General features: G+C 37.1%; 1 pseudogene; it reads left to right on the forward strand.

Annotated features, from left to right (window-relative positions):
• Positions 1–2065: 2065 nt before the first annotated feature.
• Positions 2066–55143, forward strand: LOC138722335 (serine/threonine-protein kinase Nek10-like; annotated as a pseudogene).
• Positions 55144–72089: the final 16946 nt, after the last annotated feature.

A 72089-nucleotide genomic window follows, 5' to 3' on the forward strand; every position in this document is an offset into this window, starting at 1 on the left:
AGACGTTTTCCAAAAGCTTGCTGCTGTTAAAGATCAAAGAGAACGGGTTAAAGCAAGTAGAGCACTTAGAGTAAGTGCTTTATAAAATGGCTAATTATAGCCAATTAGCTACTTTACTGAATGACTTATGCTTTTCAGATTTGATCTAGGTGAGAGCAAATTCCTTACCTCATGGGATTTGTAAAGTAAAATAATCTCAGTTCAGTTAAGTAAGATAATCTCAGTTTATAGTTATATTAGTAGTATCATAAAACTCTTTCTTGCATGTAAGTTAATTGCCCTAATGCATGGTTACTGGTTGTTTGAGAGAAATAGGTCTCAATGTTTATACTAAATGTTTATACTAAATTGTAAATGTTTAATGTTTATAACGTTTATACTAAATTTGTTCATACAAAAATTAGTACTCATGTTTACTCTGTCCTGAGCTACATTTTTCTATAACATAAATTATCTTATATAATTTTTAATATAAATAAGTATTTACCACTTCCCTCAGCAGCCTGTTCCAATTCTCGACAAGGCTTTTAGTTAGGTAATATTTCCTCATATCTAGTTTAAACCTCCCCTGATGCAACTTGTGGCCATTTTCTCTTGTTTTCACAAAACCGGACTCACACATCTTGCTCAGGCTATCCTGTCTGGTGTTTCCCTAGTTTATTTTTATTGTGACTTGATTTTTGGTTCCTAGCAGTTCCAAATATCCACATGGTGGCAGGAGTTCTGTTGCTGCAATTTTCTTCCGCTCTGGAGACAGCAGCATTTCTTCATTATCTGCTTGCAAGCTCTCTTTGCAAGTGTTAGTTTAAATGTAATGAAGATTTCATTCTTATGTACCTTGAAGTCATTTGAGCTTATAATTTAGATGTGCAGTAAGATGCTGAGAACTTGTCAACTGATATTATCTTTTGATTTATCTGAAGTAACATTGGTTTTCATTTGTTGCTTCTACGCAAAGGAGAGCTATTTATATTGACCTTTCTCTGTTTCCAAACAAATGGAACACATACCAAGCTGATTTTAGCAGACAAATAAATGAATGCTGAAAAAGATAATTTATTACAGGTAACTCCCTTTATTATCATTGCACATTGAAAGCCCCTGAAAGTCCCTGAAATTTTTTTACGATTTTAATTTTAAATTGCAGTAAAAAAATTTTAATGAAAACAAGAAAAAGCTCCACCAAAACAAAATCAGGAATAATAAATCACCCAGGAGCTAAAAATTGAATAGTAACACAATTTCTGGTGTTCCGTTCTCTTTGTTACTGGCACATCATGCAGTGTAAAGGAAAGTGAGTATTTTTCTTGCAATAATCTCTCCTCCAATTTTTCAGGCTGCCCAGCAGCAGATTTTCTTTTTAATTCCTTGATCTTCATTGAAACTTACAGTAGATTTGACACTAATCTAATATCTGTTTCTCTCTGCAGCATCTTACTGTAGCTGTTGAGTAAAATACAGGAAAACATCACATGAAGTAAAGCAAACTTAGATGTAGGATAAATACAGAACTGATAAGCCAAGAATGGATCTTGGTTTTACCTGTCAGCACCACCGTATTAGTAATTCATTATCTGGTAGCTCTTCTCCAGCCTCTGTGAAATGGTGTTGCTGTCTCTCTAAGCTATAGAAAGCAGTGGTCTGGAGTTCAGAGGTGAACACAACTGCTGCTGCTCCAGTTGCTCTTCTGTGGGCAAGTGTGAGGAAGTCCTTGGCACTGGTGAAGGCAGCCAGTATCTTATCTTGCCTTTCACCCTGTCTTTATTCTGGCATGGCTCTACACTAACGTGGTATCATGGGTTAGCTCTGGTCTGGCTGTGTTTCAGCAGCTAAAACTGTGCAAGTAAGCTCCCAAATCCCCTCCCACACCCAGGGAAAAGGGAAAAGGAAGTGAGAGGAATAACACTCGTGGGCTGGAAACTAAAACTACAGCTTTAATGAAATAATAATAATAATAATAATGAAAATCACTGCAAAGCAACAAAATATATGAGATTGTACCCCCACCGTTCGATGACTATATGTCACCATAAATACTGCAGAGCAGATGCGAGGGAATGGGACCATGGCTAGGAGGGAGCTGAGCCCAGGAACTGGATTCAGGGCTGCATGGATCAGGGATCAGGAGCAAACAGACAGGTGAGGTCCTCACTGGACATCGACCATTGCAGAAGAGAGTGAGACCCTCACGATCCCTCAATTTTATACCAAGTATGAGGTATGTGGGACTGAATACTTTGCTGGTCAGTTAAGGGTCACCTACCCTATTTGCCCCTCCTCGCAATTGCATCTCCTTTTCTGTCAGCTTGAAGGTGGACTTGGTTACTACAGGGATAATATAAGCATTAGCCTTTTTGAATACCAACAACTTGCATTATGACTTCTAGAAAGGAACACTGTCTCAAATACATGCAGTTAACTTTCAGAAAATGAAGTTACTTAGAGCAACTGAGTTAAAAGCCAGAAAACTGAATCTAATTTAGCTCAAACCACAACATATGGCTACATAGCTACTCAACTGTCTAATCAGGTAGATGTGCCTGGATAGTGAGGGAAGGCATTTCCAAAAAAAAAAAAAAAATCACTGTAGTGTCATCTTTCTCATTGCAGTTCTTTTAGATTAGAATTGGAGTGCAGATTCAGTGCAGTAGGTACCTTCCTTCTGCAAAGCAGTTATAGGGTGCACTTCAGTTAAATCAGCTGGAGGGTGAGATAAATAAAAATTTTCGTAAAGGGCATATGAAACCAACAAGGAGTCTAATGTACTGGAGCGTATACTGAGTACAGTTGCCTCACATGACTGAAAGGATCTTAATTCATGCTCTCCATGACCTTTAGACTTCAGCAGGGAGTGATAGGAAATAAACCACAAGAGATACTAAAAACTGTAATTGGGTTAAAGATGAAGCCATGTGAATTAGTACGACTTAACTATCGGATAAAAAAAATGCATCGGTTTAAGGAAAACAATAAGAAGTATATATTTTTAAAGAAACCTTGTTCAGATTCGCACACTGCTGTCTGTGTTGCCTTTATCATTTTTACTGCTACTACACAACAGTTGCAGCTATTGGAACATCTTTTTTGAATTTTATAGGCATATTTCTTAGGACTGTTAGAATGCTGTTTGTTTTCTTTACTGCTCCATTGTCTGGTTTTTTTTTGATAATTAATTTTTCAGCTTCTTTCTGCCATATTGTCATAGTGATCTTACTCTATTACTTCAAATGTCAGTGATATCAGCCATTTATTCTCTATACATACCGTATATAAAAATCGTCATACCTTAACTGAAGCATATCACAACTTTTCATATTTAATCTCACAATATTAGTATGACAAAGACAAATATTATTGCAATTTAACATATCTGCTTAGCTCGTTATTAGTCTATTGTCACATCCTTTCACTGACGAGATTTCTACATACATTGTCTAAAATGAGTAACTTTCAAGGTAGCTGCTATGGCCCAGCTGATCTGGGTTATTTTGTAGCCCAAGTTGTGACTGTGATTCTCAGTGGTATGTTAGACATTATAAGGTATCATCCTTTTTCCTGTGAGGGATTTACTTTGAACTAAAAAGAAACGTTGTCTCTAAAAGAGACAACTTCTTAACATCATGAACTTCTGTTCTTTCTCCCTAAAATTTCAACTATCCTGCTTTCTTCAAGAGTAGCACTTGGCCTTTATTTTCTTCATTAAATGCATTTTCTATATATTGTGTTTTAAACATTAGGGTTAATTCTGCAGTTATCACTAACACACATTTACCACTGTTTAAATAGGTATTATCACCCTGGACTATAGTAGTGTTTTAGTCACTGATGCAATAAGGTAATTCTAAATTATGTTAAGAGCATTTGCTATTTGCACTGTTTCTGGTATAAATTCTTTATTTCCCTTTGGCTTACTTTATACAGGCATCTTTGTTTGGTCAGCCATATGTATGCCATATCATTGGGTCTCGATAGACAAAATTAAAGATGAATTATATAAAACCATACATATTAACTACTTGCCAGTGGCTGTTTTAAAAAGAGAAACCTTATTCAGTAGAGATCATACAGAAACTAAGGTACATAAAGATAGAAACTGAGGTATATAAAGAGCTGTGTAAACATGATTAACTTGATATTTAAAAAAAAAGTCAACAATTCTGTTTCTCTCTTTTTCTTTTTCTTTTTCTTTTTCTTTTTCTTTTTCTTTTTCTTTTTCTTTTTCTTTTTCTTTTTCTTTTTCTTTTTCTTTTTCTTTTTCTTTTTCTTTTTCTTTTTCCTGCTGCAGTCACCCCCTCTTTCTCCCTCTCTTTTTTCCCCCATGAAGTGGCCCTGCCGACTTGTAAAATGCTGGAGGTACTTAGTATATTTTTACTCTATTCATTATCAGGTTAATAGTGTAATCTAAGTAGTTTACCAATGTGTAAATTCAAGGGAATCCTTGATGTTTGTCAGTGGGTCTTCCATTTGTGTATAAATTTGTCATTCGTTTGTGTATTTTTCTTGCTGTCGTGTTATGCTTTCAGAGCCCTGAGATTTCTGATCAGTAAGGAAAGAAATCAACATATATTTAGAAAGTATGTTAACAAACTGTTTTCTGGACTCCTTTAGGATAGCTTTCAAAGGTCATAGAATCATAGAATCATAGAATCACCAGGTTGGAAGAGACCCACCGCATCATCGAGTCCAACCATTCCTATCAAACACTAAACCATGCCCCTCAGCACCTCGTCCACCCGTGCCTTAAACACCTCCAGGGAAGGTGAATCAACCACCTCCCTGGGCAGCCTCTGCCAGTGCCCAATGACCCTTTCCATGAAAAATTTTTTCCTAATGTCCAGCCTAAACCTCCCCTGGCGGAGCTTGAGGCCATTCCCTCTTGTACTGTCCCCTGTCACTTGGGAGAAGAGCCCAGCACCCTCCTCTGCACAACCTCCTTTCAGGTAGCTGTAGAGAGCAATGAGGTCACCCCTCAGCCTCCTCTTCTCCAGGCTAAACACCCCCAGCTCTCTCAGCTGTTCCTCATAAGGCCTGTTCTCCAGCCCCCTCACCAGCTTCGTTGCTCTTCTCTGGACTCGCTCCAGAGCCTCAACATCCTTCTTGTGGCGAGGGGCCCAGAACTGAACACAGGATTCGAGGAGCGGTCTCACCAGTGCCGAGTACAGAGGGAGAATAACCTCTCTGGACCTGCTTGTCACGCCGTTTCTGATACAAGCCAAGATGCTTGTATTGGAATGATGTCATCATTCCAATCAGAAAGACATGTTTATTAAATGACATTTATTTTCCACAAAAAGAAATAGTAAGTGACCACTTCTGTCCTGTCCGCTGCTACTGACACTCCTTCCTGCATTGCATCAGTGCCAGCTGACAAGATTTAGACTTTCAGCATGGGGACTTCTATTGTATGCATGCCAGAGAACCTAGCTCTGTAGGGGTTCTTCCTCCACCATGAATAAAATACGTTGAGGACAGATTCCATGCTGTTGGAGACAATTTTCAGGATAAACATATCACTTAGTAGGTGCAAGCTACAGCCCTGGATAGCAACAAGTAACTGGGAGCAAGTAACTAACTCTTCTACTGGAAATGACTGGTTTACTCATGAGTGTTGCTGAAAGGTTGGGATCAATAAGGAGACAATATCCTTCATCAATTACCCACTTTTACTAGCAAGACGACAGTTTCACCAGGCTGGCTACAATGTCTGTGTAAAACCTAAGAGTTTGATTTGTAGGGTGAGGATAGTAATCATACTCCTGAGGAGGTTTGCTTATCAGTATTGTTTCTGTATGATTTTATTCTGCATCATAAATGGCTATTCTAACTATACTAACTATAGGATTCTAACTATAACTTTTGAGTTATTTTCACTTTTTGAAAGTGAATATTTTTACTGAAAGGGCACCACTTTGTAATGAATGTTTGTGATTGGTGTCAAGTTTTGAAAGTGATAAATCTGGGCTAATTTGCTGTCTTTCATATTTTTCCAAATGCTGTAATTTTCTGTATTTCTGCTTCTGACAACTTTAAAAAGAAAAAAACTTACATTAATCAAATATTACCTACTGGTTGTTAACTATTGCTTTTCTCAGTCTTTTTCAGTTTTTAGAATAGACTTCTTGTACCAAACATTCTAAGATGGATGTCATGACTCCTTAAATGCAGACAAATGTTAATCCTATCACTTAATGCACCACAAGAAGGAAATCTGATAAACTGATAACAAGCGTAACATAAAGTACTATGGGAACTTAGTGGAAAATGTCCCTGGTCACTGCAGGAGGTTGGACTATGTGATCATTAAAGGTCCATTCCAACCCAAACAGTTCTATGATTCCATGGTTAAAAATAGGAAAATTACTGAAAAGTCAGGAGGTGCATTAACTTTAAAGAGGCTTGTAGTTGTCTAGAGAACTGACATTTATGTTAATACCCAACCCATGGAGGATGAAGTCCGTCATTTGAAAGGTTCTTAAACTTCTGCATGTGTAATGTTAGTGTTAATGTCTGAATAATTAGTGAAAAACAAGTGTATTAATTAAGAGGTTCTAAAGTAAGTTTTAATGTTGAACTCTAAAATGTCTCTGCTGTAGATTAAGATCTACTGTGTACACTCTTTCTATAATATATCAAAATTAAAACCTTTGTAGACTTTTCCATGCTGTTTCTATTGATATTGGACTTGAACCTTCATTTGTATTGGATACTATGTTTGTGATACCAGTGCTTATGAAGAGTTGGTATCAAAGCTAAATTTATTAAAGGCAAGTAAAGACCTTCATAGCTTCAAGAAGCTGTATTCTTTGCACATTACTAGCACAAGAAAGACATGAAATATTTTATATTTATTCATTTGTAATTTCATTTATTTATAACTAGGAGGATGAGTTAAAGCAAATTGCTGAAATATTGAAAGCATGAATCAGGATAAGGCATCTACAAAACATACAGGCAATTACACAGTTTTAGAGCACCTTGGCAGTGGAGCTTTTGGAATTGTAAATAAGGTAAACTTCCCACTCGATTTTAATATACAGGTTTGAGATGAGGCTTCCTGAAGAGGGTCTAATACCTATTTTAGGCACTAGAGTCCTTTGAATTTCAGTAGAAGAATGCAGGTGTGGAAAGGCCTTCATGGATCTAGGCTTGCTGTTAGTATTTACTTTGATTTTGTTTTCATAGAATCATAGAATCACCAGGTAGGAAAAGACCTCTTGGATCAACGAGTCCAACCATTCCTATAATTTTGTCCCCCTTTTTTATAAGATCAAGCAGTGTATCTCTTAGGTTTCCTGCTTCTCATTTCTTTTAATTCCTTTCCACAAACAGTATTTCCATCTATTGCAAAGGCTAACAGATCTGTGTAAAACCACAGAAATTCAAGCATATTTTATCTGAAAACTAACATCAGGCACAGATAATATTACTTCAAACACTGTGACAAGTTCAGCAGTGTACTGCTGACCTGCACTGTGGGGCTCAGTTCTTTTGACTAATCACATCATGCACAGAAAAAGCTATGACTGATAAACAATCTGGTAGCCATAATAATAACATCCTATCTATCCCCATCCTATGTTAGTTTTACAAGGGCTTTATCTGTTTTATTGGTTAGAAAACATAATGGACAAAATCTCCTGGTGATGAAAGGAGTCAATTTACACAATCCAACATTTGGAAAGGACAAAAAAAGATACAGCAGTGTAAAGAACATTTTCTCTGAATTAGTCATCATCAAGTGCTTCTTACAAAAGATTCTTATTTTCTGTGTTAGCAGTATTTGAAGTTTTTTTCACAGATCCTTTAAATTAAGATTGTAATAGAAAACAGTTGAGACTTTATTCCACTTAATGAATCCTAGTGTTTAAAATACAGTGAGAAGAGAGTCTTTTTTATAACTGAAAAAAAAAACCCAGACTGATCGTTGGTGTTCTTAGGCTTAGAAAGCCAATATTTTGATGTAGGCATAATTGCATGTCTTCAAACTTCATTTACTCTCTTTCAGTTATTAAGGGGAAAGTGGATAGGAATCATGCTGTATTTCCTCCTGATTGCTCCAGTAATGTGCACACTCTTCTCTGTGTTTGGGGTAGCAGTGAAGGTCTACTGCTCAGCAGTCTGGAAGAAAGTTTGTGGAATCCTTGTGGAATTGTTCCTTCCAACGTGTAGCTAAATATTATAAATACTGTGCTAACAGTTGAACTGTTCTAAACACATAAATTTCTTTCCTCACTGAAACTTTGTTATCCAAATGTTGTACAGTATTATAGAACTTTCTTGGGAAGTAAGTATAAATGCATTGAATTACCACATTGTAAGTAATGAAGAAATAGAAATACATGATTAAAGTACTTACAGCTTGGAAAGAGTGTCAAATTTCATAGAATCATAGAATAACCAGGTTGGAAGAGACCCACCGGATCACTGAGTCCAACCGTTCCTATCAAACGCTAAACCATGGCCCTTAGCACCTCGTCCACCCGTGCCTTAAACACCTCCAGGGAAGGTGAATCAACCACCTCCCTGGGCAGCCTGTTCCAGTGCCCAATGACCCTTTCTGTGAAGAATTTCTTCCTAATGTCCAGCCTAAACCTCCCCTGGCAGAGCTTGAGGCCATTCCCTCTTGTCCTGTCCCCTGTCACTTGGGAGAAGAGGCCAGCTCCCTCCTCTCCACAACCTCCTTTCAGGTAGTTGTAGAGAGCAATGAGGTCTCCCCTCAGCCATTGTTCTCTGAACAATAAATGGTGATATTATCTTCAAGAACTACTACAGTTCAGACAGGCTTATATTCCTTTAAAATTTAAAAAATGGTGCAAAAGAATGTTTATATTTGTTTATCTATCAGTAAAAATAGATGCAATGTAAACATGTAAAAAGCATCTTTCTTATCCTGCCGAGTTAAGGATTCCAAATTTACGACTGTAAAGCTATGTAGGAGGAAAAGATATAGGGACTAGTAGAATGAGTAATACAGATTGCTCAGCTCTTTCTTATAAAGAGCTCGCTACATATGCCTTCCCACTGAGTGAGTATCAGGCAGTGAATTCCTTACAGCTGCTGTGATATAAATTGAAGAAAAAATGGAATAACAAGGAGTAGAAATATGATTAAAATAAATATCTGTCTGTACAAAAAAATTTTGAAAAGTAAAACATAAGAACTTAAAATATATTTTAACCTCAAATACTCTATTTTTAAAATATCTTCTGTATAAATGTAAGGTTCTATTAACTAATTTTATTTTATGTAGATGAAAGATTGTATATAGTCATGGAGCTCGTAGAAGGAGTGCCATTGGGAGAACACTTTCACTCTTTGAAAGAAAAGCAACAAAAATGTGGTTTCTTCTTTTTCAGAAGAAAGAGCATGGCACATATTTACCCAAGTAAAGGCCTCCGTATATTTGTTGCCAGGACTTTCCTGCATGTAATTAGCAGCATCATTTAGTTCGTTAGGCTAATAAATGACAAAGTAATGTTTATTTTATCAGGCATTAAGAGCAGATATGAATTTAATCTTATGTGCCTTTATTTACATTGTAGTTAAGAATCTTTGTAAGGCTTTTTTTGGTTTGTTTTTAAACTATGTCTAGCTCTTCTTTATTTTCATAAAGAGCAAAGGCTCGGTCATTGAGATCTCACTCTGAACAGTGTCATGCTGGGGAGATGAAGACAAAAGTTACGATTAGTAAGTAGAGCTACTTCACTTGAAGGGGGTTTCACAAAATTTCCTCTATGAATGGAACATCTGTACTGAAACTCCCAGTCCAGGGAGGTTATCCTCCCTCTGTACTCGGCACTGGTGAGACCGCTCCTCGAATACTGTGTTCAGTTCTGGGCCCCTCACCATAAGAAGGATGTTGAGGCCCTGGAGAGAGTCCAGAGAAGAGCAACGAAGCTGGTGAGGGGGCTGGAGAACAGGCCTTATGAGGAGCGGCTGAGAGAGCTGGGGGTGTTTAGCCTGGAGAAGAGGAGGCTGAGGGGAGACCTCATTGCTCTCTACAACTACCTGAAAGGAGGTTGTAGAGAGGAGGGTGCTGGCCTCTTCTCCCAAGTGACAGGGGACAGGACAAGAGGGAATGGCCTCAAGCTCCGCCAGGGGAGGTTTAGGCTAGACGTTAGGAAAAAATTCTTTACAGAAAGCGTCATTGGGCACTGGAACAGGCTGCCCTGGGAGGTGGTTGAGTCACCTTCCCTGGAGGTGTTTAAGGCACGGGTGGATGAGGTGCTGAGGGATATGGTTTAGTGTTTGATGGGAACGGTTGGACTCGATGATCCGGTGGGTCTCTTCCAACCTGGTTATTCTGTGATTCTGTGATTCTGTGAATTCTTGAGCATTGGTCACTGTACCTGGAAACTAGTAAATTACTGCATTATTATATTGTGTTGTAATATAATTGCTAATGCAGATTTTGTGATCATTACCACCAGGTGTCATCAGCCATGACTATATGTCTTGCAGCTGTGTATGCCAAATATGACAGAGAAGACGATTTAGCCCTAAAAAGTTTAAAACATAGTTATGTTTCAAGGCCCATTTTTATTTAAATCAGAAAAAATATCAAGATAACCAGATTAGATAATGAGTGTTAATGAATATACAGAGTACAAAAGCCTTCTGTTCTCTTGCCGTTCTTCCTTGCAATTGTTTAGTACTCCTCAGTTGTTCCCAGTGATCAGCTGCCATGAGGTGCCTGCAGTAGAATCAAAGAATCATAGAATACTTTGGGTTGGAAGGGACCTTAAAGATCCAGTTCCACCCCCTTTGCAATGGGGCAGGGACACCTCTGACTAGATCAGACTGCCCAAGGCCCCGTCTTGATGCATCCTTGACGTATGTTTCTATAAGCTCCACAGTGTGGATAAAGGAGTCTAGGCAGGTTTCAGCACAGGCTGTGAAAGCAGCATATCTGTGAGCAGTACTCCAAAGTATGATGAAGTTTTACTCTTTGAGTGAATTAATATAACCTGGTACACCAGCAAACCTTATAGGCAATTCAGATACTGTGGTTTTTAACGTGCTCAAAGAACTACAGTGTGCTTTCTTGCTGCTCATGACACAGAACTAAAAACCCCAATTTGAATACTCCCTAATTGTGAGAATCTTGGTGTAAAAATCAGACTCTTCTTTAAAAATAGCATGGAAGTGTAGACACACACTTAGCCACAAAACACTTCGCAATAATAGGCAAATATTTTTAACAGCTGCTGGTTTATGGTAAAAAATTTATACCTGATGATATACATGCGATTTAATAATGAATGAATTTATGTATGTGCTAAAAAGCTTTGATTCATAGTAATGACATATTTTGAGAAGAGGGTGATTTAGTGGAGCTTTTTATAGAATCATAGAATAACCAGGCTGGAAGAGACCCACCGGATCATTGAGTCCAACCATTCTTATCAAACACTAAACCATGCCCCTTAGCACCTCGTCCACCCGTGCCTTAAAAACCTCCAGTGAAGGTGACTCAACCACCTCCCTGGGCAGCCTGTTCCAGTGCCCAATGACCCTTTCTGTGAAAAATTTTTTCCTAATGTCCAGACTGAACCTCCCCTGGTGGAGCTTGAGGCCATTTCTTCTTGTCCTGTCCCCTGTCACTTGGGAGAAGAGGCCAGCACCCTCCTCTCTACAACCTCCTTTCAGGTAGTTGTAGAGAGTTATTTGTCCCTGTGTGATTAAAATAAATATTCAGAATATTAAAGTATCATATAGTTGTATTTTATGTCGATGTACTGCCACAGAGGGGCACTCTTGTCTTGATTTAACACCTTTGCCTTTAAATCTGGTCCCATCTACATATAAAGAAGTGTAAATGTAGTTTAAAATGTAGGCTCAAAATTGTCCTCGAAAAGCATTTGTATTTCTGCAAAGACTGACAGGAGTTGAGGAAAACTGGAAGAACCGAAACCTATTTTGACAATTTCTACAGTAATTGCTTTGAAACTATTACAATACTTAAACACTATTTCTTTTTTTTAATTAGTAACACTGTACATTGAATTTTCAGATGGAGATGAAGACCTGTTACCTATTGTTTCTAAATTTTACTGAGCTTTGTTGTTTTACATTCTAATGAAATTAATAATAAATTATTTTCTTTCAGGTAGTAAATACATACTGTATTGGTGCATTCTGTGGTGTTATGCCTAACTCTTACAGTCCATATATGCCAAAGAGCGGAGCATTTGCAGCCTTGCTAATTATATCCCACAGTATTTGTGGATAAGTGTACTATCCTTTCGAAAATTTTGGATGGTTCTAGATGAAAGTTAATAAAAAATCAGATGAAGGTGGAAGCACATGCTCAAATATCAAGAAATCTTAAATCTGCCTCTGGGATGAATTTAATCTGTTAGCTTCTATTTAATCTTTTAGCTTCTATAAAAGGAGAGGGGCAGCTTTGAGATCTACTCAGAACTGTATTTCTGTCTTTTCAAGCTGCACAGTCAACCTAAACACAGAGTTGAGTTTCCTAGTCTTTCAAATCTCATAACTGTCCCAAACTTGATCTAAAAAGAGTAATATGATAATATGCCTGTGGGCTACCCATGAAGCAGTGCTGTGTGACTGTGATTAAGATATGGCCTCCCATGGTCCAAATTATTTTATAGAATCATAGAATAACCAGGTTGGAAGAGACCCACCGCATCATCGAGTCCAACCATTCCTATCAAATGCTAAACCATGCCCCTTAGCACCTCGTCCACCCGTGCCTTAAACACCTCCAGGGAAGGTGACTCAACCACCTCCCAGGGCAGCCTCTTCCAGTGCCCAATGACCCTTTCTGTGAGGAATTTTTTGCCTAATGTCCAGCCTAATTCTCCCCTGGCGGAGCGTGAGGCCATTCCCTCTTGTGCTTTTGCTTCATAAAAGGAGCTTATATACCCAATAATGTTTTTTTTTCTTTTTCTTTTTTCTTTTCCCTTGATCAGTACTCCTGGGAATAGTAACTCTTGTTAATCTTTTGCTTAACAAAGGGAGCTTAATCCTCTGTAACTAATGTTCTTCAAATATTTTGTCTTTAGAGAGGTGCCTTAGTTTCAGATTCTAACAGTACATTTTTATTTAAAAAATAATAAAAAAAAAAGTCAGTTATACACTGGAGCAAAATGCTTCTCTAGGCTCAGACTTTCATTCCGTACTGTGCATGGCTATGCATCATCCCTAGGAGTGGACTACTTTAAGAAATTTCTGGGACCCTCAAGTAGTTACCTCTCACCATGTGTGTGAGAACTGAGCCACTCATGTTCCAATTCCCACAGAGACCTCTCATATGCTTCCAGAGTTTATGTTGGCTGAAAAGAAGTACATAGTGTGGGATACATTCCCACCTTGCTGTCAGCACAGAAAAACCCCAAACCTGCTAAAGAATTATGCTTGCTTGTCCTGAATTCATGGATAAATTATTACATGCTGGTGTCTCTTATAGAATGACTCCAGCAGAACTTAATAGGCAGGAAACTATGGTGAAAGGTAGCTGAAAACTAGAATTCATACAGGCAGAGAACTCTGCAATAGGCCTGGCACAATGTAAGATTAATCTATGAGGGACATTTTCTAGAGGTGATCTCTGAATATCATTTTTATAACTTTACTGAAAAATGAGAATAGCTGAGTAATAGTAGGAAGAAATTTTTTAATCTGTATATTCACATTGTATTTTCTTTTTATTAAATATTAAGTGGGAGTAGACACTACCCTTAACCAGGTCTTTATTTGTTTTGTTTTTAAATTTATGCAAGAATCAAATGGAAGTCCTAAGCCCAGGAAGTGCTTCATTCTAATGCGAAGATTGTACAACTATGTCTTCCATGACATCTTTTACATATGTCAATTAGATCTGAATTATCCCTGTTTTTCAGGCAATTTTAAGTCATGTCCTGTTGCAAATGGAAAGAGACATTCACAATCTGATCCTAGCCAGGCTAGTGGTGATAGAAAATCTCTGTTTCTGACTATGGAGAACTTCAAGCACTCTGTTGCTATGTTGTCTCTGGATCCACCCACTGTACTAATTTGTTCTGTTTCATCTCTAACATAAATTTGCTAGGAAGGGGGTCATAACTACCATCTCTTGTACGTTGGTACAGCATTTAATAATAACTGATTGTGCTACAAAAATATAGATACTAAATCATGCTAACCTGCAACTTCATAAAACATCCTATTCGAAATAGATAGAAAAGTGTTACTGAAATTGTACGTGTCTGGTCAAGTTGAATTTCTGATTTATAATTTCTGACATATACACATACAAAATAATTTAATTTTAGGCACAGCCTGAAAGTTGTTTTATATAGGGTTTTTGCATAGGGTTTTAGAGATTTGTTGCACCGATATTATCTGTGGCTCTCGGTTTCACCTGTCCAGCATTTTTATATAAGACATTGAGAAGCTGCAGTTTTCTGAATTTAAAATGTCTATCTCCTTTTATTGCAACCAAGTTTTACTGCACCTGTATTTTGTTTCTAAAACAGCATATTTCTGTCTTGAGTTCTATGGCTGCATCTGTTTGTAGAACAGAACAGAACAGAAGATTGTAGATCATCACTCTCCTCAGTGTCACCTGTTTACAGCAGAATTTAGATCTTGGTGGTCAAAGAGGGCTGTGTGGAATCACTTTGATATCTTTTAGGTTTGATATCTAGGAAAACTGTGAAGAGTTCCATACACTCTTTTGGGCAACATGCTCTGTTTAATGTTTAGTGCACATGATATAATAGCAGCAGAAAGGATCTGTGTGAAAGCAAATCCTAGTACAATACAGCAGAAGAATGCTAGTTTTGAGACATCTCATCCATCTGATATACATAGCAGGCAGCCATGAAATGTCAGAATGGTGAAGGAAATGACATTTGAAAAGTTCAAATACTTGCTGGATGCTGCAAGAAAACTGCCTTTTAATTGTGTAACTCAGAGTACTTGCTTATTGAATGCACTTTTTAAAAGATCTTTTGGCTCTTGATTCTGTGCCACACCCACAGAAACAGTGACCATAAGGTAAAGTGGATATAACCAGTGCCCGTTGTGCGTTAATTGCTACTTTTAGAAGTCACTTCGATCGGTGCTAGGTTTTTTTTTGCAGATTATGTGCCCCCTTTAACCAGTCTTCATTATCAGAATTGCTGCTCTTCATACAAAGATTCAAGGAAATGCCTGTTGTACTTAATTTTCAAGGCTTCTGTAATAAGCTGAGTGGAATTTTCCACTTGTTTACATTCACTGAGTTAGTCAAACTTTCTGGACACTACTGGTGGACTAATAGTACAATTGCACGTCTGCAAATCTTGGTTCTAGGTGTGGTTCAGTGCTAATGTCCTCGTATAGAAGTTAAAACCTTCACAAAACAGATAGTAGACTGAGTTACAAAACATTGCTATTAGCACACAGAAAGGAGAATCAAAGATTAGCTAGAAAGGTTTATTTGGAATGATGAGAAACTAATTCTGTTCCCATTCTATTGATGGAAAAGATCAGAATGAGTATGTACAACTGATGCTTAAATCGAAGATTATCTTGATTTTGGGATATGCTTTCATGGAAAATAAAAGCTCTGTTTTTATATTCTGGATCACTGTAACTCAGTAAGTTGCTGAGAAAATTTCTTGATTGCAGTTGCAAATTTGCTGAAGAGAAGTGAAGTGACTTTGTCTCATCCTGAACCTTTCAGGGTAGAAGAAACTTTTCAATAGAAACATAGTGATTGTCAGACCTCAGTGAGTCTGAAATTCACTGGTGAATTTGATATTCTCATCTTTCTTTTTTGCTTTGCTTTTGGTCTTTGTGTGCATATTTGTTTTTTAGAAAAATTAATGGCCTTTTCAAATAGGGTTCCAATATAAATTAGGGCAACAAAAGTGCGAATGTGAGATCACTGCTGTTAAGATATAGTATCTGGAAAATTTTCCTCTTATGTTTACTGCAGAATATCAATCTACTGGGTGAAAGCTTTGGGAAATAAAACAGCAAATGAAAAACCAGATTCTGACAATAAAAAGAGAATAAAAACCCCATAGCAGCTACCTTAAATGCTCATTTAAACAGACTGCTAAGATTTAGAAAGTTTTTGTAATTCAGTTACTATGAAAGTTGAAGAGATTGTTCTGTAGGAGGTTAAGATACTAGTCAAGTCATCCTACTCATTTTTTCATAGTTTTCTCTTCACTTTATGGCCTCTTCCCCAGCATGTTAATGTTTTCTGAAACAGTCTTACTTCATTATCACTTACTGTGCTAACCTAAACACAATGTAAACAAATGAAAAAGTGAAGAAGGGTGTTTCAGAATCTAAAGGGCTATGACTGCATTATTATGTGTTCATTTTTATTCCTATTTGAGGACTGTTTTGCATAGTTGTTTGACTATTTTTTAATGTTTTTTTAAAAAGAAAATTAAAATAACATTTTAGTTTTCTAGATTCCTGATATACAGAGGAAAAATCCCTCAAGGCTTAATGTTTATAGTCATAGAACCAAATCTAGTCAAATACGATACTGTGGAGATATATGGCTACTGCTAATGAATTGCTGGTGAAATTGCATGTCTAGTCATAGTTTATAAAAATCCATCTAATGGTGAAAGATTGTTAATTTTTTATTGTCTTTGAACAGATTTAAAAATAACCTTTGTCTTCAGTGAAGGATACCAAGCTTCCAACCATTACAGAAATTAGCTGTAAAGAAACGCATCTGTTGAGGTTACACAGTAGTCAAAGTACCAAAAACTGTTGCCAGGGAAGGTTTTTTTAGAAAACTTGTTTGCTGTATTGATGTACCTACCATTCCCCTCAGTTTACAAACTCTCATGTATTAGGATGCTGCAATAAGCTGTAGTGGTGATATGCATGTAATACTTACGAACCTGAAAAAATTAAAGTAGTTTTTTAAAAATAGAAAAAGTATAATTTTCCCAAAATGACATGTGCAGATGAATACAAGCAGTATTCTGCAATATCAGACAACTCTCTTTTTGGGCAAGTAGACAAATCTTTCCACTGGTGCCATTAAAGCTGTAAGACTGCTTCCTCATGGAAGCACCATCCACTAACATTTTGGTTTTTCTTCACCTTTACTACAAAATAACCATCGTTTTGTTTTACTTCTGGTAAAAAATCTGTAGTTTTTGCTTCTCAGGAAGGTGGGACAATTTAACAGTCAAAATTAGGGAGTTTATTATATTTTTTGGATGAGGGAGTTACCTCTACAATGCCAATTCTATTCCTCCACTGCAAGACTACAGAGGGCAACATAAATCCTCTGAAATGGTAGACAATTTGGTGATTTTAGGACTACAATATCAGGTCTGGAACTAGATTAAAGCAGCATGAAACTAGTTTAGAAAAAGCGTAAGTTAAACTCAATGAGTCTCAAGTGCCAGATGAACTGGTTTCCAGGGCCAGTGCCAAAGAACAGCAAAGCTGGTCTATTTTTATGGCTCACTTTTCTTGTACAATCTTGCTCCGGGTCACTAAGATGGGTTTATAATTTCCTCTTTGGGTGGACTGATGGAGCACACTGATACAGGCAGTGGCTAGATGGTTTGTCTGCCCTCTGCCTTTCTTCTGTTTTGTGCAATCTCTTTGCCTTAGCTCTTATCGGCCACAGTTTTGATTCAGCTAATTTACCAAAACTGGTGAGACTTGTGATCAGATACATCTGCATTCACACTGTTGTGTGTGAATTGGCTAGGTGTAGCTTCTGAGAATAGGCCCATTCCTGTGCTTAGCTCTTACCACTGGACAAATAAACTGTAGTAAATTGAGGTGGTTCAGGAAGACTACTTTCTTTAGTAAGTAGGATTTTAAATTTCAGGAGTGACCATTAACATAAAAATCACTGGAACAGAGCAAAGATTTTTGTAGGTCTCTCTCTGTGCTGAAATCTGACATTTGTGTGAAGTTCATAAAAAGCTGAGCAGGTATTGAGTAATCTTGCTCTTACTATTCCCTTCCAGGAGATGTATGGCTGTGGTGTGAAGCTGTTTCAGGAAATTGCCAGGTATGAACTGTTGCAATGGGTGCTCATTAATCAAGCCCCAGTTCACAGCTGGATCAATGAATACCAGTTAATAGGGATCACCTTTATATTTGGTCGTATCTTTGATTAATGCTAGGAGAGGCAGGCCTCAGAGCAGTTCTCATTGCTGATTTCATTCATTTGTTAGTTATTGTAGGAGCTTTTGGCATCAAATACCAAATGAAGAATCATGGAGTATTAAAAGTTGTAGACCAATTTATAAGCTGCAGACAGATGCCTAAATAAATTAAAAGAAGCAATTTCACTAGTCTGATGCACTTCAAAATTGCCCAGTTCCTTTTCATTTAATTCTGTGTTATGGGCTTGAAGATGCTAAGAAATAGCATTTACGTTTAATGGATAGGTGGTTGTCCTGTGCTATGCATTCCTTAACTTTAGCAGCATCAGTTGCATTTAGGAGCTTCTTGCTGGTGTCAAGACGGTTAGCAGAATCTGGAAAAAGTTATTGCCTGTGAAATGAGTTTTTTTCTCTCTGATTCTGAGGACCGGAGACTAAAAGGAAGAGAATATATTTACTCCATCTGGCTGTTTTTCCCCTTGCTTTCTTTTTTCTCCAGTTAATCACTAATGTTTTAGATTAAAATAGACGACTTCTTCCAGAACAGAGGTGTCCAGCTCTCCTCTGTCCTTTCTTCAGTCTTTCAAGAACTGGGAACTGAATTTATTGATTGATGTCTTAATACTCTTTCTTCATAGAATATTATGAGAAGGATTCTAAAGGAAGGTGTTTAGAACGATCCACATCAGTTAATTCAAGGAAGTATCGGCATTGGAAAAACCTCTGATTATTCCTCTTGAAATTAATATTCCCTGGAGTGAACTGCCTGAAGACTGTCTTAACTCAAGGGCAAAAGGAATATCTCTCACTGATTCTGTTAATTCAGCTTTCTTTCTACTTATATTTTCCAGGCTGCAGAGCCAGTTCTTCTTTGAACATTTTGTTTGAAGAAAAATGGTCCGTGGCCTGGGTACCTAGATTTGGCTTTCTTATCAACATCGTTGCATTGAGGTAGCTGTAAAGTATTGAATGGAAAAAAACCCCAAACTTGAACCACTTGCATGGCACTTAGATTAAAAATGCCATCTCTAAGGACTGTGTGCAACAATTTTGTGAAAGACCACCTGATAATTACATAAAAGACGCTTACATTAACGTAATGGCATTGTCACCTATATCTACAGTTTTTATCACAAGGTAAGGCTAGGATTCATTTTTATTTCTTACCAAATGCAATCTTTGAACATGAACTTTTCAGATTTTAGACCCTCCCATACTCCTTTGCAATTAAACTTCTGAGAAAGTCCACCCTTCCCAGCTATCATAATTTGAAGGAAAATGAAATAATTAGTAACTTCATGATATTATTTTTTTGGGCATTACATTAGACACCATTTTCACGCAGTTGATTGAACTATACTAACAGAAACTTGAAACTGGTCATGTAGTTTGGATTGAAAGCAGCTGAGGTGTGTTTATAATATTTTTAAACCTAGGAGGCTTGATTTAAACATAAGCTATAGATTGCCGTAGAGATAGGAAGATAGTATGGTCCAGTACTGCAGACTGTAAAAGATACCTCCCGCCTCAGATCTCCTTCTCACCCTTCCCCAACTTTTCACCTGTTGTGAACCAGCACTGATTGTCATGCAGAGAGGGTGGTTATTGGTATGTGTGTCTTTTTTTTTTTTTTTTATTGTAGCTGACTCCAGGCTTGCAAAGCAAAAGCAAGAAAATAACAAACTTGCATCAGTACTGGGTTCTGGATCTCTCTCTTAATTTGCAAAATTATTAGTGAAGGTTTGCTTACACTAACTAATGCCTTATGAAGGAAATATGTCTACAATATGTTCAGCTGAGCCTTGCAGATCCAAGTATTCCTCATTCTTGCATGGGCTTGTTTTCATCTTCTTTGCAACACTTTCTACGTACAGCTGCTGTTCCCTCTCCTCAGAGTCACTCTGCTGCTTCTACTCGGTGTCCAGATTTCTAAGGTCAGAAGTTGTTTTTCCTCTTCTATGGACTTTCTGGTGCTCTTGTTCCCACTACTATAAATTGCTAATTCTAGCTCCTGTAAATAAAGTGAAGTTTATTTGCCACAGGGAATAGAAAAAGAAATTTACTATGCATGACACTTAAACAACCAAGAATGCTGCAGCGTCTGCAGTGGTTGGGGCACTGACAGTATCTTTTATGGAAGTTTACAGGCCCTTTTTATGTCAATCTTCTTTAATCTTCTTTTCTGCAGTGGTAATCACATGTGAAGGCTGTATACCTGCCAGAATGTTCAGTCTGCACATTTATAGTAAGTAATTAGAGGTTCCAAGCTATTGAGGGACCTACTGGTGCCTTTTCTGAATTAAGAGGGAAATTCAAGAACTCAGATGTTCAGCAGCTGAATATAATTCATGTTGCCACTTTTGAAATTGTTACTTGTGATTTCCTAGTGCCAGAATGATAAAGATTGACACTTAATCCCTAGAAACCACTGAATCCTAAAATGACTTCAAGAATGAGTCTTTGTAATATATTACATATTCAAGTCCCATACCTTGAAGACTAATGCATTTACTGATTCTTAGTGAGAAAAATAAGGTAATTTCAAGGCTGCCTTAATTGGTTCCCCAAATAGGCCTTAAACATGGCACAATCTGTGAGTGATACACAAACTGTGACTGATAGGTTGGAGAGTTAAGTGTGATAACAGATTGGGGTAACTAGTTATGTGCCATCTTTTTCAGCTCTGCTGAAATAATTGATTTGGTTTTTTTAGTTACAACTGGGCAGAGAAGAAGTTGAAGTGAATTTATTGTGCTCTTTTAAACAGCAGTTACCAGTAAAGTGTCTGGCAGTTAGATCAGTCTTTAAAAGTGTCAGATTCCAAACCATGCCCCAGCAGTACTCAGGATCAATAAGTTATAATTTTCATATCCTATACACATTCACTCCTCTCCTCTCCTCTCCTCTCCTCTCCTCTCCTCTCCTCTCCTCTCCTCTCCTCTCCTCTCCTCTCCTCTCCTCTCCTCTCCTCTCCTCTCCTCTCCTCTCCTCTCCTCTCCTCTCCTCTCGCTGATGTCTTTGGGTCTTTTCACATTTTATAGGAATTTTTTAATTTGAGAGTGGTGTACTATAGGCTTAAATATACCCTTTTTTTTCCTAAATGTTTTCTAAACCACACTTGTTATTATTCCAATACCTTGTCTTCATACATGGAAGTTCACATCAGACCTAGGACTTTGGCAGTTCTTTTCCTGTCTCTTTGTCCAGTAACTTATATGTAGGTGTGTGAATAAAAGGTCACTTAAATGTTGTAGTCTCTCAGTAAGTAGTCTTTTGGGATATCGCTTGTCAGTTCTACTCCACAGGCAAAACCATGGAAGCAATGATGCTTGCCTATCTGCAGTCAGAAAAGAGAATAAGGATACAGTACTAATGCCTTTGTATCTAAAATGTATGCTTGAGTAATATTTAAAAGGGCAGGCTAAAGCACTAAAGTATTTCCAATGTCATAAAAATTTAAGAATCTTAAAAAGACTTCGCAAACAGCTGAATGCACTAGATGCCACCTTCAAGGTATTTGACAAGTACTGTATTTGACAAGTACTGTATCTGATGATGGGCTTTTTGATATGGAAACCTGTTCATCAGGAATGAGGTGAAATGACTGAGTGCTTTTAAGAGAAGTCATGAAGTGTTAGTCAGAGCCTAAAGACTTAATCAGTGCTTGGACTAGATATTTTTGTGGTTTTTGGATTTGTTGTTTCTTTTTTTTTTCCCTGTATGATTTACGTATATGTGAAGTGCTATAAAATAATCAAAAAATTTAGAGTGGCAGAAGCTGTTTATTTCTGAATTGACAGCAGAGTAGTCTCCCACCCTTCTTGGAGCAGACAATATAGTACAGAAACAAAATAATAAATGTCAGAAGTACTGTCTGATGCTTCTTGTTTAAATTTGGCCATGCAGCATTATGCAGATTGCTTCAGATAAAAAAATACCAATAAATATACCAAACAGGTTTGATTTTGGAGTTGTCTGAATTAATTTGTTAATGCAATTTTTTTAAAGGCTGTGTCATCATAAAATAATACCAGCATTGTTTTATGTTTAGGAGTGGGTTTATACAATTATTCTTCGTAATTGTGATGGTTTTAAATTTTATTTCATACTAGGTTTTATTCTATTATCATGCAAATTAAATGCCTTTTAATTGTTTATGTCCTTGAATTAAAGAAATCCAGCAATGTGTATGTTTAGAATACCAAATACATTAAATGGAAGCGTTTACGCTTAATACATAAAAAATTGAGGAAAAGACTGCTTTAGGGGATTGATAATGAAGTCTGAAATCTTTTTCCAGCTCATAAGTCACCTGAAACAATCTGCTCCAAGTTAATGGTGACCGAGTCTTTATTGTCCTGCTATCTCAAAGGGCTTTCTAGAAAAGAAACAGCAAATTCTACATAGTTATAGAGAACGATGTTTCCTTTCATATAAAACTGCCATGTCTTTGTTTCACAAAAAAGATTGTAACTTCTGAAAAGGACTTAACACAACAGATAAAGAGATAGAAGTAAACGTTAGCCAAGTCGTGGTTACTGGTAGTGCTTTTATTCATGTTATGTTAACTGCATTTTGCAATGGCCAGTAGGTCCAGGGAGGTTATTCTGTCCCTGTACTTGGTGAGATCGCACCTCAAATACTGTGTTCTGTTCTGGGTGCCTTGATACAAGAAAGACATTGAGGTCCTGGACTGTGTGTAGAGAAGAGCAATGAAGCTGGTGAAATGGCTGGAGCACAAATGTTATGAGGAGCGTCTGAGGGAGCTGGGGTTGTTTAGCCTTGAGAAGAAGAGGCTGAGGGGACACCTTATCACTGTCTACAGCTACCTGAAAGGAGGTTGTAGTGAGGTGGGTGTTGGTCTCTTCTCCCAAGTGATTCATGGTAGAATGAGAGGAAACGGCCTCAAGCTCTGCTGGGGCAGGTTCAGATTGGACATAAGGAAAAACCTCTTCACTGAAAGGGTTATCGAGCATTGGCACAAGCTGCCCAGGGAGGTGATTGAGTGACCACTCCTGGAGGAATTCAAAAGATGGGTAGATGAAGTGTTTAGGGATATGATTTAGGATTTAGTAGTTAACAGGAATGGTTGGACTCGATGATCTCAAAGGTCTTTCCCAACCTAGGGATTTTATGATTCTATGATTTTTGCACATTCCTCAGTGCTCATTAATTTTTCACATTGAAACAGAATACACAACTTTACTACTATTTGCAGTGAAAAGAGTCCTTCTATATAAAACTTTTTTTTTTTTAAGATTTTAGTGAAAACATAACAGAGGTATTATCATGCAGTCTGCTAGATCCTACAGTTATTACTGTCCTGTTGCTGATAACTTCTGATGGGTTTTGCCTCTCTGTAGACTATGTTATGTGAATGCAGAGTAACTTTACAGGCAATGCTTGGACTAGAATATGAAACCATTGAGATCGCACTGATGAGCAAGCAATTATACACATGAAAGTTAGCTGACTTCCCCCAGTTAAAAATTACATTCCCCACTTGGTGGCAAGAGGATTTATTACAATGTAAAAGTGCAAATTGAAGGTAGTAAATTTCTTTCCTGCCCCCATACATTTTAAAAAATGGTGGAAATGATGAATTTTTCTACAGGCATCAGCAGAAGTTTAGGATGCCTGAAAAGGTGTCTTTTGGGAAGAAGAATTTAATACATATATATAATATTTTACAAAATATTTAGCACAATTTGTTATGAGAAAAATGTATACAAGTTAGAAAACAATGTGCTAAATGATTATAGAACTACTTGGCAATACATTTTGAAATAGAAAAATGTGAAGGCAAAATTTTTAAGTAGTGATTGAAAATACTGTTCCAGCTTCATAACTCAAGGGATAGTCAGAATATCCCCAAAAGGCTTGTGCCAAATTATTCTTGTAGGTGAGAAATGCAAATAGCTTTCAGCTATGTTCACAGAAGCGCTTTATTAAAACTGTTTTGTGCCTCATGTTTCTTCTTCTGTTGCTTTTAGAGGTAATTATGAAGCTATAATGCTGTAGCTTACAGCAAACTGTCCAGAGAAAAACTGTGAGAAGGAGCAACTTCCTTTCTGATTTTCTCTCTTTCTCCTTTGGGATGATGCTGATGGTGAGAAACTTCTTTAATCTTTTTCTTTTTTTACTTATTTTCACCCCCTGACCTCTTTGTGATTCAGAGAACTGATTATAGAGTATATCTATGTTTTTTTCACACTGGCCTCACAAATTATCCTGCAGTAGTTTAGTAAAATAAAAATGGGTCACTTGGTTCCCAGAAACCTAGAAATGGTGCTCAGACACAAGCATAACCCTGGTTTTCTCATTCTTTGGACTGAAATTGGTGGTCCTGGCCCTTTTCTGAGAAAACAGACATTCATAGAAACAGGAATAATTCTAACTTGGCATAAGGCAGTTTTTTTCACCAGTATGACAGCCAAATGTAGAACATGCTGCCTAGATTTGTTCTAGAATCTTTAACTGTAGAAGTTTGCAAGACACTGCTGGATAGATCCCTGGTTTGCCAAGGTGAGAGACCGGCAATCTCATTTTTATAGTTAGTTAAGGCAGTTGTTTGTGCAAAGATTGCCTAAATCCCTTCCTTTACTTTGCTTTGATGAGTTTTGCCAGCAACTAAAAAAGCTATCTATTGCAAGCATTATTTTATAGGTATCTAACAAAGATATCTGAACATCTGAACCTAATAGAGACTCTTCTAGTATTTGGGGGGAAAAAAGGTTTTATCAATATATGGCAAACTAGTTTACCATCTCTCCTACTATCCTGTTTCCAACAGTGACAATAAATCTTCACTGATTATGTCCCATTTAAAGTAAGCCCGATAGAATTGACAACATTTCTTCTAAGATTTAGAAGCTCTAGAAAACTAATGCTGTTTTGAAAACATCATTCCCCTGGGTCCCCCTCTCCTCCCCTTCCAAATACAGGACTTCTTCCTTTGTTTTGGAACTTCTGTCACTAATGACTAACATGAACATCAGCTAAACCACTGAGGATATTTATCTTTCATGTAGGTATGTGATAGTGCTAATGTAGCAGATTGGGACAACCTGTTTGTAGGCTTCTGTTAAAAGTATTCTTAAATAAAAACCATGACAAAATAGCATCAGTGAGCAAAATTATAATAGAAAACTTAATCGCAAATATGTTTCCACTGACATGTAGAGATGATGATTTGGTGAAACAGTCCTGTTTTACTAGCAGCACAAATATTGATTCTCCTTCCTTCTCCTCCTTCCCTTTGTTCCCTTCCTTCCCTTCATTCCTTTTCTTCCCTTCCCTTCCTTCCCTTCCCTACCTCCTTTCTCTTCTTTCCTTCCCTTCCTTCCTTCCTTCCCTTCCTTCCTTTGCTCCCTCCCTCCTTCCTATTAAAAATGTGGGGTAGTATGGAAAACTATCTTCTGTTTTTGAAATAGCTGCTTAGTTTTGGAAAAAAATAATTCAGAAGAAAAAATAGATAACCCTTTGGTTAATCAAATTCCAGACTCATTTTAAGGCTCTTGAGATAGAAGACTTTGTTATTAAACGTAAAAGCAATGCTGATGAGCAAGAGTGAAATTTCTAAGAAACAGCAATAAAACTGTCTGTTCAAGTATGATGAGAACTTGGAGAATTATACTGCGGGTATATTTCTGTCGCTTTCATTTAGCAGAATTTAGTCTTGCTTTAACTATAGACATTTGTTCAGTGAACGACTCTCCTATAGTTAACATAACGCTGCTGAAGTAAGCTTTTTCAGCTTGAATACATAATTTGGAAGTGAGTGGTGATTTGTAAATCTAGAGGAGAACTGTAGTGATTATGTTGACTATATTAGTTGCAAGAACTAAATGACTAATTATATAAGTATCTGCTGCGTCTTTTAATATCCAAGACTGTGGATATCATAAGGTACAGCATCAGTACTGCTACTTTGCAACGGTATGGTCAACCCTCTGAACAATGGAAATTACATTCTTTACCAGCTCTTAGAGTTTCTCCCTTTATTTATTTTATTTTAACACTGCATGTATTTTATGATATGCACATCTGCTAAAATTATTAATGCACTGTTCCATTTCTGCAATTGGAGAACTCTTAATTTAAGAATTAAGGGAATAATCTTGTTTTTACAAATAAACCAAGAAATGATGATATCAATGCTACACCCTAGTGTTTGTGGCTAACATTGTAGAGTTTTTTTGTGGAATAAAACTCAGAGTCTTGTTCTACTCATTCTTTCTGGTCTTGACCAGGCAGCGACAGTTTATATTCAGTTGTCAGCTGAATTAGACAAACCATATGTACTCCCACCACCCTCCTGTTTGTGCGCGGCAGTGTACAGGAACAGAACTGGGTACTTTCTCTGCTTGGCACCCCTCAACAGTCCGGATCCAAAAGATGCTACTTAACCACAAAACCCCTTTGCTAGTCAACAAGTACTGTACCCCACCCATGCTTGTATCTAGTAGGTGGTGAGGCAAGCCTGTAGAACATGCTGAGGGTTCTCACTACATCTCTTATTTCTATTTAAAATTCTAAATTACAGAATTAATTAGCCATGAAAGCATAGCAACATAAAAGTACAGGATTTTATGTTCTCTGTAAAACTTTCATGGTCACCTTAGATAAATAATACTTTGATCATGTAAAGTACTTCTTAAGCATGACACAGTATTTATTTAAGGTATTGGTCATCCTAATGCTCTAAATATCAGACACTTCTGACTAAAGACATTTGTTCTAGAAGAAAAGATTAAGTAATACGCTGCTTAATGTCTTATTTTTGAATATTGCCTTTTTTTAGAAAAGGGATTAGATATGTGTTTGGAACAAGAAGTCTATCAGCACTAATAAGCAGACCAAATGACTTCATTAACTTCGAGCTATTACACATTTTTGTGAAGCCATGCTACAGCTACAATCTTGTCAGTGCTCTATTCTTTTTGTGATTTCCAAATCATAGTAGTAATAAACACATTTTTCCCAGTCACCAGCCAGTGGACAGCTGTTTGCTTTGGACATCAAGCTAAATTCTTCCCTACTGTCCATAAATACAAGATTCTGCAGGCCAAGTCATGTTTGCTTCTGTTTCTCCCTCGATCGTATTCAGCTTATTCTTTCTGTGACTGCCATGTAATTTTTTTCATAGTTATATAGATTTGTCTTGAACAATCTCAGTTTGGGGATTTAATATTATTTTATTTAAAAATAATAATTTATAACTTTGTGTTTCATTACACATGAAAATTATCACCAGAATAAAATATTGTAACATTCCAGTCAATTTCATTCTTCTGAATAGGAACGTACTTAGAACTTCACTAAGACAGAGTCTTCGTGTTACTGAGCTTACCACCTATATGATAAGTTGCAATGCTGGGGTTTGCTCTAATAGACACATTTAATACATAAAAATAGACTTTCCACCAAGTCCTCTAATGAATTAGCGTCACAGTGAGGAGTAAAGACAGCCTGGTTACAGAAATGGTATTACGTTCTAACACCATGTTTACCCTCCTGTGTTGCCCCCTATGGTTATGTAACAGTAACAGCAAAATTCAAGTAAAACGCCTAATTTGGTTTCACCCAGGAATCTATATATTGCTTAATCAATTTTATAAGAAGTGTGTGACTTATCAGTCTCTTTCTCTTCCACACACTGTGACCTCTGTTCTGAATTTCGGTTCTGTTAAGCTCACTTAATTTCTCTTCAGCATAATAGTTTCTCTAAGGGATCTCATACCATTTATTTAAAAAAAATCTGGTTTCTGCACTTTGTACATATCAGCAGCCTACCTTCTAGCATTATACTTTGTTCAGACTGCATCATTAATTGAATTTACACAGTACTTCTCAGCTGGAAAATAAGGCATTTTACCAAAAATATCAATAGTATAATGAAGAAGTTGATATAGTGGTTCCAAATCGTAAGCTGAAAAAAAAAAAAGTAGGTTTTCAAGCTGACTTTACAAATCAAAGGAGTCAAGTATTTTTTGCACCTCTGAACAATTGCAGAGCAAAGAAACAAAGTGAAAAAATCCTCACGTTATGAGATGTGGCCTTTACTTACTGCTAGGACTTGAGCTGCAGCATCAGGATATCCCTATTAAAGTAAATTATCATCCAAGTTTATGAAGTGTGCTGAAGAAATTACGAGAAGGGAGTGGAGGCTGCTTTGTACTGAGGCAAAACTGAAGGTGCCCTCCTGGACCTGTTGTTTGTGAACTGAAAAGGCCTTGTGGGGGATGTGACAGTTGGAGGACGCCTGGGGCAAAGCAATCATGAGATAGAATCATAGAATCATAGAATAACCAGGTTGGAAGAGACCCACCGGATCATCAAATCCAACCATTCCTATCAAACACTAAACCATGTCCCTCAGCACCTCGTCCACCCGTGCCTTAAACACCTCCAGGGAAGGTGACTCAACCACCTCCCTGGGCAGCCTCTGCCAGTGCCCAATGACCCTTTCCATGAAAAATTTTTTCCTAATGTCCAGCCTAAACCTCCCCTGGTGGAGCTTGAGGCCATTCCCTCTTGTCCTGTCCCCTGTCACTTGGGAGAAGAGGCCAGCACCCTCCTCTCTACAACCTCCTTTCAGGTAGTTGTAGAGAGCCATGAGGTCTCCCCTCAGCCTCCTCTTCTCCAGGCTAAACTAAGATGGTAGAATTCTAAGATGGTAGAATTCTCAGTACTAGGTGAGGCAAAGAGGGCGGTTAGCAGAACGGCCACCTTGAGCTTCCAGAGAGCAGACTTTGGACTGTTCCAAAGGCTAGTTGATAAAGTCCTGTGGGAGACAGTCCTTAAGGGCAAGGGAGCCCAAGACGGCTACATAGTCCTCAAGAAGGAAATCCTGTCAGTGCAGGAGCCAGCTGTCCCCATGTGCCAGAAAATGAGCAAGTGGCGAAGAAAACCAGCTTGGTTGAGCAGGGAGATCTGGGGGGACATAAAAAAGAAGAGGAATGTCTATGAACTTTGGAAGAAGGGACATCCATTTTGAGTGGACTACAGGAAGGAAGTGAGATCACGCAGAGGAAAAATCAGGAGGGCTAAAGCCCAACTAGAGATCAGACTGGCCAATTCAGTGAAAGATAATAAAAAATCTTTCTATAAATACATTAATAGTAAAAGGAGAACCAGGGGCAATATCCAGTCTTTATTAGATGCAAAAGGAACAACTGTGACAAAGGATGAGGACAAGGCTGAGGTACCTAATGCCTTCTTTGCCTCAGTCTTTAATAGTAAGGAAAGTTGTTCCCTGTGTGTACATACCCAGGAGCTTGAGGAGCAGAACAAAGCTCTCATGATCCAAGAAGAAGTGGTTAGGGGCTAGCTTGGCCAATTAGACACCTACAAGTCTATGGGGCCGAATGGGATCCACCCAAGATTATTGAGGGAGCTGGTGGATGTGCTTGCCAAACCCCTTTCCATCATCTTCCAGCAGTCCTGGCTGACTGGGGAGGTTCCACTGGACCGAAGGCTGGCTGATGTTATACAAGAAGGGTTGCAGGGAAAATCCAAGGAACTACAGGCCTGTCAATCTGACCTCAGTGCTGGGGAAAGCCATGGAACAGGTGATCTGGAGTGCTATCATGAAGCACATGCAAGAGAATCAGGTGATCAGGCCCAGTCAACATGGGTTCATGAAAGGCAGGTCCTGCCAAACTAACCTGATCATCTGAAAGACTGTGGATGTGGTCTTCTTGAACTTCAGTAAAGCCTTTGACAGTTTCGCACAGCATTCTGCTTAGGAAACTGTCAGCCTCTGGCCTGGACAGGAAAACACTCTCCTGGGTGGAAAACTGGTTGGATGTCCAGGCCTAGAGAGTGGTGGTAAATAGAGTTAATCTGGAAGCCAGTCACAAGTGGGGTTCCCCAGGGCTCAGTGCTGGGTCCAGCCCTGTTCAATGTCTTTATCAATGACCTGGATGAAGGCATTGAGTGCACCCTTAGTAAGTTTGCGGACGACACTAAGCTGGGTGGAAGTGTCGATCTGCTGGAGGGTCGGGAGGCTCTGCAAAGGGATCTGAACAGGCTGGACCGCTGGGCTGAGACCAATGGCATGAGGTTTAACAAGGCCAAATGCCGGGTCCTGCACTTGGGGCACAACAACCCTGTGCAGTGCTACAGACTAGGAGAAGTCTGTCTAGAAAGCTGCCTGGAGGAGAGGGACCTGGGGGTGTTGGTTGACAGTGACTGAACATGAGCCAGCAGTGTGCCCAGGTGGCCAAGAAGGCCAATGGCATCTTGGCTTGTATCAGAAACGGCGTGACCAGCAGGTCCAGGGAGGTTATTCTCCCTCTGTACTCGGCACTGGTAAGACTGCTCCTTGAATACTGTGTTCAGTTCTGAGCGCCTTGATACAAGAAAGACATTGAGGTCCTGGACTGTGTGTAGAGAAGAGCAACGAAGCTGGTGAAGGGGCTGGAGCACAAATGTTACGAGGAGTGCCTGAGGGAGCTGTGGTTGTTTAACCCTGGGAAGAGGAGGCTTATTGCTCTCTATAACTACCTGAAAGGTGGTTTTAGAGAAGAGGGTGCTGGCCTGTTCTCCCAAGTGAAAGTGATAGGACAAGGGGGAATGGCCTTAAGCTGTGCCAGGTGAGGTTCAGACTAGATATCAGAAAATTTTTTTTCACAGTCATTGGGCACTTGAACAGGCTGCCCAGGGAGGTGGTTGAGTCACTACCCCTGGAGGTATTTAAAACATGGGTAGACGAGGTGCTCAGGGACATGGTTTAGTGGCGGATAGGAATGGTTGGACTCGATGATCCAAGAGGTTGTTTCCAACTTGGTGATTCTATGATATGATTCTATGAATTTACTGCCTACTTCCATTTGCTCTAAATGGATCTTTACAATGTTTTGGGTTTTTTTAATTGTCGTTCAGCTGGCTGTTGACTGTCCATGTGGCATCCTCACAGGGAATGCATTGCAGTAGTTTTAAGAGAATGAAAATTATACGATGAGTAAAGTTTGTTTACTCGCATTAATGGCAAAATCATAACTATTAGCCATCTAAATAGAGGATGCATTCAAACTCTTCTTATATTTGAATTTCAAGAGGATGTAATGTATTTATCTGTTCTCTAGCAAATTTTATTAAAATGCCATCATTGTGGTGAGTTCTGAATGCTGTATCCTATAAGTCCATGATATGACTGGAAGGGACAAGCAAACAAATTATAAACTGCTAGTGTTATGAGAAGAACTGCAGTAGAAGTGGAATAGCTATTAATCATACTTCCACTTAAGGAATTTGGCTGGTAAAGGAAATAAGTGCAACCTTTTGAACATAATTTTATGTGCCGTGAAAATATATTGTAGTGACTAACTATATATTGAATGTGCTAATAAAACCCAACAAATGTACTTCTAGGTGAATTAATTAACACTTGTGGGTTGCACTGTTTTTTACTTAGCCCTAAAGTTGTAAAAAGTGAGCCATATGGAGAGAAGGCTGATGTCTGGGCTGCAAGATGCATTCTTTATCAGATGGCAGCTCTGAACCCACCATTTCACAAAACCAATATGCTCTCCTTGGCAACTAAGGTATTCAGATTTGCCAGATCAACCTACCAACTATTTCTGCTTGTATTCACTAGATCCATGAGAATTTATGTTTCAGATTACAGAAGCATAAACTGCTCTCTGATCTGATGTGTGAATGAGCACAGGTGTTTATTGTTGTATGAATTGCTATCTTGCCATTCTAATTGCAAAAATTGCTTGCAGATAATAGCATATTGTTACCTCTCAGATTTAACATATTTATATGTTAGCATATGATAACATATATATTAGCATGATAATATGATAGCATATTATTACCTCTCAGATTAACATATTTATAACATTTGGTGCAAGGAGCTTTAGATATATAAAATTTCTTAACGTACTGTAGTATTGGGTTTTCTATAGCATTGTGTATTGCACCTTAGGATGTGATCAGAAATAAAAATAAATCATTGTGGTTTTTTATCAATGTTTCATTTATTCAGATATTGTAGCCCTTTGATCTACAGTGATTATGTATTTTGCACAGAGTAGGGGCTATGTATGATTCTGTTCCAGAAGAACTGTACTCTGCAAGATTGTCATTTACCATTAAGAGGTAATTACTCATCTAGTTTTATTTTGACATTCTATGAAAAGATGTTTTGTTTTTTATGTTTCCAGCAATGGTAATGTGACAGTTTGCTGACCTTAGCAACTGCCAGTATTTGTCTTTGAATATGAAATATCTTCTGTTTTAAAGAAAAATTAGTGCATCTCCTGATCCTGCTAATAACATGCAATGTAGTTGCATACATGCAACTGGAAAATTCATGCCCGTGCAGCCAGCACATTTATCCAGCCAGTATAACCTTTATACTCAGTACTGAAGTTTGACAATACAAGTGCTGTAGTTAATTCCCTACATATCCATTTTTTACCACCATGAAAATACAGCATTTTGATTCTTTTTCAAGTGCAGTTTATAGTCAAGGAAGTAACTCTGTTGCAAAATGTTATTTGTAGATCACAGTGTGATCATGTTCGTAGTTTTGCATGTTTATTTGACCGAAATATGTTTCCCACTTCCTTCTAATCCTGTTAGCAGGACAGCAGAGATAACAAAGCAGAGACAACGCAGTAGTAGAGGAGAAGATGAGCCTATATTTGTTCCACTCACTGACTGCATATTTTTCTTAGCTATAGTTACGTATTCCTGGTGATAATGTAATATGTAAGGCAAAGTATAGAGAGTCAATTGGTGCACTTGTATGATTTATCGCCACTTAGCACAAAACTGCTATTTCTTTCTCACTCAGATGTTGAAGTCTGTATCTAAAAAGCACTTTACTGTGCAAAGACTGTAATGGTTTTATACCATGTTTTATTGTACAAAAAGCTTTCTGTTATTTAAAGACATTGAGGACACAGGACAACATTGGAGAGAATGGGAGCTAATAAAACTGTCATTTATGTTTAAGAGATCCCAAAATGAATTTTATTATTTTAAGTACATGCAGATATTGTAGTTAGAATATACACAAAAATTAATGAGCTAAACCAACAGATTGGGGCAATTTAAAAGAAAAAAATAAGACCAGAAAGTTCAAGTACCATGAAACATTTTCAAAACCACTAGTTTACCTGGCAGTTATGTTTATTTAGGAAGCACTGATTTAGAAATAAAAAAATAATTCTGTGATACGTTCTTTAAAGAAGGGTATTCGGTTAAGTGTATTGTATGCTGTCTGGTAAATAGTACTGTGTAGGGAAATCACAGTGAATTATCAGGTTTGCTGGAGTTAATAATTATAAGATGGTTTATAGCACATGCAGAACTGTCTGTATCAATTTTCATGTCTCACACTACATAAAAAGTACTCCAGGAATTTAAAAATAGACCTAATAGTGTATGATTACTGTTACTAAACAGCTACCCACAGTGCCTGAAACAAAAGCCATAGAACTGTGAAGTAATTTATGTTGTAAGGGACCCTCAGATGTCATCTACTCTATCTGCTCAAAGCAAATACAGTTAGATCTGATTGTTCACCACACATGGTGTTGTATGAGCTCAGAATATCTTAAAGAATGGAGATTCCACAACTTCACTGGGCCCTCTTAATTTTCCTTAGCATTTCTTTTGTTGTCAATCTACTTACAGGAGACCTTTAGACCTTTCTCATACCTTCTACATCCTTTACTAGTTTCAGCTTCAGCTAAGCTTTGGGTGTTCCAACTCGCCACTATGGTCAATGTCTAAATAGTTTTCTTGTGTAGCCCACCCCTACTTCTTATGTGCAGGAGTGGGCTGTTCTTGTGCTTTGAGGTATCCCTCAAGATTTACTAGCTCTCCCAAGCTTTCCTTTTACCTTCCAGGGTAGCCTTCCATGAGATTCCACTAGGAAGATCCCTGAACAGGCTAAATTCTGCTTTCCTGAAGACCTATGTTGTCAGATATATAATCTTATCTTTCCCACTTCTCTTGGGATTTTGAATGCTAGAGTTGGGCAGTTGCTGTAGTCGAGACTTGGTCTTCACATCCCTGTCTGGTCTTCCTTGTTTGTGAGCAACAGGTCTGGCAGAGTCCCTTTTCTAGTAATCTTCTGAATCGTATGCACCAAGAAGTTGTCAGCAACATATTCCAGAGACCTCATGATTGTTGTACTCAGCCATGTTACTACACCTGCAGACATCAGGGTGGTTAATAGGCCCCAGTAAGTATGAATGCCGCAATCATGAAGTTTCCTCTGTCTATGCAACAAAGTCTTAATTGACTTCCTCTTTGTTTCTGATTGGTTTATAAGAGGCATCTACCACAATGCGTGTTGTATTCATCTGTTTCTCTGATCCTTACCCATAAGACTTTGACTACATGCAGCTAGGTGTTGACCTGCAGGTTGCATCTGCCCTCACACCCCCACTTTCTGGAAGAACTGAGGAGAACACCATCTCGGCCCCCTTCCTTTCACACTTGACCCCAGTGCTCTGTAGTCAGTTTTGGTATGTTCAGAGCCAGCCCGGGTCCTGTCATTCATGCCCTTATGAATGAACAGCAAAGTGTAATACCCCAATGACCAGATGAGTCTTGGTAGTAGCTCCACAATGTTCTGAATCCAAGCACCTTGCAAGCAACAAGCTTCACAATCATCAAACCAGATCAACTAGATGGATACCTTTGTTCCCTCAATCTCAAATTACTGTCAGCTGCTGCTTCTTATTTGTGCTGTGAATACTTAATTCAGACTCCCCTGTGTTAAGTCTTGTTCTTTCTTATCTGCTACTAAGTTACTGCACCTGTTCTGTAGTTGTCTATCTCTAGTCAGAGGAAAAGCCCTCCTTCTGTTGGCAGAAGTCACAAGTCTCCCCCCTTCCTCCTCTTGGGAGCTTCCATTCACTCCTCCTTTGAGGGTAATCTCTGTGTTTTCCTCCTTCTTTGCCTTGTTTGAGGGTCTCCCCCATGGCAGTTCTGTCTAGGCTGGTGCCTCTGAAGTGCTAAGGATAATTGTTCCAGCTGGTGCCAGAGACTGTGCTCTGTGGTGTGTCTACACCAAGGCTGCACAGCATCAAACTGTCTCACACAGGCTTAAGCAGAGTGCTGGCCAGCATGACTTGATAATTACCAGTAGAGGAATGCAGTGTGAGTAAGTAATTTTTTGGAAAGAACTAATTACCTGTCATTAGAGAAAGTTCTTTCTGGTAGGTGCTTGACTCCTGATGCAGAGGCATGTCCAGAGATAGCGGTGGTCAGCTGCTGTCTGATGTGATGATGAAATACCTGGATATTTTATCAATCTCTCATCTCATGCTGGAGAAGAAACTGGATCAGGAGGGGAGGTGAGCCCAGAGGTACTTCATAGAGGCTAATCAAAGTGCAGTAACCTGTCATCATGAGCTTTCATTTCTCTCACAAGTAAGTAAATTTATTAGGTTTTATTTTTTCTTATTATTGTTTGCATATCTGAGAAAATAGGGTACAAAACCCCAGAAAATAAATCAAAATGAAAGTACCAATCTCTTAGAACATTTTTTTCCTTGTAGGCTTTTTAATTTATTTTTAATGAGGTATTAATTAATTTTTTGTGGACATACTTATTCCAGAAAAATAATAGTGTCTTAGAAGTCAATATCATTCCATGTTGGAAAATAAGATTGTTATGGAGCTACATGCAGTTTGGATAGAATATGATAATGTTTAATTATTACTGCACACTTGTGACTGGTTTGTGAATAAGAGAATATACACTTGGCTTGGGTGAACAAATTGATGATTTTGTGTATGATTCACAAACAATGACACCTAGAAAATGGAACCTACACAAATATAATTTTTAATCACAGATGGCTAAATAAAGAACAATGATGGTGATAAGGTATTTGCTTATGCTTTCTTATGGTCTGATATAGTTCTGCAGAAATTTTTCTTAAAATACTTCCATTCGCTTCAGTCTGTATTTTTAGCGCTCTTCATGAAGGTCATTGGTATCTTGTGTAATGAACAAAACTTCTGTATGATCTCAGAGAATTTACTTTAAAAATACAAGGACAATGTTTTTGTGGTAAAACCTCAAACTCACTCTGAAAATTGTTGTTGTGGTAATTGTGAAGCAAAGGTATAATTTTACACAGCTACTCTTGTCTGTTCAGCTATTGTATCTCTCTCAGATTCCTTTTATCAAGAGTTTGCATTGAAGAACCTCTGTGTGAGTAAAAAAGTTTTCAGGAACACCTGATCCCAAACTCATCGATATAGATATATATTTAAGTATATTCTTTGCCTTCACCTTCCTAGCCAAACACAAGGCATGTCAAAATGGTTAATAACTCTTTTTAGTAGTTTTTTAACCTATCAAACCAAGATCATTATTATTTCCATTATATCATTTTTTCAATAATAAGAATGCCACAACCTTCCAGAAAAAACTTACTTGACCACTGTCACTTGAGATGGAAGAGGTACTGACATGAAAGAAAGATACAGAATAGGATTCATAACTTAAAACAGTATAACCAATTATTTTCCGTGGTTTTTGAATTTGCTTACTTTACATGTGTGAAGCATGTTGAATGCCATTTTTTCATATCTTGATAATATGCATATTCTCTTCCCGAACTGTGATGAAATTTCCAAAACTTAGCATATATGGAAAGCTGCTCGATTTGGGATTTCACTGCAATTATCATGTGTCTGAGAGAAGGGTGCCCTATCCAGACACTTGTAAGATATGATAGAAGTAATATCTTTATATTGCAGTTAGGGTGGTTCTCTTCTATATAAATACTTGAAAAATCCATGTGTCTACAAAATGAGAGGGAGAATGTTTCTGTATTTTTAATGGTTAGCATTCTCAGGGAAGGAATACTCTAATTCTAGTTCCACTCTGATGGATATTTTATTATGTATATCAAAAGAAACAGGTACAATAGGAGGATCTGACAAGGGTCAGAAGCTGAGGGGAGTATGGCTTGGTAATGAGGAGTGGAAGACCTAATTGTGTGTCCTTGCTGTAAATAAGAATAAATCAGGCTAGGTTCTTTCACATTTCAGAGGAGAGCTATGTGGCTTAGAAACAGAAAAAGCCACGTTGTTTCTTTGTTCCTGGTAGTGTAGGAAAGCTTTATTTAGTTGGAGGCTTTCTAATAAGGAGAGTAATTATTGCTGGAAATTTTGGCTTTTGGGTAAAAAAGGCAATATTCTGAGTAAAAGTACTAGGAAGAATTTCAAGCAGCTGTTCCTGAAATAAAAAATTTGTGAGGTATGGACAGACTAATTCATCTTAGTCATGGCCCCAGCAATTTCACAACCAAGTTATTTGTCATTTTTCCATGGTGTAAGTGAATTCAGTGTTTCTGCAACGTAGTTCTATGTTTTGTTGAAGCTAGCTATCTTACACTTTGTTTTCACTCTACTAAAATGTACTTATGGCCTCCTTTTTCATCCCAGTTGTGTCATATTGTGAATGTTTCTGCAAAAAAAAGCATACTCTCAGCATACTCTGTCCTGGTTTATCGAACTAAGCAACAGAGATCTTTTGGAGCCAGAGTGGAATCTGTTCTACAAGTAATTCAAAATCAGTATGGAAGCTGATAAATAGGCAGTTGAGGGGCAGGTCAGTAGAGGATGTTGGAGAACTGTAGTTAGCTTGCCTGTCAAGTATAGCAGATAATCCATGCCTGAAAATAATCTAATAGAAAGAATCATTAGCAGCTCCCCACATAAATCCTTATCCTTCCTTGTTTTCCACAGGAACTGTTGCTTCTGTAACAAGAGAAACAGATTTAGGGAAGAAAAATAGAGTTAGAGTTGTTAGTTCTGAAAGGTTAAGGTTGTTGACATAATACGGAGCACAGAAGACCCAAACAAGTGGTAGTTTTAGTAATTATTCTCACATAATACCTTTTGTTGGTAGTTGATATTATTTTTTCTCATTCTTATTTTGAAAACGTGGAGAGGAAAATGGTAGTTTTTGTCAGGTAACCAAACAGGCAAGTGATAAAGTTGTGTTTTTTGCATTCCAAGCCAAATCTGTTTCTCAAAAGAGTAGTTGATTTAACTAAGAATGGAAGTAACTTTCTAATATTTTTCTGTAGAGAGATGAGATGATAGCTGAATAATATTTGATTGATTTTTTTTGTGGTAAATGGATTTGAAAAATTTAGACATTATTTTGGCTGTTTGCAAAAAGCAAGTCACTTTTATTACTTTGGAAGTACGTATTTGATTATCTGGGCATCATCCATTATTGTTTCATTTACTGCATATATCCTGAAGTGTTTTTAAGTTGGAAATAATTCTTAGAAGCCCTTGATAAGCCAGTAGGTTCACATAATATTTGGCATATAAATTGAATAACTTTTTTCTCACTGCCAGATAATTTAATATAAAATATCAATATACCTAAGACAATATAGATTGATGAATATTGAGATCTGTCCTGTATTTTGAATGTGGGAGAGATAAATGTAAGATTTATAATCTGAATCTGCCAGCTAAAAATATCTATCAAAATATGAATTATTAGTACTCTGATCTGCCAGGTAGTCTATGATGTCTGCCTGTTTTTAATATATTCTCTGAGAATGTTCTTAGTTTCTGAAGTTCTGATCTGTGCGTATGGTACAGGTGTTCTGTCACATTCTTTCTTTATGCCAGGTTTTGTTAATGCTGTGTTCTTTGGGAATTTAAGCTTATTTTAAATTTTGTATCAATAATGTTACTGGAATACACGTTTTGTTTTTAAATCCATGTATGCGAATCCATGTGTTCAAATGAAGTTTCCAGTTATACAGAGTAATGAGAGCCTAAGATGCTTAGATAATGGAAAAGTAGGTTGCAACTGAGTGTATAGTGATCTATGGAGTGGCTCCACATCCAGTGTTTGTTACGTCTAATGTGGTCTCAGAATCTACTAACAGTGCGTGGTCTGAGCTGATCCATTTAGGTCACCATTATCCTAATGTTCAAATCCATGTCTGAAATGTTCAAAAGAATGTTTATTATGAGGGTCGCTCTCCACATTTTTCTGTTTTCACACTTGAACTGATTAAGTCTTCCCCTAGCCCAGTGTGCTGAAAGGGATGGCATATGGACTCAAGGCGAGTTATCTTACATCTATATAGGATTTTTAGCTGCAGGTGAACACTGGCCCTCCCAGATCTAGTCCCTGCAGGCACCAGGGTATTGTGCTTCTGATGGACTAGGATGCTATTGCTTGGAGACCTATTCTGATTATTCTGCTTGTAGCCAGCTTATGGACAGTCTATGCTGAGAAACCTTCCTGGCTTGCTCTCTTGCAGAAGCAGTTCAACAATTTATTGGCTGAAAATAGTGAAAGAAGCAGTATACAGTTTTCAGACAGGTCTGAATACAGTTTTCAGGACATGCATTTTCCTCTCTTCCATATGTGGCAAACCCTTTTATTATCCACCCATAGATAATTAAGAGATGATTGTACTATGTCTTTCCTGGATTAGTTTAGAAACATGAATGGTATATATAAAGCTTTGAGAAACTTCGGGGTTCCTTTGTATATCCTGTCTGTCACAGACTGTAATGTAAATAAAATAAAATAAAAGTGAAACATTTTGTAGGAATATCTGTAAATACAGAGCATGCTGCTGCTCCCACTATTTTTCATCCAAAGAAATGGCTTTTCTTTTTCCCAAGCTTTTTCTTCATCCACAGGGATGTGTGGCTGAAAGGTGGAAGGGTTAAAGCTCATGCTACTGGCAAGTCTTGTGATTAAAAGCAGCCATCAATTTCCTCAAGAAGAAATGGGGATAAGATCACAGCTACACAAAAGACAAAAAAAATGCAAACCCAATTAACTGTGTTTTTACCAAGTCATTTCTCCTCATATCCAAATGCAGTTCTGCACCCTTGGCAATTGTTGTGCTAATAATCATGTTAGTTTCTAAGCATCACCACATGCATAACAAAGTAGTGCTTAATTAGCCATTCAATTTGAATTAATCTATTCTTTTGTTGACTTAGAAAAAGACTTAAAATTTGGTTTAATATTCATTTTAGTATACTTTCTCTTTGTGTTTATATACGTGTTTTTCTCAATTCAGCCAATAAATGCATAAAATATTTTTTTTTAAATCAACTTAGTATGAATGCAACAACAGTTTTTATGTTAGTTGAAACAAAGAATGTGTTTTTTTTTAAAGCACTTAGAATGCTACGTGTTATCAATGTTGCAACAATATAGTCCAATCTTTCTGCTAGGTTAGAACATTCAATTCCTATTTTTATTCAAAAATTATCTTTAAAAAGTCATAAAAAATTTATATAAAACTTTGAGTGATAGTGCCTGTCATGCTCTGCTGCCTAAAATTCCCATAGCTTTGGAAATGACTGAGGACTCAGGAATGTTATGGAAGCTTAGCATTCCACAAATTTATTTCTTCTTCTACCTTTCACACAATTGATTTAGTTCTGTTTTGTTCTGAAAGCCGTTCTGTTTTGGCATTTATGTAGCAAGTACTGGAATTAAAGTTTAAATGTTAGAAATTACAGTTGGTATAATAAGAAGAAAGTAACTTTTTTTTTAGATTTATACTATTTATGTTTGCAGAATAGAATAATTGTGCAAGCACTGCTTTGCAGGTACAACTTTTTAAAGAGTTGCTGAATGTAGAAAATAATAATCACAGCCAAGTTACTACCTGTGAAAACGTACCATAGAATCACAGAATGGTTTGTGTTGGAAGACACCTTAAAGACCAGCCTGTTCCAACTCCCCTGACATGGGCAGGGACACATTCCACTAGACCAGGTTGCCCAAAGCCTCATCCAGCCTGGCCTTGAACACCCCCAAGGATGGGGCAGCCACAACTTCTCTGGGTAACCTGTTCCAGTGCCTCACCACCTTCACAATAAAAGATTTCTCCCTAACATCTAATCTAAATCTACCCTCTTTCATCTCAAAACTACTACCTCTTGTCCTATCCCTCCACTCCCTGATAAAGACCTCCTCCTCAGCTTTCCTGTAGGCTCCCTTCAAGTACTGGAAGGCTGTTATAGAGTCTCCCTGGAGTCTTCTCTAGGCTAAACAATTCCAACTCTCTCAGTCTGCCCTCAAACAGGAGGTGCTTCAGTCTTCTGATGATCTATCTTTGTGGCCCTCCTCTGGACTTGCTTTAGCAGATCCATGTCCTTCCTTTGCTGAGAACTCCAGAACTGAACAAAGGACTCCAGGTGAGGTCTCATGAGAGTGGAGGAGGAGAATCACCTCTCTTGACCTGCTGGTCATGCTTCTTTTGATGCATTCCAGGATACAGCTGGCTTTCTGAGCTATAAGTGCACATTGCCAGTTCATGTTGAGCTTCTTATCCACCAACACCCCAAAGCCCTTCTCTTCGGGGCTGCTTTCAATCCACTCTCCACCCAGCCTGTAGTTGTGCTTGGGATTGCCCTGACCCAGGTGCAAGACCTTGCACTCAGCCTTGTTGAACTTAATGAGTGTCACACAGTCCCACCTCTGAAGCCTGTCAAGGTCCCCCTTTCCCTCCAGTGTGTTGACTACCCCATGCAGTTTGGTGTCATCAGCAAAGTTGCTGTGTGTGCCCCATTATGATCCAATTGTTAAGGACAAATCTATAATATATTTAACTGAGCTTCAGCTCGTTAGTGCGTCAAAGTACTTTAACAGAATCACAGAATATAAGGCAGGAAGAGCTGTCTGGGATCATCTTGTCTGTCTCCAAGCCTCAGAGCTACCCGATAGGCATATGAACAGTCAGTCATAAAAATGTCAAGTGATACAAAGCTTCTTCTAAGGCAAACTACGCCAAATTAGGGTACGGTTTGGAACCAGTAGGAATGCAAAAACTGTCTTTACAGTCAGTAATCACATGTCTGTCTTAGGCATCTGAGGATAATGTCTAAGAAAACCATGAGGACAACTGAAGCACTGTCAGAAGATAATTGGAAATTCTGAATATTCCCAAAACACGTATACAATGTGCTATGTCCTGTATCTGCAGTTAGTCTGACACTTTCAGAAAATGCTGGTCTCACTTTATATGCCTGACAGAGTAGATGTATTAAGTATGTCTTTTTACCATGATATATTAGATGTGCCCATGTACGTATGGGATATATATGACGCCTGAAATTTTCAGACACACTCTTAAGTGTCATATAATTGCTCTGAGAACACAAAGTTCAGAATGTCCCTAGAACTCTGCATTTACTGAACGCATTCAAGGCTGTTAAATAGTGTATAAACATTTATTTCACTCTGCAGGATCCCAGACAGACGCAACAGTTGTACTCTTAATTACTGTTGGATGATCTTAAAGTCTAAATTTTACTTGTTGCAGCTTAAGCTGCTTGCTCTTTGACCCCCCCTCAGTGGAAAAATGTAAGCTATTACTTTCTTCTTAGATGTTATATCTCTCCTCTGTAATTTTTTTCTTCAGATTGGATAATCAAATCCATCAGCCTTTCATTCTAAGTCGTGTTTTGTAGACTTTTGATTATTCTCATTTCTCTCCTTTGCTGTCTCTCCACATATTTGAAGCGCAATGTTCAGAACTGGACTCAGTTGCTCTGAAAACCTTATTGGCAACCTTATTGGCAAGTAGAGAGATAGAAACTTAAAAATGATTCTTTTTTTTTATACATTCCAGTATGATGTTTATCCTTTCAAACAGCACAGTATTGTTGAGTCTTGCTCTGTTTCTAGTCCACCAAAATCCCCGTATCTTTTCCTGCAGAGCTTCTGTCTGACCATTCCTTTCCTAGTCTGTGCATTTGAACAGTTGTTTCTCCCTGCTCATAGAACTTTGCATTCTCCTTATTTAAACTTCATCAGTACTTTTAGTTTCTCCTGTTTGTCAAAACTTTCTTCAAAACGTATTGTCACTCACACTGGTGCAACTCTGTGTATGATATATATGCTGTAATATGATACATGATGTGAATATGTCATATTCTATGCACATTTAGAAGGCAGTCTGTCTATCTATCTCATTATGCAGATTATCACTGTAATGCTGTGACTGCATTGAACAGTTTTGGAACAAGGTCAGACAAGAGCCTGAAAAATTGTGCTCACTAGCCATTTTCAGTTAAGAAACACTCAAAGTAGTTACCAACATGAGTACAATTTTTAAGGTGAATTGTACAGCCGAGCGATTGTGATTTTGCCTCGGTCACACTTCCGTAACTTTCTTGTAAGATGTTATGAGAAACACTGCCAAAACTCTTACTAAAACCATTATAAACAACATCTACTTCTTGTTCCCAATGCACAAGAGCTGCTACTCTGTTACAGAACCAACATGTTGGTTTAATATGTTTTTTTTCCTGATAATTTCATATTTGTTGTTACTCATTTAATTACTATCTTCTAGTTTTTACAAACAGTTTAATAGATGAAGTAGATTTTTTTTCTTGATATAGAAATTCAATTGACTAGTACAATGCTGTAATTACTTGTCTCTAATAAAGAAGATTAATTAAACACTGTTTGCAAATGCCACTAGATAGCTTTATAGTTCTTGAAGACAGAAAATTTAATTCTTCTGGACAGCAATATGGTAAAACAGATCTAAACAAAAGATCAATACCTTTATTTTAATTAAACTTACCTTTTTTTTCTTACAGTCTTAATTTCAGTTTCTAAAAGATTAGATTCCTGTTGGAAGTTCCTTTTCAGACCAGTTTAGATTTCACTTCTTGAAAAAACAAGTATATCTCATTTTACATTGGTAATGGTGACTAGTAAAGAGAGAGACAGTACAAGTGTATAAGATATGAATGAAGAGTCTCAGCTTTTAGATAGAGAACTTTTCTTCATGGCTGGGTCACAAATTTTGAGTGATTCCAGAGATATTTTTGCTCACTCATAAAGTAAGATGATCCTGGAAAAAAGTTTAATTGGTTTATAACTTGAACATGGTTTTTGTGCAGGAACTCTTTTCCCCTTAGATTTCCTTTGGCACTGCTTTTGTTTATACTAGAAGGGAGAGTTTGTTTCAACCAAGTTGGCAAGCTGTCTGACCCATGGGGAAATTGAGGCACTAGCTTATTCTGAAAATGTGAAAATAAACTGGATCAATTGGTGAAGCCTCGAGAAAGATTTGTTAAATACTGGGGTCTAGAATCAAGTATGGGTATGAATACAGTTTAAATCAGTATATATCAGCCTAACTCATGTTTCCATGTTTGTGATGTTTTGAACGTTCCATCGTTTTATAGATTTCCACAAAGGTTAAGCATCTTTTTGATTATTGGAAGAAGTCTCTCTGAAGATATGGAAATGGTTGTTTCAAGACATTGGAGAGTACTTTCTCCGTTTTCTTCTTACAATGTTGTGTTCTTTATATCCTTAGATACTTCTGTAAATCCTAATAGTCCCACTCCAGTGCTGAGCAGAAGTGGAGTTGAACTCGCATCCCAGCCTCCTTCAGTCAGTGTACTTTTGTCCTTCTAAATGAGTCAGGCTCCTACTCAAAAGAGAAACCACAGTGTATAATCTCACTTTTGAAAATTATTAGCTGTTGTCTAAATAGGGCAAATTATATCACAGAAATCCGTATATTCCTCTCAGATTAATAAAGAAATATTATAGCTTTGCGTGGTCAGATATTACACAAATGGGCCAGATTTTATGTATAGACAGGTTACAACTTAACAGTTTATATAAATGTTCTAAGGCTTTAAGATACATTTCACTGATTTCTGAAGAATTTTTATAGCAGGTCTGACAATTTTATTGTGAGGTCTGCAGAATTCAGTTCTCGCATTTCAAGCAGATTTCCTTTCTTGATGTGGTAGTTAGGTCTGACACCAGTTAGTACCAGCAGTCTTTTTGATCTTAAGTCATTTTTCCTCCTTAGCTCCACTTGACTTAAAAGTTTTTATTAACCATTAGTCATTTGGGCATAGGGTTCAGTATTGGTAATGTTGAAGGAAGTTTGAAGTTTGAAATGTCCGTGCAGTTTGAGCCTCCCTCCCTTCACTTTGTTTTCTTTGATGTAGAACAGATGAATTGGTTCTCTTCAGTAACTATGCACTAACTCTTCAGGGCAAAATAAGTATGCTTGTCTATCATGATTACACTAGTCTCTTTAAGTGGGCTAGAGAGTTATCCTTAGTACTTGCCATGCTGTGCTACACTGCATTCTCTACTCTTGTGGCATCTTCAGTGTAAGTTCAGTCCAATGCTTAAGTAAAAAATCATCTTTTCCATGTCTTACAAGTTAAATTATTGTTTTGGGAATAGAACAAAAGATAGGAAAGTAATTGAAGGATACAATTACACAGCCAGTAGTATAGGCAGTGCTCGAGGATGCAGTTAGCTTTCTGAAAGAGGAAGGTTTTCTAGTGCACCCTTTCTGCTGTGTCCCAATAAGGTCAAAATACTTCGTGGGGAAAACTTTGGAAGAACATTGTCTTGGATACAGGCCAATTTGTCTTTGACACGCTTGGTAAGAATGTAAGTATTTAGGAATATTATCTCCAGAAATTTAGTATTAAATATACCAATTTGTTTAATCTGATATATTTATATAATTTATCTCCTGTTTTCCCTTATCACACTTTGCTCTGACAAGATAGAGTAAAAGGAAGCATGAACTGATTTATGCACAACAGAAATAATATAAGAAGACTTGGAACAGTGTGTGTATATATATATATAATAAAAACAGTCCACCTTCAAAATGTGTTGCATTAAAATAGAAGAAATAACATAGATCAGCAATTTCTCTTCTTTCTAGAAAAACTATAAACATTGACAGCAGCAGAGGCAGAATTTTACACTTGTTGAAGAATCCTGTGCTACAGGCAACATTCAGCACTTAAATGTTACAGACAAATAATTTATAATCCCGGTTTTGATTTTCTTACCTCTGCTTTGGTAACGCCAGTTAGCATTCAGTCAGTCCAGCCTTGGGGAGTCTCTCTGGCATTGCATTTTATCAAGTCCAGTTTATATTTTACTACCATCTTGACTGTTGTGCAGGTTTTACGTTGTTCAGAACTGGTCTACTGTTTATCATCTAAGCTGTAAGAGAGTAAATCTCCTATTGCTATCTGGGAACCTGCTATCTTTGTCCAGACTTTTATTTTTTTGTGTTGTTCGGTATTTCTTTGTAGTCTGGCATTTGTTGCATTTTTTCCTCCCTTTTAGTGCTTGTTATGAAGAGACCTTCATCAAGGACAAAGATGCCTTTTGTGTAAAGACTAGACATAATACAGTGAGGATAAGAGTTCGGAGGTTTTGCTCTAAAATCAGTGACTAAACCTGGTATCTTGTGGTCCTGGGCTGACAGCTAAGCAGGAACAAAAAGTACATTTTCATGTGTGTATGTATATGCAAGTGACACTTTCATTTGCAAGTTTTCTAATGAGCACTGTATAAGAACAACATTTAACATTTAGGGTTTTTTTCCCGTGTTGTCAGAAATGTTACAAAGAGTTGAGTCTTCATAGCTGCAGCAGAGGAACAGCCAGCTGCAAAAGTGAATTTTCAGAAAATACTGACATCCAAGCAGAAAGCTATCAATCTGCATGTGGAAAAGATGTGGAAAGAACATACGAAGAAATCCTGGTAGAGGACCACAGCGCTTTAGAGAACTCTGAGAAAGGTAGTCATTAGCAAAAGAAGCATCAGGAGTCCTATTATGTTGGTCAGGGGTGGGTTAAAACCTTCCTTGATTTTTATGCTCTCTGAATTAGATGGAGAAGTAGGCATATTGGATAACTCAAGCAGCTCCAGTTCAAGTCATTTGTAAGAGTCTGCTTTTGGTAATATTCCTTAAGAATGAAGTGTATGCTACTTCTAACAGCAAGCTAGCTGCTTATTCTGAACTATTACGGTGTTTTATGATTCTATGAAATTTCACTGTCTGTTGTGGGTTGTAAGCAAAAGAAAATTAAAATAACTGTGCTTCTTTGGTAGCCATTTCCAGGACAATACATTTTGCATCACATTTTCTTTGTGTAGCTTGTGCCTATATTTTGAAGTAATGCCTATGAAAACTAGAATAGAAGTTGAAAGAAGCAATGTTTATCTGTCTAGATGAATTGATTAAATGGAATTGAAGGAATGCTTAATGATTAGATTTGAATTAGGAAGGGATTATGTGACAAAGCAGCATTTATTCTGCCTGTAGCTGTTTGTGGTAATCAGATAGAAAAGCATTAGCTGCACTGAGTGTTGTCTTAAGCAACAATTTTTTTGATTATATTCTAAATATGAAATTAAACAAAAGAGAGATATGAAATATCCTTAACCACTGTAAGCCGTCTGCTAAATTCTGAGCTACTGTTATCTGCCTGTTAAATATTTTGCTGAGCAAAATTTGAGATTTCCATTCTTCCCACGAAGTTCTGACAGAAAAATCTGTGGATGACTTAAACCATCCTTTTAAAAAGTGAAGGGAATGTAGTTGTCTGAAGATTAACAAATTTTATTTCAGTGTCCTAGGCTTCAAAAAACATAGAATAACATTACTTTATCCATTTGTAGTGCTATTTCCTAGCTATCTTCAGATTTCGGTCCAGGTACTGAAGAAATACGATATATTGATACTTCAGGATTGCTTTTTCAGAAAAATAATTCTGTGGTACACACTCTTAAATCACCTGTAATTTCTACTTAATGTTAAAGTTAGCACTGTAGATCAATCATAATTAATTCTGGCAAATTTTTCTTCATGAAAAGAAGAAAATATAGCTTTAAATAAAGTATAATAAATTGCACTTGTGTATTGTCTGGATTGTGCTCCATTAGTTGCTGAAGTGTAATTGTATCTGCATTTCTGCTGGTAAACCAAACAGCAGGACGATATATGGTATCTGTTACTGTACTCAGTGCAGTAGAGATAGTATGTTGGCTGGATGAGAGAGTTTAAAAGTTTACTCTATGGTTGGGAATACTTTTTTGAAAATACTTTCTTGAAAATACTTTTTGTTCCTTTCCTGGTTTTGTTACAAATAGGAAAATGTCCTAAATACATTGAAAGACTAGTTTTGTGTAAAATATGCTATTAGAAAACCCTGGTCCCTAGGATTTTATATAATTGCCCTATGACCTTCCTCAAAATAAAAAGGTAAGATTACAATAGGTCCCTTTCAGAATTGCTCAGTTACTAGCTTTTTGTGAGGCTAAGAAGTCTCAATGCAAAGATGTTGAAATTCAGGACTCCTTGCCAAAATTTCTGCAATGCAATAGTATTCAGAGTTAGCATGTAATGAATGTACTACAGATCTGCCAGCTGAACATTCTAGTGATGTAACTTTAGAAGGATATTCTATATCTTTCTTTGAGCTTTAGAAAAATGACTCATTTGCACAATGCCAGGCCATGAATCTTTGCAGGTAATGCTCAAAGCAGTCAAAAGTATCCAGTTTTAATAAATGGAGATTTCTAGAACCAGAATACTCTCAAAATAGAACCCTGCACGTGTTACATAGCTCTGAGTTTAGGTCATCACTTACCTCCGAACTTGATTTTTACATGTCTGAGTTTCCTTGTGCTTAGTTATTGAAGAAGTTATTCCAATGTGTTTTCATAGTGTCTAAGAAAAAGAGACTCCTCTTTTAGTTGTAGCTGCTCGATAGATCTCTAACATAATAATCAGCAATAAAAATGGGGCAGAAGAGTGTTGGTTATTGTTTCCTGATGTTCTGCACCGTGATTTCTGGGTTGGGGTTTTTTTTAGCCTTAATAAGTATTTTCTTGTTTTTAGCATATGAATCAGAAAATATTGCATCTCTGCCATGTACAGTCAGTGGTGAGACAGACTCTTTGGTGTGAAATATCATGCATTTGTAAATACACTCATAAGCTAGCAGATTAGCAAGTCAAATGTGGTGAGTCATCAAACTGGTAAATAAGATTTGGATATGAGCCCTTTGCTGATAGAGGGACCGTTTATTTGAAACACCCAAGGGGTATAGTATTTCAAATCTAATTTTGTAAGTGAATACTTGGAAAGAGGGTCTGTTTTAAAAATTCTATCAAACTCCTGTGTTCAAACTTAGCATTCTAGCCAAGCAGCCTCTCTTACTGATTTTCTCACATATATTCCTATAATGTATTTCAACCTTTGTTGTAACAGAATGTCTGAGGATGTAACTCAAAATCTTTATCCCAAACAACATGATTCAGGCACAGCTAGAGCTTCTACTTTCCTATTTGTACTATTGTGCCTGCAACCCAAGCAGGTAAATATCTGTTCCTTGAATAGGCACAATGATATTCATTTCCAAATGCCTTCTTTACTTTCTAGACATTGGACAGTGTATTTTCCTATCTCTTATTCTGTCGCAGTATTAAAGTTAATTGAAATATCTTTGACTTTATAAAGGCCTTATTTGCTATTGTGTAGATCAATTGCTCTTATCAAACCTTCTTTTGATCTAACTACTGCAGAATTTTAACATCTGTTTTGCTAAGCAAAATATTATTAAGGAATAAAATACTGTTTATTTTTCATTTTATTTTCTGTCTGTCTGTGTGCCTTCTTTTTAGAGAGACAGATTAGGCCTAAAGATGTATAATTTCTTTCAGTTTTAAAGTGAATTCTGTGTGATAGATGCCAGCCTCCTTCAGGATTATTATTTTTTTTTTAATTCAGAGAATCTCGTAAAAGTAGGAAAAATAGAGGCACTGCATTTCAGAGCACAATAGAAAGTACACTAGAACACAAATAAACGATTTACAACTCAGAAATGTGTTTACTTTCTGAAAGTTCTCTCCTGTTGCTTTAGAGCTAGTATAACTGCTGTAATAAGACCAATAATGGGAAAACTAGTGCAGGTTTGGCACAAAATATTTTTTTCTTTTTCAATGTGAGGTATTATTGGTAGGAGAGAGTGGCCTCATATGTCAAAATTACCATCAAAGGAGTGATTTTATGTAAACCATTATGTAAGACAACTGCTTAGGACAAGTACTTGCTGTGCGACAAATAATTATGTTTCAGTTACAAATGAATATACATCATTGATGGAACAAGCTTTCCATTTGTGATACTTTCCTTTCTTATTGAGAAGCTGTTAAGTTGTGACTTCTGAATGTGTGTTATCTGAATTAAATAATACTTGAAAGAGAATTATTCTGAGCAACTGGAGTATTGATCTTCTGAAAAAAATACGCTTTTTACCTGGGCTCCATAGTTATAACGATCTCTCTATAAGGACAAACACTTTAGCCTTTTTTAATATTTTCAGTCCTGCGTGTAGTTTGAGCAAATCTGATATCTTCTGTCCGTAATGTTTTCCTTTTGAGTAAAACTCTTAGCAGTTTTGATCAAGTCCTTAGCAGCATATTCACAGACACATAGCTTCATCTCCCCAGATAATGCTGTAGTTCTGTATTTAAAAAAAAAATAAAAATTGTGGAGTGCTCTGGAATATGCAGACTATGAAAACTCCTGCAGTTCCTATCTGGACATTGGACCTCTAGCTGTCTTTGAAGCACATAGACATTACAAATGTTACATCTTTGAAGCACATAGACATTATAAATGTTACATCTGGTCATCTGAGACTGGTAAGTCATATCGTTGCTGTCATACTAGAAAAGAGAGAAAGCTCTATATACTGAACAGTGAAATCCATATTTCGTCCTACTCAGTCCTTTCTGTTTCCTAATACTCTAAGCATATTTTTCTTCAGAAAAAACAAAATCTGAGAAGACTGCTAAAGAAAGGGCACTCACTTACTTGCTTTTATTTTTTAATACAAGCCATTGACTGCAAAGGAGGCTAGTGAAAAAAAGCAGACTGTGAAGGAAATAAAGATTTTCAGTGTCCTAACAGAAAATTGCCAGGCTGTGATGGCAAGACCACACTATTTATTTGGGATTGAAAATAGCAGTGTTGAAATGGTGAGTAGAAGTGAAAACGACTCAAAGAAAACTAGATAAAAATAATCCTTCTCATGGTATATAATATTTTAGTTTATTGTAGCATGGCTTCCACTGTCACCTTGAGAAGACCAACCTAAATCCTTCCTGAAGTGGCTCAGAGAAAATAGAAGTTTTCTTCCCACTTTATTGATTATTAAGAGGAGACTTAAAGGAAAAAAATGTGAAACTGAATTTCCCTTACGTTTCTCAATCTATCTGCTAAAAGTCATTGCCACAAATAATCTGGCAATAAAAATGATGATATTATCTTCCTGATCCTACTAGAAATGTGTATCTCTCATAAAGAATAACATTTTTCAGTATCTCTTTATTTTCTGTGAGAGTGCAGCTCAGAACTCCAGTTTGTGAATATCTGTCTTCTACTTCATGTTAAAGTCACCAGCACAGAAATTCATCAGGAAAAAATGATAATATCAAATTAATTTTAGTATATGGATTTCCTCTCCCTCTCAGTGGAATTTACACTCTTGATACCAAATCAGTTTACACAGAAAAAGATTTAGGTTGATGTAAATCTGTACATAAGACTGTATAATCCTGAGGATATTTCTGTATAAGGAAATTTTAGAATATGTATCTCTGAAGTGAAGTTTGGTGATAACTGTATTAAGGAGAGATACAAGGTTGCTGACTTAAGTACAATACCTGAGCCTAAGCTCTTTCGCTAGATTCCAGATCTAATGCTCAACTTGGAAAGAGAATTTTCTTAGCTAACATTCTTTAGTGATACACTGAGTGTTTTATACCGGCAATCTACTGATAAACTTAAGGTTTAGCCTCAGCCCAGCCAGTGCCAGGAGCCAAAACCAAGGATTTGGGCTCGCAATTCCTTTCTCCCCCACACCAGAGAAAGGGGAAAAGGAAATGAGGGGAAAAGACTGGCAGGTTGAATACTAAAATAACTGTTACGAAATACTACTACTACCTCTAAAATTTCTATTAATAAGAGAATAATAATAAAATATATGAAATTGCATCTCTGTCCCTCAATGACTATACATCATCCCAGAGGCTGCAGGACAGGGAAGGTGAGTGGCAGGAGAGAGGTTGGACCCAGGAATGGGATTCAGGAGCACACAGATCCAGGATCAGGGGCAAACCAACAGACAAGGTCTTCAATGGATATTGGCCATCGAAGAAGAGAAAGCAAGACCCTTGTGATCTCTCAGTTTATACCGAGTAGGATGTACATGGGATGCAACACTCTGTTGATTAGTTTGGGATTACTTGGCCTGTCTTCACCTCTGACTTAGGGCATTCTATCAGTTCGAGCACAGCCTTGGTTACTATAGGGATAAGTATAAGTAATGATTTTCCTGCATACCAATGCCCTGTGTTATCACTTCTAGAGAGAAACACTGTCCAAAAAACATGCAGTTAACTTTCAGAAAATGAAGTTACTTAGATGAAACTTAGCTGAAGTTAGAAAACTGATTCTACTTAGCTCAAACCACAACACTTTCAGATCTACTGCTCAGCTTGAAAAGAGAGTTTTGTTAACTAATGTTCTTTAGTGATATAAGTGTTTTATGCTGCCAATCTCCTGATAAGTTTTTGCTTTTTGTTCCATCTCTGGGTCTGATAACATGTATGAGTTAAATACACAAGATACATCATAAATAATGACTGATTTACTGCACAGCAACTGAAGAATCTGATTTAGATTTGGCTCTACACACTTTCTCAGCAGGCAAAACATGACAAAGGATCACTAGGTAAATAAGAATCAAGCATTTTTCTTGGTTTTAATTGTTACATTTAAAATATGAATGATATTTCATAAATCTACACAAAGTATAGAATACATACTATTTACTTCTATATCCTAATTCTAATAAATTTTCTGAAGCTTCATCAGTACTATTCCTCTATTGGTTCTCACTACTGGAATTAAAATTATTCCATGGAACACAAAAATTATTATGTTTTTTCTTGGTTCAGTAAGTAAGTTCACAGTATTCTTTAATTAGCAAAATAGAGTCAACCTTTCATGTATAATATCCACAAACCTGTACTGAGTTAAATGTGCTTTGTAGATGTTACGTAAAACTCACTTGTTTAGCTTGTCAAGGGAATTTGACTTTGCTTTTTATCAACTGCCTATGGCTAGTATTTTCCAAATATTGCATAGGGTAGGAAACAAATCACATGGATATTTGATATTACTTGCAGGTAAATTAGGGCACTTTTGTTTCAGAAAAAGAACACAGTGCTTTAATCACCAAGCTGCATGTACTAGAAGAAAAAAATGTACCTACAACAAACAATTATATCTATATAAAATTCTGCTTAACCAGAGTGTATCTGATTTAATGGCTGTTTTTGATAAGTTTGAAATAGTAGTTCAGTGGGGGAAAGAAACTTCCACTTTCAGGTCTTGTTTTCAGTTCTTGATCCCAAGAACTAAATATTTTCACATAGCTGCTATATTTTTTAATCTGATTTTAACACGTAGTCAATGAACAGGTTAAAAATGTTGTGACATTTAATTTATTTTGCTGAAAGAAATGCATATCCAAAGAAGAGCAACAAACTGGTGAAGGTTATAGAGAGCAAGAATTGTGAGGATTATCTGAGGGAGCTGGTATTGTTTAGCCTCGAGCAAAGGACAACTACTCTCAACAACTACCTGAAAGGAGGTTGTAGTGAGGTAGGTTCTAGTCTCTTCTCCCAAGTAATGTGCAGTAGAACAAGGGTAAATGGCCTCAAGTTGTGCTAGATATTAGGAATAATTTTTTCACTGAAAAGATCATTGAAACTGACTGCCCAGGGAAGTGGTTGAATTCCCATCCCTAGGGGTATGTGGCATTTAGGGATGTGATTTAGTGGTGGACTTGTAAGTACTAGATTTACAGTAGGACTTGATCTTAAGGGTCTTTCTAACCTAAATGATTCTCTGATTCTATGTTTCTATTCGTGCATGGCTTCTTTTGCAGTGCTTTTGTCTGCAAGAAGTGTATATTATGTACTTGGATTTTGCTTGACAGAGGATGGTAGTCTAGCTTTAGAAGAGGAGGAACAGTTTTAGATGTATTCACTGTTTTCATAAGATAAGAAAATACAGCTTTCTTGCTCTGTGCCATGATAATTGTCTGTATTCTTTTCTTTATGGAGAGAGGAATTTTTACAGCATTATTCTTTGTTAGCATTGATGTTCTTCTATTCTAAACACAAAAAATACTGTGTATACACTTTATGATGTTGTCATTTTGATCATGGAGAATGCTTATAACAGTTGCCCTCCACAGACCACATCAATACCTCCTTTAGACAGAGTGATCTCTGGCAGGGAGGAACTTATGTCAAAGAACAGAACCCACTATTTTTTTGATAAAAAATAAAGAAGACCAAAGAGATTCATAGTTTCTTTCACATTTTCTTGAGGTTTCTCTGAAATCATGCCCTTGCTAGATGTTGTATACAAAAAGTAGTTTTGATAAAGCAGTACATCACTATAAGGCAACATGAAAACACATTTTAATAAAATTCTTCTCCAAGTTGTCCACATAAGACATTTAAATGAAATCCTTAAGGTAAAATGAAAATTAATTTCATCTCATCAAAATATATAAGCCACAAATATTATGTGTGTTAGTCTATATAAAAAAAATGAGTTAAAGTAAGAAAATTCTGTTTATCGTATATTTAACCATCCTTTTGAGTAAAGGTGGGAAAACTTTTGTGATTAGTGAGGTGCTTTGGTGCTTCTTTCCTCTTAGAGTAACAATATAAGTAAATCAGAGAAAGGGATTTTCTTTTGAAACCCCTTATCAATCACAATATTTGATCTTCTAAGTTTCTAGATTCTCCTTTTTTTATTCCCAATACTATTGGAAAAACAAGTCATGCATTGGAACTTAATATTTATATCAGTAAGTTTTAAACAATGCACACTATTAATATATTAAGGCAATAAAATGAGCTGTCCTGATTTTACTGTTGTCATCTACAGCATTGGCAAGAATTACTGTATCACAAAGGAAGGTGCCTCAGATTGGTGACCCTTTTCAGCAGATTCTTATTCAGCTGCACGGTTATCTTCATCACTCAAGTATGCATTACAGTTCCTTTTGACATTCTCTATTTTTTTAGTTATTTGCTGTTGTCAAAATGATGGTACCGCGAAGTGTTGCTAATTTAGTCACTGTTCTTTAAAAACAACAGAACTTGACATTTTTGCAGATGGCAGGATGTTTTAAAAATATATAATTTAAATAAAGACTAACTTTGTATATTAGTAAGTGGAGGATGGCAGTAATTGAGTCACATGAAAAACATTTGTTGGCTCACCTCAGAAATATGGATTGTACAGTAAATTGTTTTTACAGCTTTCTGCCAATATGAATATTTGGAATGACTGAATATCATATATTGACACAGAAAGTATATAAAATGCTTTCCTCTATAGCAATAATTTCTAAATGACTTCTAAGCAGTAATTTTTATTATCAGTAAGTAGTGATAATTTCTTGGGATTTCTAATGCAATAGTGCAAATCTTAAATATGTTAAACATTTTGAAATGTCAGTACGAATCTTTTTCAAACTTAAGACTTACCATTAAGTTCAAACATTTCATAATATAAAAGTTAAAGTTATTTCATGCTGATGTAAATCTGCATTAATCTCTTTACTAAAAATGTGACTGAAAAGTCTATTCTCCAGAAAGATAGCTGCCCTTCAGTTCCTTTCAAAATTTGCCATTATTAAATAAACGTGGTTTTATTTTCCAAAATGAAGAGTTTATCTTTAGGAAGAGGTGTTTATCTCCTCAGGGGAGTTCAGATTGCTGAGCCAAATTTATATAGTTTTGTTTAAAACAGAACAGCATAACTGAACGTGGGTTTTACATCTATTCTTTTTTTTTTTTCTCTTTAAATTGTGAAACTTATTGAAAGAAGGAATACAGCAAATAAATTCTCAGGGACAAAATAAACCATTGGTATTTAAAATAATTGCATCTGTCTGAATTTATTGCAAGAATGATCTCCATGAGCTAACAGAAATCAGGCAGATCAGTCTTTATATTCTATATTAGGTGTAGTGTGGGTTCAGTAGTGAACCTACACACTCTGTTGAAGGAGGTTTTCTCAGGTGACCTGACAATTAATGACAATTATGATTAATGACAATTAATCATAACATGGATGACTGATAACTAAGAACCAACAGCAACTCAAAGAGTTGCTCTGAACTGACAACTGGAGCAGCAGCAACAAGGTTAAAGCTTTTGGCGGCGGTTGGTTTTGGAACATGAATGCAGAGAAGCCAGGTTCTATACCTATACTTGTTTACTGTGTTTTGTAAGCTTCTTGGACTTGTTTATGTTTTTTTTCAAATCTAAGGTAGAATACTTTTTATAATGCATAGCTGCTTGCTAGAACTCTATCACATTTCAGCTGACAATTCTAACCCAAAGTTTACAAGGGAGAGTTCTCGCCGGTTAATTTTTGGCTGCCAGCAGCCTTCCCAATTCAGTTTCCATGGGAACGAAAGTCAGAGTAATCTCTGGAAAACAATGTAAGAGAAAGCTTTTAAAAAAGCATTATGTAAATCCTTGGCCTTTTTTATAGTACTGATTTGACATCTGATTTCATTAAAACGAGATAAAATGGAACACAATTGCCTGAGGCAACTCCAAGTTTCTCATGTGGTGGACGTATCCTTCACCACCTTTACTTCAGAACATCCCACTATGCCCTTGGTATTTTAACTGCACACAGTTCATGGCAGTGGCGTGTAGTCGACAGAATATCTTACAGGCCTTTCTTTAGGCATCATTTTTTCACTCACTTACAGGCTAATGAACGTTCAACATCTGACTTAAAGCATGTGTGTAAGACCTTACCCACATGAGAAGAGAGTAGTATCTATCTGTAACAAAAAACTATATGCAACCAGCTGTCTTGTGAAGTCTTTTATACTTAGGATGTAGCCGTGATCCCTAGTTTGACAGAGTAAACTGAGACTCCTGTGAGGCCAATATAACTGTTGTGCATTTAAAGCTGTCTAAGAGCAGTAATTTCCAATGGGGGAAGAAAAAACTCTTCATAATATGTACTGTGACAGTGTTTGAATGTGAATCATTAGTGGTCAAACCTTCCCTGAGTAGTCAAAATCTTCCTGAATTCAGTGGAATGACACTTTGTGAATTTACATTAGTGATGTGATTATAAACTCTATACTAAATGGTGGAAAATCATGGTTTTATAAACGCTACCTGCAGTTATAAGCAACTATACAGAAACAGCATAGGAGATCCTTCCAAAAGTATAGTACATATCATAGAATTGTGATCAGACTGGATTGGTGTGACTGCAGTGACCAACAGCTGAGGCTTTATATGTACTGTTGGAGCATTAAAAATGATTTTAAAATCCCAAAGAGCGGAGGAAGAGACCTCCTTTGAACTGTCTATTGAAAACTTTAAAGCACAATGAAATATGATTTGTGCTTTTGTTTTGTAAATATAGCTAAAAAGTGTACTTTTTCAAGCAAAAAATACAGAAGAAAAAGTATACAAAATCAATTTTGCTTTATAGAAAAGTGAAATGTAAATTACCTCCCACGGGAAGCTTCTAGCAAGAGACGCGTTCTAAATTATGTTAAACTGTACATAAGGACCTCAAAAGACCCTATTGAAGCCATGAGGAAGATTCGCAACTATTTCTACACACATCAAATGAAGGTCTCAGCATCCTGAAGTTGCATTAATTTCAGCTTGAGTGACTCATCATAGCCAACAAGAAATCTAGTCCAACATTCTATGAGCTTCATTTGTGTAAAAATGTCATAAATGCTAGCACTTTGATCAGGGAGGCAAATGTAGTATTACCAGTATTAGGCTTATCATAATGATCTCTACCTTCAAGTCTAAAGGGGTAAGTCATATGGTATGTAAAGCCTAATAGAATGGTCAAGTTAAGGATTATAATATGCCATTAAATTATGTCCTGTACTGTTATTAATCACCATGCTACTAACTATCAATATTGCTTTTTGCAGTGTAACTACTTCTTTTCAGTAATGCTACTGCTGATTAATTGTCTTTATGGGAGGTGTAACTGAGTGGTAAAAAATATCTGTTTCTTTGTTTCATATAGCTTCCTCTAGCTTGAAAAGGACAATCATTCAGACATGTGTCTTTACAGATAGTAAAGTTATGTTGACGAAATTGATTTTAATTATCAGGTTTTGCCATCAAGATTGTTGGTTGGTTTCTTTTTTTGTTTTGTCTAATTCCTGGTAAGATTTGCAGTTTACCACTGATGGAACATTCTATAATTTTAAGAGATCGTACTCTGGGGTTACAGAGAAATATCAAAGATGCAAATAACACTGAGTTCATCCATGAAAATCAACTTAAATGTTTGTAAGGGAAAATATCAAACTTAGGATTTACCTGTTCTTGCCTGTGATGCTTAAACAAATTCTGTTTAAATCTTATATTGTTCTTGCATTATATTTCAAACAGCAATACTAGGATGATTCGATTACTCAGCTAGATTGAGCCCTACAAACTTGAGGAGGGAAATGCTGCATGTAAAGGGTATGCACTTTAGAAAATGAATACTGTCAAATACACTTTAGACTAATTATACTCAGAGTGACAAATTGTGAACTTCATCTTCAATCAAACCTACCATCACTGGCATCTGGCAGGTGGGGAACCACAATTCCTAGTTCAGAGACTTGTTTCGTCATTTGCCTCTTTGTGCAACGGACATAAGGGAAACGTGCAGCCTGTATGTTGACATTTGTGCCATCTCCATTCCTCTAAACACAGGAAAACCCTTGTCACAATCCATGGACCAGAAGACACAGTAACATTAAAAATTGCGGTCAGTGGAGTAAGCTGCTGACAATCAAGCATCTCTCATCATTATTTTCGTAGTGGAACTGTTAAGAAACTGATGAGGGAGCATAAAAACCCCACATTCAGTAGTACTTGACTTTTACTTTAAGGTATAGTTGGCACTTCTGACATAGCAGAAGGGATGACATGAACACTTGCAGGTAAGCTGTAACTATACCTGTATGTATTAATTTATTACTTTTAATAAAGACAACTTAATGAAATGAATTTCTTTTATCTTGTAGACTCTAACTGAAGAGGTTCTAGAGAAAAGTGGTTATTATGATTTCTCTTCTAACAGGTGAGCCTGTTCAATTGAAAATGTTAATTATGATGTGCTAAACGCCGAAGTATCATCTGCCTGTTTACGTGATTGCAATTTCACTTTAAATGTAGTGCAATACATGGTTTATTATAACACATGGATGCATCGACTGTAAGAAATGTACAAGGGACATACTAGGTAATCTAAGCAGGATTTTTGGCTACATCTATTTTCTTCTCTCAGATGACAGTGTGGTAGTTTGGCAGCGATTTCCTCACATTTTTCCTGTATAAAACCACATCTGAATAAAAGTTTCATTGAAATAGACGTGTATTTTATTATAATACTCTACTGTTACAGGGTTGAAAGGATGAACTTGACATATTTGGTTAAATGTTTGAGTACAACACAGCAAGCAGAATAAGTGGTTGCTAGCACAAAAGTACTGAGGATGAAAAAATATTTAACAGTCCTATAAACTAGGCAAATGTCTTGTCCTAGAGATGGTGTATCTTTCATGCAGGAAACCTTTGAGGAACACAAGAAAGAAAATATATTAAAAATATATTTACAGTCTACAACTTAAGCTTACAATTTCTCATTCTTTTTATCTATCCTGTTATTTAGCATCTCAAGTATTCTTTAGTACAGAAAGTTTCACTACTTCCATCAAGTGTATCTGTTGCTTGCCTTTGCAGTAATCGACATTTTAAAGCCTAGGAAACTGCATTTAGTTTTTTAAAAAACAAATAAAAAAATAAACAAACATACCTCCAGCCCACTCCTCAACATCCTTATACAGATACTAAGAGATTTTAAGAATTTGTAGTGCTTCGGTTTTTTTTCAGTTATTTAGTATCTCTACAAACTCTTCTGTATGGATTGACACTAGATTGAAAAGTTAAAAATGTTAGTCTGAATATTTTTATAGGCTACTCATTAAACTGGAATTCCAGCTTGCAAGTGTTTTGCAGCTGCCAGCTGCAACTATTCAAAAATCATGATTCGGCACTCTCAAAATAAAATAATAATTCACTCTTTAAACCTCCAGGGTATACTTGAATCATGTTTACAAATCACGTTTGCAGCCACGAGGTCTAACAATATGTTTATAAGTGTTTTCAAGTATTTTAAATTTTTGTCCTAATCATGAGCTCTCAAGATTTGGTGCTGTAGAAAGAAGTATCACACAAATTATGTGGAAAAAAAAGGCTTTCATTTTTAATATCAAATATAGCGCATCTTACTATAAATGTATAAATGTGTTGTAGTTGTATAGGCATTTATCTCACAAGCAAACTTGGCAAAAAGCATCTTACTGTAATTAACTGTAATGAAGCAGGTGTGTACTGAGCACAGACTTGAGAATTTTACACACATTATTATAAAAATAAGATATCTATTAATGGCAATCATAGAAAATCTCAAGTTGAAGAGACCTATAAAGATTATTGAGTCTACCTCCCTGCTCCCCACAGGACTGCCTAGAAATGAACCATATGATTAAGAGCATCAACCAGATACTCAAACTCCAACAGGCTTGGTGCTGTGATAGGTTCCCTGGGAACCCTGTTCCAGTGACCAATCACCCTCTCAGTGAAGAATTTCTTCCTAATGACCAATCTGAACTTCCCTTAACACAGACTCATTCCATTTCCTCACGTCCTATCGCTGTAAATGTAATTGCTGAAATGTAAGGGATGCTTAGAGATTGCAGGTAAGAACTTTCAACACGTAACACAGGAATGCCACAGAAATTCATGGGATCAACAACAGTAAAATAATTGACATTCTGATTTTCCTGATTTATTCAGGACTACTAATTCTTCTGGTGTGTTGGAATTCCCTAGAGAGGAGTTGTTCTGTAAAATCTGAAGTTATTTTTCTACATTTTTGGAAGTTTTATTTTAGAGGACATGTGAGTATATCGTTCATAGCCACATAGTGTAAGATATTCTTCTCTATGCTATGCTTACACTGCAGAAGGAAATAGGGTGAAAAGAGCAAGTAGCATATTTCCACACAAACATAAAATCTGGAGAAGGCCAATGGATGCTCAGCATCCTTCTTCATTGGTGGATATGCTATGTGTTTGATTTTTCCCAGGAGAATGGGAAAAGTGGAAGTCACATTGTGTTTCCCCTGAGGCATGCAACATCTTCAGCAGTGCTGGTAATGTTCTTCACAGTCAGTGCTGATTTGTGGGGTTTTTTTATGACACTTGTCGCAAAGACAAAAATTATTTTGGAGAGGTTAAAAGGAATGGAATGAAATCTCCTTAAAGACATGAATCTTCTTAAAAGCACAGAACTATGTTGTCTAGTTTTGATTTAATTTTTTTTCTTCCTTAAAATTGTTAATATGTGCATGTAACAGCTATTGTTGTAGACTTTGACCCACTCTACTGCATGAGCATCTGTCACACTAGCATGTCCTGGGTTTAGCTGGCAGGTACAAAATAACCGTACTGCAGCACGGTTGTTGATCTGTCACCAGCAACAATACATGTCCTTGATTTTTCACTGTATTTTGAATCCTGTTACCTGTTGTGATGCGTAATTAACTTTGTTTCCCCTGTCACCATTACATTACTTCTTTTCCAGACAAGGTTCTACTCCCAAATAAGTTACTATTTTCCCTTCTCTTCTTGAAAATGAAGAGACCACACTTTGGCCTTGGCTGTCAAAAATGTGTCTTTATTTCCATGTTTTCTGAATTATGCTCTTGTTGATGTCATTCATAGCTTTCAAAGCTTAAGCATTTATATTTATTTATTTATTGGCTTCTCGTGCTCTTTCCAAATTGCCTAACACTCCAGTTTTGATAGCTGTCCAGTATTAAACGATTCATTTGGCTAGCAGACATGCATCATTAGGTTTTGCCTCAAACTCTCCAAACAGCTTAAGCAAGCTAGGACAAACCACTCTCCCAAGCTGCACAGTAAGTCACTTATCAGTGTCTACTGTTATCTGGGGTTTTTTTTTCACCCCACAGAATTTGGTTTGCAGCCGTCCGAGCAGTATTCTCTCAGCCATTCTTGCCTAAATCTGCTTTGAGCCTTGCTCTACTTTCTTTCTTTTATAAATAATGAAACATTTCAGCTACTGCAAATTTTCCAGAAGAAACTCGGTACATCCTGTAGCTTTCTGGGGATCTCCTTCTTAGAAAAGTGTTCACAGAAAAGCTTTAGAAAAAAGTATTAGGAATAATGAATATCTGTATCTTGTTTGCAATATATAGGGCAATGCACCTATTTTTTAACTTTCTTAGTTTATTTTAAAAGCTTTAGTTTAGACAGAGCTTTTCAGTTTCTAAGATGGGAAGCTTGAATGATGCAGCATGTGTGGGGCTTTCACAATGGAAACAGTATGATGGTGTTTCTAGCAGGAAATAAATTGCCTTCCCTTTTGACCATAAAAATTTTCTATCTTTTCTAATAGAAATGTGAAAAAAAAAAAAGACTCGAAAGTCCTCAGGACACAAATTTAATTTGTGAAGCTGCAAGTTTTTAAAGATATTTCTTCATTTAAGGGCCAAATTTCTTCATGATTTTTGACCAAATCGGCTTGACAATATCATTCTATTTGTTAAAAGCTACAAGGTGAATTCCATTTTGGATCAAAGAATTCCAGAACTGCTATGCAAGAACACGCTAAATGCACTATTAGATGCAAAATAAACAACTAGATAGCATACAACTTAATAATGCAATCTCATACCTCATCATGGAGAACATTTCATGGAGAAAACATCCTGAAAATATTTTTTCTTTATTTTCTGTTTTGGGGGATTTTTATGTATTGTCTTTCTTCCCCATCATTGTTGCTCTTTGCTGTTCTCCCAAAAGTCCAGGAATATATGATGGGAAACCAAATCTTAAATGAGTCAATGACATGGAAGTTTTATTGGGACAAATAAACTGTATAAGGGGTTAAAAATTATTCAGGCAACTTAAATGGGTGATGAGAGAAACATGAATTCTTTAGAAACTGAGATAGCTTCATGATAAAAATATCATGCTTTTTTTTCCCTCTCCATTTTCATTATAATAGTAATTACTGTCTCAATACCAGCCATTTCATGGGGATTAATGACCAGCTGACAATAATGACCCACAGCTTTATCTTGAATAACCAACTTGTGCCCATGTATCACTGTTCTCCTGAAATTACTAAGCACTTCAATTGTATTAGTTATTTATACAGAAATTCGGTAAACATGCATTAAAACCCCACTGTAATATTTCAGAATTCTATTCATATTCCTTTGGCCATTCTTGCAGTATTAATACTGCACAATAGGCAAACTTCTTGTTGTTCGTGAGCCTATTTATGAACAGGACAATGAATACTGGTTTCAAAATTTCAGCATGCCTTTTTATATGGAAGTAGCCATGTAATATCCAAATTGATAAGGAAAAAGATCTATTTTTAATAAATTGCATTAAAAGGCATAATCCAAGTAGAAACTCAGTTATATAAAGAAAGATTTGTTATAGATAAATAAAAATAGCAGTGATCAGGGACTGGAGTTGTGCTTAGCTGAGTGCTATAGATCCATCATGGTCTAACCCCAGTATTCAGCTCTGCACTACACAGCTGTTTGCTCACTCCTCTATAATGGGATGGGGGAGAGAATTGGACCAGCTTGGACCACGTGCCCTGGAAGAAGCTGCTGCTGCAACCACATGTTCCTGAGGAACTGCTGCTGCCCATCAAAGTGGGGGTTTCTTTCCCTTTCCCTGCTCTCTCTTTCTCTCTCTCTCCTTCCCGCTTCCTTCCTCTGTGTGTGTTGGATTGGATCTGAGTGACCTTGGCTGTGTTTAGGGATCAGATTATGATATGAACAGGTTGGGATTTGTTCCTGTAACTTTGGGAAGTCACACCCCCATGTCTTGGCTGTGCACCCAAGTATTTTGGTCTGTTTGTCTGCCAGAGCCAGAATAAATATTGCTTTCGATTTTCACCCTAGGAATGATCTTGTTGGCCTCTGGATTGCCTCACAGATAAAGGACCTCCCCCAGTCATGCCTGGACACAAATGTGTAGTTTGTGGATCCAGGGCATGACAGAAGGCTAAAAGTGAGAAAGCTCACGGCTTGAGATAAAGATGGTTTCATAGGTAAAGCAAAAGCTGTGCATGCAAGCAAAGCAAAACATTTGCTGCTTCCTATCAGTAGGCAGATGCTTAGTCATTTCCAGAAAACAGGGCTTCATCACGCCCAATGCTTACTTGGGAAGACAAGTGCCATAACTCTAAACATTCTTCCCTTCCTTCTTCTCTCAGCTTTTATTGCTGAGCATGATGTGATATGGTATGGAATATACCTTTGTTCAGTTGGAGTCAGCTGTCCTAACTTCTTGTGCACACCGAGCCTACTCACTGACACGGCAGTGTGAGAAGCAAAAAAGGCTTTGGTGCTGTGTAAGCGTTGTTCAACAATAACTGAAACACTGGTATCAGCACTGTTGTCATCACAAACCCAAAACATAGCACCATACAAGATACTATGAAGAAACAGAACTCTATCCCAGCCAAAACCAGTAAAAGCTCATGTGACCAGAAGTCAGTTTATGAGGGGAATGTTGTTTCAACATTAGTTTTGTAGGAAGAAAAATAGTTGCAAGGCTGGTAAGAATAGAAGGAAACTGTTTTCATAATCAAATACATATATTGCGGTCACTTATCATTATTGTAACTTTATTCCATACAATCTTTTATTGAAGGTTTAAAATTAGAGAAGCAACTATTTCTGTAGTTAGAAAGAGCTATTTCATGAAGAAGAATACTGTAAAGTCTGGCTCTAATGATAGCTATACATTTTTAACTACTCAAAGAATAGCTCAAGGTATTATTTTCAGAAGGATAATATAGCTCAGGAATGACATCAAATTCTGAAATTTGCCTGTTTGAGGCAGCCCTCATTTGTACTGAGTCTATAGTACATTGGTACATTGTCTGAAATAAGAAATGAATTAATGGAACTTTTTCTATCTGCAAATTCTTACCGTGTTATCTATGTATTCTTCAACAGTAATGCAACTCTTTAATTGTGTTACACGACCAGCAGATTCGAATTTCTATCTAGCTTAGTTAATTTTTTTTAATGATCTAGAACATACCAAACTAGACAGTAGATGGAAGTGCTTTTGGACTTAGTGGTATCTAGGTGATTTAAGACTCTCTCCTACTTTTTATCCATTCTGGCACTACTTACTACTAATGTTGTCTGGCATTTTCTGTTAATTGTTTTCTTCTTCCAGACGATTATCCATGTTGAGTCTTACTTCTTATATTTCATACATGCAAGAAGATCGTTTAGGCCAGCAATGTTTATTGGTCTTACCAGCAATCTCTGTTAAATTGCACTTCTCTCCAAGGAGGTAAAAAAGTCTGCCAAAGCTCAGCTGTACCTTTTATGTTTATTTTTCTTCTAAATAACCGTGGCTGCAAGTGTCTTTGATCTACCCGCCTGCAGTTCTGTCCACTATCAGCTGAGAATCTATGTGGCACTGTAAGTATGCAGCCCTATTCCCACAGACCAAATTCCCTACGTCTTTGAGTTAGCTGTACTTCCACTAAGAGGCAGTATTGGCCTACATTTCCCAAATCACAGGTTCTACAGAATTTAGCAAAAGGAGAAGCAACGTGAAAATCATAGGGTAGTAATTGATCCTAGCTTAAATTTCATCCAACTCCTCAGCTAAGGCAGTGACTAATCCTTGCCGTGTTGATGAATATAGAGTGCTCCAATGACAATGAAATGTGTGGGTAAGAGATGGATTAAAAGGCAGTTGCTGGATAGAGTTCACCACTGGACATAGAATCATAGAATCCAGGTTGGAAGAGACCCACCAGATCTTCGAGTCCAACCATTCCTATCAAACACTAAACCATGGCCCTTAGCACTTCATCCACCCGTGCCTTAAACCCCTCCAGGGAAGGTGACTCAACCCCCTCCCTGGGCAGCCTCTGCCACTGCCCAATTACCCTTTCTGTGAATTTTTTTTCCTAACGTTCAGCCTAAACTTCCCCTGGCAGAGCTTGAGGCCATTCCCTCTTGTCCTGTCCCCTGTCACTTGGGAGAAGAGGCCAGCACCCTCCTCTCTACAACCTCCTTTCAGGTAGTTGTAGAGAGCAATGAGGTCTCCCCTCAGCCTCCTCTTCTCCAGGCTAAACACCCCCAGCTCTCTCAGCCGTTCCTCATAAGGCCTGTTCTCCAGCCCCCTCACCAGCTTTGTTGCTCTTCTCTGGACTCGCTTCAGAGCCTCAACATCCTTCTTGTGGTGAGGGGCCCAGAACTGAACACAGTATTCAAGGAGCGGTCTCACCAGTGCCGAGTACAGAGGGAGAATAACCACCATCCACTCTGAATATTTTTGTGCTTGTTAGAGACATTTTTTTACCAAGTTGTTACAGCCACACTGTTATTTGCCATACTCAGAATATGCATGTGCCAAGGCTTCCTGTTAATAGTACAGTGGAGCTCTAGAGAAATAATGACTTACAAAATAGTGAAAATTTATGCCTTGGATCCTAGGGTATCAGCAGCTGTGCATTGTCAAAATCAGATGGCCAGGTGCGAAAAATTTAGTAATAGCAGGTCTTTTAGAGCATTACACAAATGTTCTTTTCACTTCAGGGCTGGCCAGAAATCTAATGATACAGAAAATGAATTTGCACTTTTCTGATATTACAATATCATAAAAAACCACTTTCTCCACATTGGTTAGTGTGTCAATCTTTTTTTTTTTATTATTATTATTTTTTTCATGTGAATCAGAATGATAGGAATTGTAGCAGAAACTGTTTACTGCTCTAGCAGTCAGCATCAGGACTACTAGATTTGATTAGGATTAGGGCTGCTAGGCTTAAGCATCTGGATGTAATTCATGAGACTACATTGTGCAAAGCAGAGAAGTGATCCAGGGATACAGCTCGTTTAAGTAACAAAATAATCTGATCATGCATAAGGACCATCGTTGGTGCAGAACCCCTCACCTCACTCAGCTGATGGTTCGTTTTAGCAATGATGTATGTGGAAAGATGCATTTCAGCTCTTGTTGGAAAAAAATGAAGGACTATCTGGCCTGAATTTTGGCTGACTGATAGGTACCCAGGAAGTTCAGTGATGAATACAGAAAATTAAATGGTCACCTAACAAAGGAAATGCTTGAAGTCCGCACTGTCTGTAGAAAAAAAATGCATGTTTATGAAGCTGTCTGTCAGCATTTGGACTGAGAATGACTGTTTTCTGCACTAGGCAGATGGCTCTGATCCCTTGCAGAGATCACATGCCCTGAGCTCTCAGACGTTCTTATAGGAGCTTCCCTTCTTTTAGTAAAAACATCTGTTGTCACAGACTTGTTTGGCTGAGATAAGATGGGTTTGCTCTTGCAGTTCTAAAGCAGGTCTTTCTACCAGTTTGAGGAGAAGATTTACTTCGAGAGTGACTTCTTTGTGTCTGAGATGCCTGCTCAGCAGAGTTCTTATATAGAGCATAGATAAAGTCTGTCAAATAACATAAAATATGGTGGCACATTCTAACTTGAGATGATTTAGGAAGCTCACTGTAGTCTGGGATCATTCTTGTGCTAGCAGACCTGTGCCTTAGCTGCTCTGAATGAAACACTTTGAGTTGAAGTAAAGAGGAAATTTTTTTTGTGGTTTTAATGGTTTGATCCAGCTAGGGCAGTTTAGCTAAGAATGTAATATCTTCCCATGTCACAGCAAGATGCTTTTGAAAGGAGTTTAGGGAATTCTTAGGTAAAGTGAAGGACCATTTGAAAGTTCTCAAAGTAATGGAAGGCAAGATTGGCCTCTGTTCAGAAAACAAGGCTATAAAAAGATATATTCTTTATAAGTGTCTGAAGAGACCCTTCATGACTGTGGCTAGGGGAGGAATTGCACATTGTTGCATAGGTAGCTGTTTTGATATAGCCATGTAAGATAAAACAAAAGCTATTCTAGGGTGTCAGTGTGGTACTAACAGGCACAGCATTCCTCTAAATACTATACTTGAGTCCCTTGTCCTTGAAAACTGCCTTTTTGCTGGCAAAAGTTCCATTTACCAATAAGGGAAAGTTAGATCTTGATGTTTCTGACATAGCACTCCACAAATATAAGGTAACTCTTATGCCTCCTCAAAGTATTAGCCCCAGTTTTGAAAGTTAATTTGAAATCATTTGCTAAAGATCAATCGTCTGAAAATTATGTAAAAAGGAGGAACAGCTGTTTGTCTTACTGGGATTTTGTATCTGTAAAACACTTTAATCTCCTGAGTTCTCCATGTTTCTACAGAGTCCTGCAGCTCTAGCAGTCTGTGTCATGGAAAAAGCTGAGATTTTAGCCTTTACAGCACTGGATGCTAGTTTGGGTTGGAAGGGACCTTAAAGATCATCTAGTCCCAACCCCACTGCCAAGGGCAGGGACACATCCCACTACATCAGGCTGCCCAAGGCCCCATCAGCCTGGCCTTGAGCACCTCCAGGGATGTGGCATCCACAGCTTTCTTGGTCAACATGTGCCAGCGCCTCACCGCTCTCATCGTTAAGAAATTCTTCCTTATGTCTAGACTAAATCTGCCCCTCTCCAGTTTATACCCGTTGCTCCTAGTCCTACCACTACAAGCCTTTGTAAACAGTCTCTACAAGATCTCCTTGGAACCTTTTCTTCTCCAGGCTAAACAACTCCAACTCTCTCAGCCTGTCCTTGTATGGGAGGTGCTCCAGCCCTCAGATCATCTTTGTAGACTTCCTCTGGACCCATTTCAGCAGCTTCATATCCTTCTTTATGTTGAGGATTCCAGAACTGGACACAGTACTCCAAATGAGGAGACCATGCTGAACTAGTGAAAGATGTCCCCACCTATGGGGGACATCTGGCACTCATTTCCTATGCCTTTTCCCATTTTTCCTTTTCTTATTACTGGGTTATTTCCATATCTTTCTGTACTTCAGTAATCAACAATGCTTCCTGAATGAATAGAAGAATGTCTGAAAGAATTTTGGTTGTCTGGGTTATACGTAATGTTTACAAGTAACCAGGGAAAATTTCACAAAATGTTTTACCCTTGGAATGGAGAATGGTGGAGTATTGAGACAAAAAGAAACACCTGTTTTACTTTCTTACAGCACTGATTATGAGAAGTCTTTCCATCATGTTTTCATAGAATAATTATAACAACATAATGCAACTCGATTATGAGGCATTTTTCACCTATATAAAACCTACAGAAGCAGCCCCATCACTGTTTGTGCTAATTTTCTTTGCAGCAAGCAAAAGAGTGGTTAGAAAAGGAGAAAGGAGTGATGTTAAAGACTTTCTTTCAACTAGTTCTCTGTAGTGCTGAAGTCTCTGGAGATGTTACACCAGCAACATAAGTTAAAGCCAGCCCACAAATACATGATGGTGCATTCAGGACTCGTTGATTAGCTGTGGGAGACTTTTGCACCACACTGCTCTAATTCTATTTGTGTGCAGTGCAGAATAGTCCATAAATTTTGAGTCAGGGGATCATTAGATGAACTAGCTCCCTGTGTGTAACATAAATGATAGAATTCCACCCAGAGATTTCTGCATCAAACTCTGTTGTAAACTCTGAACTAAAAAATGTTTTTTTGATAGACTTCTCAGTTCCTTGGCTTCAACACGGGACTTGTATTTTACATCAGCTTTCTGCTGATGTGGTAAGTTTGATCCCATATCTGGTGACTGTGAATAGTGGGGAATTCTTATTTCCAACACATACTAAATACCATATTTTTCCTGCAAGTATCTCTGCTATCAGAGGGGAACAAAGAATTGTCCAGCAAAGGAAGAAAACATTTAATTATAAACAAGAAGTTCGGAATTGTTCTGTATAAAGTCAATCTGCCTGTGGTTCAGTGGAGACTGTCTACCAAAGTGGAAAGCTTCGCTCATTAAATGGCATCCAGGTGATATTCCAGTGTGGAACATCTTCAAGAGAATTTATGCGATATTTCAGGATAGTACTGTTAACTTTAGCTTTGTATGCGGTGTCAGTGCTATAAAGGAACATTGAGAAAGATTCTTCCAGGTTTATACATTAGGAGGAAAAGACAATTCTCAACACTACATATCTTTCTATTTTTATAATATTTTGAAAAGGAATGCTTCGTAGTCAGATTTTCTGGAATGTTAGTTAAAAGCCTTTAATGTTTTTTATATCCGTGTACACCTTCTATGTGAAGAAAAAGAGCTTTGTAATATGACCAGACAGAAAATATATGCAGGTTCACTGTACCAGAATTAGAAACAGATTAAACAGCATCAGTAGGGTTTATATATATAAAGAAGTTTTCTACTTACATTTGGATGGTGACAAAGTCTAATGTTGATATGATGTGTTAATAATCATTAGTCACAACTGAGATAGCTTCTGAAAGTATTGTTATTTTAAAAACAACTGGTTTTACTGCTATTTAAAAATTTCTGTATATTATGCCTGTCTTTAGGCACACATTGTATAGATCTGTGTATGTAAAATGTGTCATGTACATCTATATACATTTTATATGCATGTTCATTTACTGTTTAGCAGACTAAGTAAATGAAATAGATGCCTTGCTGCTAATCAAAACTGTAGTACTTAAAAGGACTTTCAGAATTTCAATATTGATTCACTCTGTATTAAATGGAGATAAAAATGCCACACTGCAACAGCAGATAAGCTTTTTCTTGACTACAGTTTCGCAAGGAATACTTATTAAACACAAAGGCTTTTCTCTACAGTTAATACTGTGACAATCATAACTGTTATGGCCATCCCATGGTCACTCATAAGTAATTTGGTACGTATGTATGTTATTTACTCTTTATAGGCTGGCAAAGGTTTGTTCGTTGGGGTTTTTTTCCCAATTATTTTTTTGTAACTATAAATAGCTAACTGGCATTCATTTCCTAACAATTCAAGTGTATTATTTTACCTGTACTGTATGACTTCATCCTGAATCGTGAAGCAGTGGAAAAGGACCCAATGGACAGTGTAAAAAATACTAAAAAATCGTATCCTGTTGTCACATGTATGCAAGGTAGAAAGTCATCAGGCACTAACTTTGCATCTATACAATGGTACAGCAGTGGCAGCAAGGGTTTGTTAAGGGTCAAAATATATGATTCTTAGTGTACCACCATCAGGTAGTCACAGTTTCCACTGTGAATCACCATAGATGGTGCATTTGCTCAAAAGTTACCGTTGAAAATCAATTCCTGATCTAGTTCAGAGCGTTAGTCTTGCTTTGGTAGAATGGAGACAGGGAACATGGTATAGTAAAATCTGATGGATTATAAAGTAAATCCACATTATATATGACTGCCAATGGAACTGATGATACCAGTATTTTTTCCAAAAAGACTTCATTTAAGTTAAACCTTGATTCCCTGCTCTATTCAAATTACATAAGAATTCTCATGATATTTTTTGATTAAAATAATGTAAAATCAATTTACACTTAAAGTAACCTATCTTAATGTATTTTTTCAGAACTGTCTTATAATTTCAAATTGCTACAATGCATTGAATGCCTTCAAAATAGTGCGGACCTTTTTTCATAAGTGTGTTTTGAAATATTGTTTATATTTTGTCTGGATTTGTGTGATAGTATCATGTTCATTCATACTTGATGACAATATTTCATTATTTTTATTGAGAAATAGAGTATAATTAATTACCCTTACTGTGTTCCTCTTCATGTATTTTCAGTGCTGTTAATTTTGAAGCAAATTTTGTGCCTGTTTTTGTGAATGTGAGAAGAGGAAGACTAGCTGGTGGCCAGCAGAGAAGGGCATACTTCTCTCCAGTAACTACAAGATGAGAGATGGACTGGTGACATGTGCAGCTGCAACCACCAAGGCAAATCAAAGCAGGGAAGTGGTGGTCTTTTCTGGTTCTTTCTTAGTGTTCACTGTGATTTTTTTCCCTACCTGGCTGCGACTGAACTGTCACGCTGGCTGTCGTAGGA

This window comes from Phaenicophaeus curvirostris, chromosome 6 (genome assembly GCF_032191515.1).
Source record: "Phaenicophaeus curvirostris isolate KB17595 chromosome 6, BPBGC_Pcur_1.0, whole genome shotgun sequence".
Lineage (NCBI taxonomy): Eukaryota > Metazoa > Chordata > Aves > Cuculiformes > Cuculidae > Phaenicophaeus > Phaenicophaeus curvirostris.